Below are 72,089 nucleotides of genomic sequence, written 5' to 3' on the forward strand. Positions count from 1 at the left end.
TCTTTCCTTGTCATCTGCAAAGAGAGGTGTTAGAGTGTTCTGAATTCAGCTATATTAAAGAGTGGTAGTGACAATAAAAAAATTTTCATTTAATGACCTCACTTCCCCTTCCTGTTGTCAAAAACTACAATGTGGAGTTCTTTGCTAGCAAAGAAATTATTATCAGGAAGAAATATTAAAGGTATCATGCTTTATTTCATTTAGGAAGCAAATTCATGTAAAGGATCCATTCTTTAACTATCTTTGAATTCAGAAGTGAGATGGTTGTCATAATAAAATGTACTGACATATTTATTGAATTGAAAAAAAAAACTCAACTTTTTCTGACAGGAGGTAAGTCTGAGTTGGCTGGTGAAGTTGACAATGAGATCTGGCTTCGTGAGTTAGGTTTCATGATAGACATTTTCCAAATACTGAATAAGCTAAATCTGAAGTCCCAAGGTTTCTGAGAGAGTATGTTCAATGAGTGTGGTAACATAATAGCACTGTATTCAAAATATTATATAGGCAAAGGTATATTTAAATTAATGATATTTCTGTTTCCTGAATACATTAGGTCCAAAAGTTGCTTCTAAGTAAGGAAAGTAGCTGGTATAATTAAATCATTTCAGGAAGACGTAACCAAGTTGTTAAAGGATCATAAAACACTTTTGTGATGATAGATCTCTAGGTGATTTTGGTATGTAACACAAAAAGGATTTGAACATGTGAGATTATTACTGAAAAGTCTGTTCATTTCCATCTATTTACACATAATCAAAATTTCTTAGTGCTTAGTGCTTAGAAATGTAAAAATAGCTTAAGAATTGATGTTGTCCTCTTATTCTAATAATAAATAGCATTTAAAGTAAGTGTCATTTGTTTTAAGAAACACATTTCCAATAAAGTTGTACTTTACATGTTTTTAATAACATATACAAAGATTTTAATATTTTATGCTACTTTGAGTAATTCTTTTAAAATAATTGTAATGATCAATCAATCCTGAAAAATGTTTTAATTTTTTTATTGAAATATAGTTGATGTACAATATTATATTAGTTTCAGGTGTACAATATAGTGATTGGACATTTATATACATTACAAATTGATCACTGCAGTAAGTTTAGTAACAATCTGTCACCATACAAATTTAATGCAATATTGTTGACTATATTCCCTCTGATGTTTATTATACTCCCATGCCTTATTTATTTTCACAACTGGAAATTTGTACCTCTTAATCCCCTTCACCTGTTTCACCAAACCTCCCACCCCTTCACCTCTGGCAACTATCAGTTTGTTTTCTGTATCTATGAGTCTGTTTCTATTTTATTTTGTTTGTTCATTTGTTTTTTTAGACTCCATGTATAACTGAAATTATATGGAACTGTTATTCTCTGACTTATTTCACGTAATAGGCTCTAGGTCCATCCATACATTTACAAATGGTAAGATTTCATTCTTTTATGTGGCTGACTAATATTCCAATGTAATACAACATCTTCTTTATCCACTCATCTATCCATGGACACTTTGGTTTCTTCCAGATCTTGGCTATTGTAAATAATGGTGTTATGAACATAGGGGTACACAAATCTTTTCAAATTATTTTTTGTACTTTTTGTTTTCTTCAAAAAAATACCCAGAAACAGAATTGCTGGATCATATGCCAGTTTCATTTTTATTTTTTTGAGAAAAGTTCATACTGTTTTCTATTGGGACTGCACCAATTTACATCCAAGTAACAGTGCATGAGGGTTCCCTTTTCTCCATATCCTCACCAAAACTTATTTGATGTCTTTTTGATGACAGCCATCTGACAAGTGTGAGGTGATATCTCATTGTGGTTTTGACTTACATTTTCCTGATGATTAATGATGTTGAGCATCTTTTCATGTACCTGCTGCCCATCTGTACGTGTTCCTTGGAAAAATATCTATTCAGGTCTTCTGCCTATTTCTAAGCAGAATGTTTTTCTGATATCAAGATGTGTGAGTTCTTTATATATTTTGGATATTAACCCCTTAACAGATACAGTATTTGTAAATTTCTTCCCTTCTATAGGTTGCCTTTTTGCTTGATAGTTTTCTTTGCTCTGCAAAAGGATTTTAGTCTGATGTAGTGCATTTGTTTCTTTTTGCTTTTGTTGCCTTTGCTTAAATAGATAGATACAAAAAAAATACTGCTAAGACAGATGTTGATGTCAAAGAGCATATTGCCTATGTTTTCTTTTAGGAGTTTCATGTCTTATATTTCAGTCTTTAAAATTCATTTTGAATTTATTTTTGTATATGGTGTAAGAAAGTGGTCCAGTTTCATTCTTTTGCATGTAGCTGTCTAGTTTTCCCCAACACATTTATTGAAAAGACTGTCTTTTCCCCACTGTTTATTCTTGCCTACTTTATCATAAGCTAATTGACCATAAAAGTGTGGGTTTCTTTCTGGTCTATTTTGTTTCACTGATCTATGTGTCTATTTTTGTGCTAGTACCATAGAGTTTTGATTACTATAACTTTGTAGAATAGTTTGAAAGCAGGAAGCATGATACCCCCAGCTTTTTCTTTTCTAAAAATGCTTTAGCTATTCAGAGTCTTTTGTGGTTCCATATAAATTTTAGGATGATTTGTTCTAGTTCTGTGGAAAATGCTATGGGCATTTTGACAGGCACTGCATTAAAACTGTACCTTGCTTTGGGTAGTATGGACATTTTAACAATATTAATTGTTCCAATCTATGAGCATAATATATGTTTCCATTTATTTGTCTCATCTTTAATTTCACTCATCAATGTCTATGGTTTTCAGAGTACAATTCTTTCACCCCCTTGGTTAAATTTATTGTTAGATATTTTATTCTTTCTGTTGCAATTGTAATAGGGATTATTTTCTTAATTTCTCTTTCTGAGAGTTATTAGTGTATACTAATACAACAGATTTCTGTATATTGATTTTATATCCTGCAATTTTACTGACTTTATTAGTTCTACTCGTTTTTTTGTGGAGTTTTTAGGATTTTCTATAATTAGTATCATGTCATATGCCAACAGTGACAGTTTCACTTCTTCCTTTCCAGTTTGGACTTCTTTTATTTCTTTATCCTGATTGCTGTGGCCAGGACTTCCAGTACTATGTTGAATAAAAGTGGTGAGAGTGGGCACCCTTGACTTGTTCCTGATGTTAGAGGAAACACTTTCAAATTTTTCACCATTGTGTATAATGTTAACTGTGGTCTTGTCATATATGGCCTTTATTATGTTGAGGTATATTCCCTCTACACCAACTGTGTTGAGAGTTTTTATCACAAATCGTTGAATTCTGTCAAATTCTTGTTCTGCATCTATTGAGATAATTATATAATTTTTATCCTTCATTTTGTTAGTGTGGTGTATCATGTTGTTTGACTTGCAGATACTGAACTATCCTTGAATTCCTGGAATAAATTCCACTTATCATGGTGTATAATCCTTGTAACATATTAATAAATTCAGTTTACTAATATTTTGTGGAATATTTTTGCATCTATGTTCATCAGGGGTATTGACCTACACTTTTCCTTTTTTGTAGTGTCTTTATCTAGTTTTTGGTATCAGGGTGACGCTGGCCTTGTAGAATAACCTTGGAAATATTCCTTTTCTTTCCAAATTTTTGGAAATGTTTTAGAATAATAGATACTAACTCTTCTTTAAATATTTGGTAATATTCACCTGTGAAGCCATCAGGTCCTGGACTTTTGTTTGTAGGGATTTTATGATTACTGATTCAATTTCATTACTAGTGAATTTTGTCTGTTCAGATTTTCTATTTCTTCTTGATTCAGTCTTCAAAAATTGTATCTTTCTAGTAACTTATTAGTTTCTTCTAGGTCTTCCAATTTGTCTACATATAATTGTTCACATTAATCTCTTATGATCCTTTTTTATTTCTGTGGCATTGATTGTAACTTCTCCTCTTTCATTTATGGCTTTATTTATTTGGGCCTTCTCCTTTTCTTGATGAGTCTGGCTAAAGATTTATCAATCTTGTTTATCTTTTTAAAATCCAGCTCTTAGTTTCATTGATCTTTTGCATTGTTTTCTTAGTCTCCATTTCATTTATTTCCACTCTGGTCTTTATTATTTCCTTCCTTCTACCAACTGTGCTTTGTTTGTTCTTCTTTTTCTAGTTCCTTTGTTGTAAGGTTAGATTGTTTATTTGAGATTTTTCTTGTTTTCTGAGGTATGCCTGTATCACTATAAACTTCCCTCTAAGAACTCCTTTTGCTGTGTACCACAGATTTCAAAAAAATTGTTTTCATTTTCATTTGTCTCAAGGAATTTTTAAATTTCCTCCTTGATTTCTATATTGACCCATATAGTATGGGTCAACTACTATGGTAGTTTAGTAGCTTGTTGTTTAGCCTCTACATGTTTGTGTTTTTTCAGTTTTTCAGTTTTTTTTTCCTGTAATTGATTTTTAGTTTCATACCATTTATGGTAGGAAAAGATGCTTGATATGATTTCAAACTTCTTAAATTTACTCAGACTTGTTTTGTGGTCTAATATGTGATCTATCCTGAAGAATGTTCCATGTGCACTTGAAAAGAATGTGTATTCTCCTGCTTTTGGATGGAATGTTCTGTATACATTTATTAAAGTCATCTGGTCTGATGTGTCACTTAAGGTCAATGTTTCCATATTAATTTTGTGTCTGGATGATCTATCCATTGATGTAAGTGGGTGTTAAAAGTCCCCTACTATTATTGTATTACTTCCGTTATCTCCAATAAAGATATCTTTCTTTACGTCTGTTAATATTTATGTATTTGGGTGCTCCTATGTTAGGTGCACATTTACAAGTGTTACAGTCTCTTGTTGGATTGTTCTCTTTATCATTACATAATGACCTTCTTTATCTCGTTACAATCTTTGTTTTAAAGTCTATTTTACCTGATGTAAGTACTGCTACTCAAGCTTTCTTTTTGTTTCCATTTTCACTGAATATCTTTTTCCATTCCTTCACTTTCAGTTTCCATGTGTCTTTATATCTTAAGTGAGTCTCTTGTAGGCAGTAATATAGACGGGTCTTATCATCCATTCAACCACCCTGGAGCACTTAGTCCATTTATGTTTAAAGTAATTATTGCTAGGTATGTTTTATTGTCATTTTAAAAATTGTTTTCTGGTTGTTTTTGTAGTTCTCTACTTTCCTTTCTTGTTCTCTTCCCTTTTGACTTGAAGACTTTCTTTCGTGTTATATTTGTATTTCTTTCTTTTCTGTGTGTGTGTGTATCTGTTACCAGTTTTTGGTTTGTGGCTACCATGAGGTTTACATGTAACAACCTATGTATATATATACACCCATCTTAAGTTGATGGTTGCTTATGTTCGAGCACATTCTAAAAGTGCTACATTCTACACCCCCACTTTTAATGTTTTTGACATATTTTACATCTTTTTTTGTATCACTTAACTAATACTTCTAGATATAATTTTACTACTTTTGTCTTTTAACCTTCATTCTTGCTTTTATAGGTAGCTGATCCACTACATTTACTATGTGTTTGCTTTCACCAGTGGTATTTTTTTTCTTTCATAATTTTCTTGTTTCTAGTTTTGGACTTTCCTTTTCTGTTTTAAGAAGTCCCTTTAACATTTCTTGTAAGGCTAGTTTAGTGGTGATGAACTCCTTTAGTTTTGCTTGTTTGGGAAACACTTATCTCTTCAATTCTGAGTGAAAATCTTGCTGGTAGAATATTCTTGGTGGCAAGTTTTTACCTTTTCAGTGCTTTGAATATATTGTGCCTTCTGGCCTATAAGGTTTCTGCTGAAAAATCAATTGATACTATTATGAGGGTTCCCTTGTACATAACTAGTTGTTTTTCTCTTGCTTTTATTTTTTTTGTGGTACGCGGGCCTCTCACTGTTGTCGCCTCTCCCATTGCGGAGCACAGGCTCCGGACGCGCAGGCTCAGCAGCCATGGCTCATGGGCCCAGCCGCTCCGCGGCATGTGGGATCTTCCTGGACCGGGGCACGAACCCATGTCCCCTGCATCGGCAGGCAGATTCTCAACCACTGCACCACCAGGGAAGCCCTCTTGCTGCTTTTAATATTCTTTAACTTTTGACATTTTAATTATAAAGTGTCTTGGTGTGGGTCTTTTTGTGTTCATCTTGTTTGGAACTCTCTATTCTTCCTGGTCTTGAATGTCTGTTTCTTTCTTCAAGTTAAGGAAGTTTTCAGCAATTATTTCCTAAAATAGGTTTTCTGTCCCTTTTAATCTCTTCTTCTTCTGCAGCCCCAATAACGTGAATATTAGTGTGCAGATGTTGTACCAGAGGTCCCTTAAACTAGCCTCGTTTTTAAAATTCTTTTTTTCTTTTTGTTATTCCAATTGGGTGAGTTCCACTACCATGACTTCCAGATGCTGACACATTCTTCTGCACCCCTTAATCTGATGTTGAGTCCCTCTAGTGTATTTTTTATTTCAGTTATTATGTTCTTCAGTTATGATTTTTTAAAATATATTTCTATCTTTGTTGAAGTTCTCACTGAGTTCATCCATTCTTCTCCAGAGCTCAGTGAGCATCTTTATCACTATTACTCTGAACTCTTTATCTGGTAAATTGCTTATCTGTTTCATTTAATTCTTTCGCTGAGGTTTGGTCTTGTCCTCTCATTTGGGAGGTATTCCTTTGTCTCCTCATTCTGCCTAATTCTCTGTGTTTGTTTCTGTATAGTATTAGATATATCAGCTACGTCTCTCAGCCTTGAAAAAGTGGTCTTATGTAGAAGGTGCCCTGTGGGGCCCAGTGGCACAGTACCCCCTAGTCACCAGAGCCAGGTGCTCCAGGGGTATCACCTGTGTGTCCTCTTGTTGTGGTTGGGCCACAACTGCTACAGGCACAATGATATACAGAGTTGGCCCCCAGGACAGCTGGCTGCAAAGCACAGCTTCAACTGCTGCAGGTGCACTGGTGGGTGGGGCTGGCCCCCCAGAAAGGGAGATGCTTTAGAGGGGTGTGTTGTGCCAGCTGAGGTCACCTGCCAAGTAGGATGGGGTGGGAGCTGCTCTGGAGCACCAACCAGGGAGACTGGGTTGGGTGGGACTGGTCTTCAGGAAAACAATGGGGCAGGACTCATGGAGTTAGCTAGCAGGGGACAAGAATGGTACCTGCCATCACTAGGCCAGCTAGATGGAAGAGTAAAAAAAAAAAAAAAATAAAGATGGTGTTGCCTGCTAGTGCTTCCAGCCTCAGATAAAGTTCCACCAGATCTCTGTATTTCTTTCTCTTTATTTTTTTGTGTATGTTATCAGCTTTTGGTTTGTGGCTACCATGAGGTTCACATATAACAACCTATGTATATATATGTCCATTTTAAGTTGATGGTTGCTTAAGTCTGAGCACATTCTAAAAGCACTACATCTACCTCTCTGGCAAACACCCTAAAATCAGTCAACGAGTCTCCTTCTCATATGACCCAAGCACTTTTCAAGCTGCTGCCTCTGTACTGGGACTCAGAGCAGGTGAATTGGTATGTGAGCCCTTCAAGAGCAGAGTCTTGGTTTCCCACATCCCTCCACCACTCCCAGACATTAGCCCCACTGGTTTTCAAAGCCAGAGGCTATGGGGGTTCATCTTCCCAGGTGGAGTCTGACCCCCTGCTCCTCAGGGGAACCTCCATAGTTGTGATATCACTTCTGCTTGTGGGCTGCCACATCAGAGGTGTGGGTTCTGACTAGACTGCATCTCTGCCCTTCCTACCCATCTCAATGTGGCCTTTTCTTTATAGCCTTAGTTGTAGAAAATCTGTTCTGCAGGAGAAAAGAGAATGATGTAAATGTTTAATTACATAAGAAGAGCTTGTTCATGTATTTTTAATAAGATTATGTAGTATTAAATCACTATGATTGTTTAGATTCCATTGGAGATATTTAAAAGAATGATTTAACCATTTTATTTAAAAATGTAAGGATGTAAATTTTGCCAGAACTGCATATTTTGAAGTTATTTAAATTTATAACAAATAATTTTAGTTAACTTTAAAAAGTATGAAAAATATATTTTTCATAATTATTTTCAGTAGTATATGAGTAACATATATTTAAAGACCACTAAATTAAAACATCTAAAAGGAAGAGAGTCAAGAGATTACAATTTAATAAATAATGAAATTAATGTGGTTTTTTAAAAGATAATATTTGGGTAGGCAGAAGTTCTTTGATAAATTAATAGTGCAACTCTCAGGAACTAGATGACAGAAAACCAGGCAGCTCATTTACTATCCAGGAAGTTTACTTAAAAGGTGTCCAAAGAAATCTTAATATTACTGATATGCTGAAAATGTAGAGAAAAATAATTTTCTGATAGAACTAGGCTGTTTTGTTTAATTAAATCATTGAAAATTGTGAGAGGTTTGAAATTGATTTAAAATGCATTGAAGATTGGGCACCATGATAACAGTTGAAATGGTAGTTGAATAAGTGTAAGGTAATTGCCCATTGTCAGAAGTCTGTGATTCTGACTGGAAATAGAATCCTTTTGAAAATATGCACTAACCCATGCTCTGATTTAAGTGGTTTCTGGAAAATGTTAGAATTTTTAGTAAAGAGCATTTTTTTCTAGCTCTGATGAGGGCTCAGCACAGTCAGATATACTTCATATAATTCTACTATTTGTAAAAGTTTCTTCTCCATTCCTTGTCCTTCTCCCTCCTTTTTAGGAATCATTCTGTAATGTAAAATCTAGATTGACACTAAATGCATTTTCATGTCCTAAGGAAACTTGAACTCAGAGAAGAGTGCTAGAATGTGTTGTTTAAAAAAACAAACAAACAAAAACCTCGTGGAAGATGAAAGGAAAATCATTGCGTTATTAGAACACATGCTTAAAGCCTAATATTTGAAGAGGCTGAGAGCTAATGGAATTCCAAAACCACCAAATAGAGAAAGCAAACCATTACTCAAGTCCCTGGAGAGTTATCCCAGATGAAATGGCATTCCCTGATCCCAGGGCTTAGTACCGCCAAGAGAAAGAGAGAGAGGGAGGGAAGAAGAGAGATAGTGAGAGAAAGAGATAGAGAGACAGAAAGAGAGAGAGTAAGAAGCCTAAATTTATCTATATATAATTTATTGTTCTAAAAATTTTATTACCAGTTAATTTCTCAAGACTCCTGGTTCCATGTTCTAGATTAGGAGTCAGCGAACATTTTTTCTGTAAAGGAAAAGCCTGTAAATATTTCAGGCTTTGAAAACCATTCTTTGTTGCATATTCATCTGTGTTTTTTGTACAACCTTTAAAAACTAAACCAGGTTATCACCAAATTTAAGCCTGGATCATAGTTTGCTGATCCTATTCTAGATGTTGAGGTCTTTGAGGTCATAGTCACAAATCTAAAGCCTTTCAAAACCCCTGAAGGATCAATTTGTGATCCAGAAGAGCAAGAGAAACATCTTTAAAATCAATGGGAAGGAAGTGAGATATTGAGAGGATATTCTCTGGATAGGCAGGTAGTATTTCAAGAGGGAAGAAGGAGGGGAAACAGTTAGAGGACTGTAGGTTTTCCTCATGGGTGCAGGAAATGGGTTCTAAAAACTTACGGCATTAGTACTTGCTTGGCAGAGTCAAGTACACTTCCGAGAGGAAGGAAAAAAGGAAGGAGATGCACTATGCACGATGCCCTGAGTGAACTCAACAATCACCCCTAAGAGAAGTGAGAGAGGGTAGAAAGAGGCTAGGAATTGTGTAATAGAAAAAAATTAGGAGTGAAGAAGCCTTCCCCAGTTTAAAATGATATTCAGTAGAAGTTAGCTATTGACTCAATTCTTTAATTTTTCCTTCACAGAAATTATGAATTTCAACTGTTATTTTCCCGTGTTTCATTTTGTCTGTCTCCCCTCTAGAAAATGAGTTTCTGAGGGGGAGGATGATGTCCAACTTATTTATTATTATTTCCCAAGACTTTGATATTTTTAGCAATACTATATCAGGCACAGTGTAAACCCTCAAGATAGGGAAAAGTGGGGGATAGAATAGGTGTTGAGTTTAGTTTGGGATATATTAAAATTTAAAAACACTTGGATGTGAAGATGTCAAGCAGACAATCAGACACAGTTTTGGAACCAAGAGGAAGACTTGGGTTAGACTTATAAATTCGAGAGTCATCAACATACAGATGGATTTATTGGCAAAATATACACAGACCTGGTACTACCTTGACGAACTGTACAATGTTTAGGTATTGGATGAGAGAAGGAAATTGGGGAATAAATAGAAAGGTGGTAGGAAAATCAGGACAATATGATGTAGAGGAAACCAAGAGAGGGAGGGCAGTGTTGCAAATTGGATGGCATAGATAGTTGTGTTGAGTGCTTCTGAGAAGTCAGATAGGATGAGAAATATAACACAAATCATTTGATTTAGCAACACACAGGTCATTAGCAGGGCATTTTGCTGGAGTTGGGGTCGGAGCTTATGTGTGAATGTAATTTGATGACTTGGAAATACGGAGGTCTTCGGTAGATCAGTTTTTGTGAGTATATAATAAATAGGAGAGAAGATGGAGAAGTGAATCTATTAAATCAGGCAAAATCATATTTACTTTGCATTAAGTTTCAGTGACTTTTTGAAATTTCATCTAGCATTTTATCTAGAATTTTTTCTTTTTTAGTTCTGTGCTTAATTTTTGAGGAAGGACCAGTGGCTACCGCTAACTGCCAGATCTCAGTTCATAAAATCTTGAAGTATGTAATGTCATCTTGCAAAGGATAAAGACAGTCTATGAAATTTGCTGTAACTAAAGGCTACTAAGTCCAATTCTGGAGCTGCATGTTTACAAAGGCCTGGTTGATTTTGTGAGCACTGACAACTGTATTAGGTATGGAAGTTCAGATAATAAGAGCAATCAAATTTCATGCTTCAGGGTATAAACTGATTGCCTACAGGACTCAGGAAGGAATTATCTCAGTGTCCCTTGCACTATGTATAGTACTGTATACTTGGGCAGACACATCAGAAGTGCTGAGTGAAGAAGCAACAAGACTCACAGTCTCTGAAATGTGAGACTTGGTCATTACAGGAGTCAAGATACTGAACCATCTGTTTTTATAAAAGAGTTGTGATTTCTAATATGTGAACTAATGTGTTAAAATATGCAGCACTTAAATCGCCAAAGCAAGCAAACATACAGCACTGCACACTTTAGAAATTTCCAGATTAATAAATAAAAATTTTAAAGCAACATGAATATTGAGAATCAATAATCCCTTCCACTGTGGTTGTTTTTTAGCTATGAATATTCAGTAGGGTTACCATTGATTAGTTTCAGGTAAACATTAAGATTGTATGTCAACTAACAGTCAACTAACTAAATCAAGTTGAAGGAAATGAAAACAAAAATTGAATTCAGCATATGTTCACACAGGCACTTGAAATAGATATAGCTTTTTTCCCCTAGAATTCTTATTCCTTCTATGAGTATTACAGTAAAGTTGATAAAATGGATTATAAAGACATTAATCACTGCCCTAAATCCTATTAATATGGCTATCATTTGAAGGTGATATGAAATATTTACTAAATATTTAGTAACTTTTTATTAGACTGTCAATATTCAACATTCCTAACTACTGCATCACTTTAACCTATTTTCCCAATGTGAAAAACACATTTGCATTTGTGTACATATTCCGGACCTGTAGTTGAATGAAAGGAGATTGACCGAATACTTGAGGTATTGGAGCTGCTATTTCATTCAACCAATTAAGTTGTGCTTTCCATTTGTAAGGTTAGAAATTAAATCTTATTGACATTGTATAGGTGGAAAGACAGACTACAGCAGTTTGATGCTTATAAATTAGCAATGCACTATGACATGTAAAAGAGAAACATGAATAACAATTCTTAATTGACTCAAATTAATAATCACATTAATCTAGGAATACAAAAGAATAATAATATAAAATATATAAGAAGAACATATTTCCTCATGTCTTCCTCCTTCTTGATCAGCCCTTTCCTTAAGCAAATGACCATCATTTGAAACCAAAAGAATCCAGGGGTTTGTGAGAGAGATGATAAATTAAACAGATGTAATTTAAAACTATTTCTAATACTATTTTCCATTAACAGTCCAAGTTTTTTTGTCTCAACATTTTTCTCAACTAAAATTATGGATGTGTGTATGAGAGAGAGAGAGATTTTAAGATTTTATGACAAGACAAAGTCCCAAAGGTTAAGAACCAATACTTTCCAATTCAAAGTTGAATGCACTGAATGTTTAGACATAAGATGGTTTCAAATGAATAGCAAGGGAAACATACTACAAATTATGTGAATCCAACAATAACAATTAATTATAAAACCATCATATATCCACCATTATGTTTACTAGAAATGATGAAAAGTAAAAATTTTTAAGAATTAAATGCTCAATAAAACCATAATTTATAAGCATGTGTGTGTGTATGTGTGTGTGAGAGAGAATATTACTCTAATGTAATCAAACAAAATAGGGAGTTTACTGTTGGGTGTGATGAAAATACTGGTAGACAAGGAATTAGGCAAGTTGAGTTCAAACTCTATCTTTGGCGCAGGTTGTTATGAGCTGTGCCATCTTGGAAAAGTATTTAAACTTTCTCAAATAAATATATATATATGGGAAAAACAAAACCAATCTCACAGGGTTGCTGTGAGTGTCCGAAGAGATGTGTGAAACATCACTCAGCACAGTTTCTACCACGTGGGAGGTGACAGATACGTCAGTCAAGTTTCTCTTACCAGAAGTTTCTTCTTTTCCATCCCTTCAACTCCTTATTACTTCTAATCTCTCCTCTTTCATCCACCTATATGCCCAAGGTGAGTCAAGCCTGACAATCTGTCCCTCTCCTCACAGGAAACATGTTATCGTAAAAGAAACTAATCCAGGTACAGGTCTTCCTTGATATTGGCGGCTTATACTTGTGGTGCAGAGTTCTTGCCTGCATTCTTAGCCTGTTCCTATTCATTTCCCAGAATCCCTTGGTGGTACCCATCTCACTGGATTCCCATATGCTACTGCTCTAGATCACCAGTTGCCAAATGACACTCATCCCAGGGCTTGTGTAAGATGGCCTCCAGCAGGTAGGAATAAAATACCAGAACTTCAATTTGCATTGATGTTTTAGGATATCTTTTAAGAAGTTCTATTGTGTGCATAATTTTAAACATGTAGAGCAAATGTGTAGCAGTAGATGTATACATAAAATAAATATTGTTATAATAATAAAACAGAACTCATCACATTCTAAGCATTCATCTGAGTGCTTTACTAATACTGCCATTTAATCTTTATTACAATTCTGTGATCATCCCCACTTTATAGATGAGGAAGCCAAGTTACAGTGAGAGGTTAAGTAACTTGCCTAGGTCACATAGCTACCACAGGCAGAGCAGATTCAAACCCAGGCAGCCAGACTCCAGCTTCCACAGTTTGTATTCTTTACTGGGCCACACTGTCTTCATGTACAAAGGTCACAGAGGTAAAAACTGTACACATACATATGTATTATATGTAAAGAGAGTATATGCATACTCTGAAGGGAGGACTTGATCATTGCCCCAGCTCTCTACTGGCTGAGGAAAAATAATAAGAATATAAGAATTCCAAAAATATTTAGCCATCGGAGAACTGAGGAGACCAATGACTTGTTTTGGTTAAAGCTCTAGGAGGTGGCCCTACCTCCCTCCTTTTTCCTTTCTTCTCTTCTTTTCCTTTCCCTCCCTCCATCCCTTCTTTCCTACCTCCCTCTCTCCCTCCCTTCCTTCCTTCCCTCCCTTCCTCCCTCATAGCACCTTGTTCTGGTTTTATGTATACAATATCTCCTCAACTGTTTCCACAGTCACAAATATAAGATTAAAAAATTTATCTTCTTGTTTTTCACTTTGTTTCCTCTGAGGTCATGTTTTCTGTTTAGCTTTGTCTGTTTTTTTTATCATGTTATCATATCTCTTCAAATATCTGTTGTTCATTGACTATTTGTTATAAAAATAGGAGGTGGATTTTAGAACATAGGATATAGTAGACATAGCTGGTTTATTTCTTCAGCAGCTGTGTAAATTGCCTACAAAAGGCCTTCCCTGAATGGAAGTTCTTTCTTACAGTGTATTTTAGTCAGGTTTCTTATTTGCAAAGAATAAAATAGCTCTGATTGATCTAGCAAAAGAGTAGTTTGCTATAAGTATATTGTCTCTTCCTTTTCCTTTACCCCTTTTCTTTCTTTCCCCTTCTTTTTCTTCCCAGACAATTCAGCCCAAAAGCCATTTTTAATGTTGAGCAAGGACGGCTGGTATAGGGTGTCAAAATAGGGTGTGGTGGGCATTGGCCCAGGAGAGAAGTAACCTGAGCAAGAGTGAGAAGCTGTCAGTGTGGAGGAGGAGTGGGGTTCTGGCATGAGCAGAGTAAGGAGGATGACCTATACAAGGTAGCAAATTATGAGTGAAATGAGAAGAGCATCCACGCAGGAGTAGTGGATGGTGTGAGAACCAACCCAATGTAGGGTTTAGAGCTTAAGTAAAGAGAAGAGGGAGTCCATGTGTGGGCAGGTGTCCCAGGCATGTCTCCAAACATGGTTTTGGTGACTAAGAATAGAGGGCACTTATAGCAGGGGATGGCTCAGGATGAGGTGTTGGAATCCAAGCACAGTGAGGAGGTGTAGGTTCCACACTGTGGCCAGGGACTGAGATGTGGTGACAGTGACAGGAGGTTGGTAAAATATACGGAGATTGATTTCAAACTTCAATATATGGATAATAATGGGAGCCAGAATTCTCACTGCCTGTTAGCAGAACATGGCAATAGAAATAAACACATCTGGTTCCCAAATATTTGTGTCTAAACACCATTCTCACTAAAGGGAATGAGAGCTCACTGGAGAAAGGGCCGATTCCAAGGTTGGAGCAGGGAAAGTACCCGATGAGCCTGAAATACTTTCTTATTCCAGAAAGGAAGGAAGTGCTTAAAAAGTAAGAAAACCATACACCATTATTGAAAAGGCTCCTACTGGCCAAACCAGAAACAACTTAAGAGTCAAAATGAATAACAGTAAAGACTTAAAACTCATCAAATAAAATTAAAATCCATATGTCCATATTAAACTTAACAAATAAATGAAATGAAAGTCTAAAGGTATACACAAGGTCTCAAGATACTACACCATGAAGTAATTATTTATTACAAAAGATAAAAGAGTAACTTCATAATGCCTGGCAGACATCACCTTCCTCAAGTGATCAAAGTTAACCTCAGCAGTAATAGAACACATTGAAATTGTATGCCACCAACCTGGATTCAATTAGAAAAACACAGCATCATGATATCCTGAGAAACAGACACTACCTGAATCTAATCATAAGGATACATCAGACAAATCGAATTGAGGAACATTTCTACAAAATAACTAGTTTATTGAAAAATATGAAAGTCAAGAAGAGACTGAGGAATTGTTCCTGATTGAAGGCAAGGCCTATATTTAAGCAAGTTATTTACTTATAAGATCTCACAATAGGCAATTCTTCTGAATTAAGAAAAAGAGAACATCAAAATTGATTAGGTTGCTATTAAGAAAAATACACTGGCACAACATCCTTGGAGAGTAATGGTTTGTAGTTCATGTCATAATGGGATATAACACATTTAAATGTTGGCTGTCACAGTAAAATGGTCAAAGCTTTTCATCAAAAGCTTTATTTATTTTTCCCTATCATTTATCTTGTCAAAGTTCACTTCTTATGAAACTAAACCAATGATTTCATCATTGTTGCTTCTTTGAATTTCAAAGTTCAAATTCCATATGGCTAGTAATTAATGATGTGAGATTCTCATATCTCCAGGAAATTTTTTTCTGTAGCATGCTTTTGCCCAATCTTAATCCTTCTTTTCTGAGATTTTAGTTATTACCAATAGTCCTTTTTGTTATTTATCAGCAATCATTTTTTGATAACTATTCCCTACCTCTGATTAAAAGAACAATTCTTTCTAGACTATAACATCTCAATTTTTATTTGTCTAAAAATTACATGGGGAATTTATTAAAATTCAGACTCTAACTTAGTAGGTTGTGGGAGGGGCCTGCGACTCCGCATTTCTAAAAAAATCCTGGATGTTGCTGTTCCATGGACTACACTTTGAATATCAAGGTTGTGGTTCTAAGTAAAGAAGAATTGGGGTTGTATTTGTTATATTTGCTGGGTAACAAATTACCCCCAAATTTAATAGCTTAAAACAACAAACATTTATAATTCCACAGTTTCTTTGGCTCAGGAATCCAGGAATGGTTTAACTGGGTACCTAAAAGACTCAGTATCTCTTAATTGCTACAAGCAAAATTTTGGTTGGAGCTGCAGTCATCTCATGACTCAACTGGAAGAAGATCGCACTTCCAATCTCACTTAAGAGACCATCACCGGCTATTGGCTGGAGCCATCAGTTCCTTGCCAATGGCTCTCCCTAAAGTTCCCTACAACATACAGACTATTTCCCCTTGAGTAAGGAATCTGTGAGTGAGAAAGAGTGCCCGAGAGATGCCCCTGACTTTTTACAACCTAATAACCTCTGCTGCATTCTAGTAGAAGTTATTAAATACATCCCACACTCAAGGGGAGGATATTTCACAAGAGTATAAATAGTGAGAAGAGCATTTCTCCTAAAAATCATTTCCAAGACTTAAAAAAGAGGAAAGAGTAAAAAAGAAGAAATTATAAAAGAGTAACATATGAAAGATATGTGTACTTGGTATACTCTGAGGTGATATCCCATGCCAGGGGACAAGAAAAGATATACATATTCAAGAAATGTTGCTTGTAAAATTGCTTATCCAAACAGAAAACAGTATATCCTTTACTTAAAGCCCACCAAAAAAATCAATCCTGGTATATTAAACACCAAGAAGGGAAAGGAAAACTTTTAGAAATTTAATAAAAGTTATAGAAGAAAATCTTTAAAATTTTTCATTAGTTAAGAGTGAATAGAAAAAAATCTATGAAGGAAAAGTATACTGAATTAAATTTACTACACAGGAGACAGGAAAAGATGGTGGAAGACTAGGACGCGGAGGTCACCTTCCTCCCCACAGATACATCAGAAATACATCTACAGGTGGAATTGCTCCTAGAGAACACCCACTGAACACTGGCAGAAGACCTCAGACCTCCCAAAAGGCAACAAACTCCCCAGGTACCTGGGTAGGGCAAAAGAAAAAACAGAGACAAAAGAATAGGGATGGGACCTGCACCAGTGGGAGGGAGCTGTGAAGGAGGAAAGGTTTCCACACACTAGAAGCCCCTTCACAGGTGGAGACTGCAGGTGGCAGAGGGGGGAAGCTTCGGAGCCACGGAAGAGAGCACAGCAACAGGGGCACGGAGGGCAAAGCGGAGAGATTCCCACACAGAGGACTGGTGCCGACCAGCACTCACCAGCCCGAGAGGCTGGTCTGCTCACCAGCCAGGGCGGGTGGGGGCTGGGAGCTAAGGCATAGGCTTAGGAGGTCACAACCCAGGGAGAGGACTGGGGTTGGCTGTGTGAACACAGCCTGAAGGGGTTAGTGTGCCACGGCTAGCCGGGAGGGAGTCCGGAAAAAGTCTAGAGCTGCTGAAGAGATAAGAGACTTCTTCTTGCCTCTTTGTTTCCTGGTGCGCCAGGAGAGGGGATTAAAAGCACTGCCTAAAGGAGCTCCAGAGACGGGCGTGAGCCGCGGCTATCAGTGCAGACAACAGAGACGAGCATGAGACGCTAAGGCTGCTGCTGCCTCCGCCAAGAAGCCTGTGTGTGAGAACAGGTCACCCTCAACACCTCCCCTCCTGGGAGCCTGTGCAGCCCATAACTGCCAAGGTCTCATGATCCAGGGACAACTTCCCCGGGAGAACACAGGACGCACCTCAGGCTGGTGCAACGTCACGCTGGTCTCTGCCACCGCAGGCTCGTCCTGCATCCGTACCCTCCCTCCCTCCGGGTTGAGTGAGCCAGAGCTCCCGAATCATCTTCTGCTTTAACCACATCCTGTCTGAGTGAAGAACAGACGCCCTCAGGCGACCTACACGCAGAGGCGGGGCCAAATCCAAAGCTGGAACCTGGGAGCTGTGCGAACAAAGACGAGAAAGAGAAATTTCTCCCAGCAGCCTCAGGAGCAGCAGATAAAATCTCCACCATCAACTTGATGTACCCTGCATCTGTGGAACACCTAAATAGACAATGAATCATCCCAAATTGAGGAGGTGGGATTTGAGAGCAAGATAGATTATTTTTTCCCCTTTTCCTCTTTTTGTGAGTGTGTATGTGTATGCTTCTGTGTGAGATGTTGTCTGTGTAGCTCTGCTTTCACCATTTGTCCTAGGGTTCTGTCCATCCGTTTCTTGTTTTTGTTACTTTAAAAAATTTTTTTCTTAATTATTTTTTATTTTAATAACTTTATTTTATCTTACTTTACTTTCTCTGTCTCTCTCTCTCTCTCTGTCTCTCTCTCTCTCTCTGTCTCTCCCCTCCCTTTTACTCTGAGGCATGTGGGGGACGGTCTCTTGGTGCTCCAGCCAGGTGTCAGGGATGGGCCACTGAGGTCCGAGAGCCAACATCCAGACACTGGTCCACAAGAGTACTCCCAGCTCCACGTAATTTCAAATGGTGAAAATCTCCCAGAGATCTCCATCTCAACACCAACACCCAGCTTCACTCAATAACCAGAAAACTACAGTGCTGGACATCCTATGCCAAACAACTAGCAAGACAGGAACACAGCCCTATCCATTAGCAGAGAGGCTGCCTAAAATCATAATAAGTTCACAAACACCCCAAAACACACGACCAGACATGGACCAGCCCACCAGAAAGACAAGATCCAGCCTCACCCACCAGAACATAGGCACTACTCCCCTCCACCAGGAAACCTACACAACCCACTATACCACCCTTAGCCACTGGGGACAGACACCAAAACAACAGGAACTACGAACTTGCAGCCTGAGAAAAGGAGACCCCAAACACAGTAAGGTAAGCAAAATGTAAAGACAGAAAAACACGCACCAGTCGAAGTAGCAAGGAAAAAACACACCAGGCCTAACAACTGAAGAGGAAACAGGCAGTCTACCTGAAAAAGAATTAAGAATAATGATAGTAAACATGATCCAAAATCTTGGAAATAGAATAGAGAAAATGCAAGAAACATTTAAAAAGGACTTAGAAGAATTAAAGAGGAAACAAGCAAAGATAAACAACAATAAATGAAATTAAAAATACTCTAGAAGCGATCAATAGCAGAATAACTGAGGCAGAATGGATAAGTGACCCAGAAGATAAAATAGTGGAAATAACTACTGCAGAGCAGAATAAAGAAAAAAGAATGAAACGAACTGAGGACACTCTCAGAGACCTCTGGGACAACATTAAACGCACCAACATTCGAATTATAGTGCTCCCAGAAGAAGAAGAGAAAAAGAAAGGGACTGAGAAAATATTTGAAGGGATTATAGTTGAAAACTTCCCTAATATGGGAAAGGAAACAGTCAATCAAATCCAGGAAGCACAGAGAGTCCCATACAAGATAAATCCAAGGAGAAAAATGCCAAGACACATATTAATCAAACTATCAAAAATTAAATACAAAAAAAAAAACATATTAAAAGCAGCAATGCGAAAAAAACAAGTAACATATATGCGAATACCCATAAGGTTAACAGCTGATCTTTCAGCAGAAACTCTGCAAGCCAGAAGGGACTGGCAGGACATATTTAAAGTGATGAAGGAGAAAAACCTACAACCAAGATTACTCTACCCAGCAAGGATCTCATTCAGATTTGATGGAGAAATTAAAACCTTTACAGACAAGCGAAAGCTGAAAGAGTTCAGCACCACCAAACCAGATTTACAACAAATGCTAAAGGAACTTCTCTAGGCAAGAAACACAAGAGAAGGAAAAGACCCACAATAACAAACCCAAAACAATTAAGAAAATGGGAATAGGAACATACATATTGATAAATACCTTAAATGTAAATGGACTAAATGCTCCCACCAAAAGACATAGACTGGCTGAATGGATACAAAAACAAGACCCATATATATGCTGTCTACAAGAGACCCACTTCAGACCTAAGGACACATACAGACTGAAAGTGAGGGGATGGAAAAAGATATTCCATGCAAATGGAAATCAGAAGAAAGCTGGAGTAGCAATTCTCATATCAGACATAATACACTTTAAAATAAAGACTATTACAAGAGACAAAGAAGGACAGTACATAATGATCAAGGGATCGATTCAAGAAGAAGATATAACAATTGTAAATATTTATGCACCCAACATAGGAGCAACTCAATACATCAGGCAAATACTAACAGCCATAAAAGGGGGAAATCGACAGTAACACAATCATAGTAGCAGACTTTAACACCCCACTTTCACCAATGGACAGGTCAACCAAAATGAAAATAAATAATGAAACACAAGCTTTAAATGATATATTAAACAAGACGGACTTAATTGATATTTATAGGACATTCCATCCAAAAAGAACAGAATACACATTTTTCTCAAGTGCTCATGGAACATTCTCCAGGATTGCTCTTATCCTGGGTCACAAATCAACCCTTGGTAAATTTAAGAAAACTGAAATCATATCAAGTATCTTTTCTAACCACAACATTATGAGACTAGATATCAATTACAGGAAAAGATCTGCAAAAAATACAAACAAATGGAGGCTAAACAATACACTACTTAATAACGAAGTGATCACTGAAGAAATTGAAGAGTAAATCAAAAAATACTTAGAAACAAATGACAATGGAGACACGACGACCCAAAACTTATGGGATGGAGCAAAAGCAGTTCTAAGAGGGAAGTTTACAGCAATACAATCTTACCTTCAGAAACAGGAAACGTCTAAAATAAACAACCTAACCTTGCACCTAAAGCAATTAAAGAAAGACGAACAAAAAAACCCCAAAGTTAGCAGAAGGAAAGAAATCATAAAGATCAGAAATGAAGAAAATGATAGCAAAGATCAAAAAACTAAATGCTGGTTCTTTGAGAAGATAAACAAAATTGGTAAACCATTAACCAGACTCACCAAGAAAAAAAGGGAGAAGACTCAAATCAATAGAATTAGAAATGAAAAAGCAGAATTTACAACTTACACTGCAGAAATAGAAAAGATCATGAGAGACTACTACAAGCAACTCCATGCCAATAAAAAGGACAACCTGGAAGAAATGGATGAATTCTTTGAAATGTACGGATTCTTAGAAATGCACAACCTGCCAAGACTGAACCAGGAAGAAATAGAAAATATGAAGAGACCAATCACAAGCACTGAAATTGAAACTGTGATTAAATATCTTCCAACAAACAAAAGCCCAGGACCAGATGGCTTCACAGGCGAATTCTACCAAACATTTAGAGAAGAGCTAACACCTATCCTTCTCAAACTCTTCCAAAATATAACAGAGGGAAGAACACTCCCAAACTCATTCTACAAGGCCACCATCACCCTGATACCAAAACCAGACTAAGATGTCACAAAGAAACAAAACTACAGGCCAATATCACTGATGAACATAGATGCAAAAATCTTCAACAAAATACTAACAAACAGAATCCAACAGCACATTAAAAGGATCATACATTATGATCAAGTGGGGTTTATTCCAGGAATGCAAGGATTCTTCAATATACGCAAATCAATCAACGTGATACACCATATTAACAAACTGAAGGAGAAAAGCCATATGAGCATCTCAATAGATGCAGAGAAAGCTTTTGACAAAATTCAACACCCAATTACGATAAAAACCCTGCAGAAAGTAGGCATAGAGGGAACTTTCCTCAACATAATAAAGGCCATACATGACAAACCCACAGGCAACGTCATCCTCAATGGTAAAAAACTGAAACCATTTCCACTAAGATCAGGAATAAGACAAGGTTGCCCACTCCCACTCTTATTCAATACAGTTTTGGAAGTTCTAGCCACAGCAATCAGAGAAGAAAAAGAAATAAAAGGAATCCAAATTGGAAAAGAAGAAGTAAAGCTGTCATTGTTTGCAAATGACATGATACTATACATAGAGAATCCTAAAGATGCTACCAGAAAACTATTAGAGCTAATCAATGAATTTGGTAAAGCAGCAGGATACAAAATTAATGCACAGAAATCGCTTGCATTCGTATACACTAATGATGAAAAATCTGAAAGTGAAATTAAGAAATCACTCCCATTTACCATTGCAACAAAAAGAATAAAATATCTAGGAATAAACCTACCTAAGGAGACAAAAGACCTGTATGCAGAAAATTATAAGACACTGATGAAAGAAATTAAAGATGATACAAATAGATGGAGAGATATACCATGTTCTTGGATTGGAAGAATCAACATTGTGAAAATGACTCTACTACCCAAAGCAATCTACAGATTCAATGCAATCCCTATCAAACTACCACTGGCATTTTTCACAGAACTAGAACAAAAAATTTCACAATTTGTATGGAAAGACAAAAGACACCGAATAGTCAAAGCAATCTTGAGAACGAATAATGGAGCTGGAGGAATCAGGCTCCCTGACTTCAGACTATACTACAAAGCTACAGTAGTCAAGACAGTATGGTACTGGCACAAAAACAGAAAGATAGATCAATGGAACAGGATAGAAAGCCCAGAGATAAACCCACACACATATGGTCACCTGATCTTTGATAAAGGAGGCAAGAATATACAGTGGAGAAAAGACAGCCTCTTCAATAAGTGGTGCTGGGAAAACTGGACAGGTACGTGTAAAAGAATTAGAACACTCCCTAACACCATACACAAAAATAAACTCAAAATGGATTAAAGACCTAAATGTAAGGCCAGACACTATCAAACTCTTAGAGGAAAACATAGGCAGAACACTCTGACATAAATCACAGCAAGGTCCTTTTTAACCCACCTCCTAGAAGGATGGAAATAAAAACAAAAATAAACAAATGGGACCTAATGAAACTTCAAAGCTTTTGCACAGCAAACGAAACCATAAACAAGACCAAAAGACAACCCTCAGAATGGGAGAAAATATTTGCAAGTAAAGAAACTGACAAAGGATTAATCTCCAAAATTTACAAGCAGCTCATGCAGCTCAATAACAAAAAAACAAACACCCCAATCCAAAAATGGGCAGAAGATATAAATAGACATTTCTCCAAAGAAGATATACAGATTGCCAAGAAACACATGAAAATATGCTCAACATCATTAATGATTAGAGAAATGAAAATCAAAACTACAATGTGATATCATCTCACACCAGTCAGAATGGCCATCATCAAAAAAATCTAGAAACAATAAATGCTGGAGAGGGTGTGGAGAAAAGGGAACCCTCTTGCACTGTTGATGGGAATGTAAATTGATACAACCACTATGGAGAACAGTATGGAGGTTCCTTAAAAACTACAAATAGAACTACCATAGGACCCAGCAATCCCACTACTGGGCGTATACCCTGAGAAAACCATAATTCAAAAAGAGTCATGTACCACAATGTTCACTGCAGCTCTATTTACAATAGCCAGGACATGGAAGCAACCGAAGTGTCCATCAACAGATGAATGGATAAAGAAGATGTGGCACATATATACAATGGAATATTACTCAGCCATTAAAAGAAATGAAACTGAGTTATTTGTAGTGAGCTGGATGTACCTAGAATCCGTCATACAGAGTGAATTAAGTCAGAAAGAGAAAAACAAATACCGTATGCTAACACATATGTATGGAATCTAAGGGAAAAAAACAGGTCATGAAGAACCTAGGGTTAAGACGGGAATAAAGACACAGACCTACTAGAGCATGGACTTGAGGATATGGGGAGGGGGAAGGGTAAGCTGTGACAAAATGAGAGAGTGGCATGGACCTATATACACTACCAAACGTAAAATAGATAGCTGATGGGAAGTAGTCGCATAGCACAGGGAGATCAGCTAGGTGGTTTGTGATCACCTAGAGGGCTGGGATAGAGAGGGTGGGAGGAAGGGAGATGCAAGAGGGAAGAGATATGGGAACATATGTATATGTATAACTGATGCACTTTTTCATGAAGCAGAAACTAACACACCATTGTAAAGCAATTATACTGCAATAAAGATGTTACAAAAATTTACTACAATTATGTGATGTTTATCAAATATCATAAATAAAATAAAATGACATGCCACAGAGGATGAAAACAGTAACAGTGCAGATCCTGAGAAATTATTAATACTAAAGATATACAAAGAATCTCTATATATCATTAAGTAACAATTAAATTCAATAGAAAGGTTGGCAAAAGATGAGACCAGATAATTCATACAACTCCATTTATTGATATAGATATAAAAAGATAGACAATCTCACTGGACGTCAAGAAAATGCAAATGATAAACAGTGTGATCCTTTGTCAGACCCATATGATTGGCCAATTTTGAAAACTTTAGTTCAGAAAAATTTCTGCCTGAGATTTAGTTTATGCAATGGATTTTTCAGTTGGAATTATTGAAAAAGATACATATTGCTGAAATTGGGAAACTATGTGGATTAAATTTATTTATTTGAACTGACAATTTTTCCTTTTAGGTGAAATGGTGATCACTGGCATCTTAATAAAAAACATTAAAAATTGTGTAAGATCAATATCTTCTTGTGAAAAAGAATTAGTTTCATTTTATTTAATATAGACAAACTGGGTATTTTTTAAATATACTGATTCTTTTCTACTCAATAAGTTATATTAGTAAAACATACATGAAACTAATGATTAAATTTGTCTTACTTAATAATGGTATTTATATTCCTAATTATAGATTTTGCATATTACATATTATTAAGGCATATATATTTATTAAGGCTTAAATATTAGGTTATGTTTTTTTATAAATTACTGAATAATATTTATTCTTTGGAAACCCAAATAAGTTACTTAATAACTACTACGCAATTAAACTTTGACCTTCATTCTTAACTGATAATTCCTAATAAATTCTAAATTACATCTGCAGTATATCTTAGTTAAATTCTATGGAGAGTATCTTTTTAAATAAAGGTCTTAAGAATGTCTGATGAGGGCTTCCCTGGTGGCGCAGTGGTTGAGAGTCCGCCTGCCGTTGCAGGGGATGCGGGTTCGTGCCCTGGTCCGGGAAGATCCCACGTGCCGTGGAGCAGTTAGGCCCGTGAGCCATGGCCACTGAGCCTGCGCGTCCGGAGCCTGTGCTCCACAACGGGAGAGGCCACAATAGTGAGAGGCCTGCATACAGCAAAAAAAAAAAAAAAAAAAGAATGTCTGATGAAATAAAAATTTATTTTGTTAATAACAAATTCCATAATCATTTAGATATTATTATATCCCTTATTTATCAACTACTTGTTCCACTAGCAGCCTGAAGAGTAAGAAGATATTGCTAATCATAAGATCTAAAATCATCATAATACAAAAAAAAGAAAAAAAATATTTTTACAGTCAACCATTTTTCTCTTCATTCTTCCTCCAAGTACTCAAATTTATCTCTTTTAAAAGTTATGGTCTTATTACTCAAGTAGTACATGAATGTGTTCTATTTATACAAAATTGAAACTTCACAGATAAGGATTAAAATATCCTTAACCACCATATCTAATCTTTCCCCAATTTCTTTTTTTTTTCTTTTTTTTTGTTTTTGCAGTACGTGGGCCTCTCACTGCTGTGGCCTCTCCTGTTGCGGAGCACAGGCTCCAGATGTACAGGCTCAGTGGCGATGGCTCATGGGCCCAGCCACTCCGCGGCATGTGGGAGCCTCCCGGACTGGGGCACAAACCTGTGTCCCCTGCATCGGCAAGCAGACTCTCAACCACTGCACCACCAGGGAAGCCCCCCCAGTTTCTTGAAAGAAGTTTATCTACCATTTTGTAGAACGTGTCATAAAGCGGATCTCTTGAGTAAAGTTTAGGTTTATTTCTCCTTTCCATAATTCTGAGATGTGTTAGTCTGTAGTCTTCAAGACTATTTACAAACAGGGTCTCATCTATGGCCATATTATAGGGTTACAATCTCTGTCCTCTTGGAGATATGCATGGCCATATACCTACATTAAGTCAAGGAAATGTGAATGAAAGTAACTTGTGTTACTGTCAAGCAGAAACTTTAAAAAACAGGGCAGATTTCTTATTCCGTATGATGGAGTAAGCTTCTAAAATTCTGTATGAAATATTAAAAGAAAAAACAATTAACTAAAATCTCTAGAGAATAGGAAAAAGCAGACAAATTTTAAAGGAGTGTAAACTTAACAGAAAGGATTACAATCAGGTAGGTCCCCATTTTTCTGGCTTTATATTGAGGGCATAACACAGTCATGGCAAAATACAAGGAAGCTAAAATTATGAGAGAAAACCCACAATCTTTCTAGCCTGAGAATCCAGAGGACAGAGCCTAGACCAATCATTAACAATTAAAAGTAAAAGACAAATCCAGGGAAGGAGAGAAACAAATAAGGGAAGCTCTAGGTTCTGAGAATAAATTCCATCCAAATCTTTGTTTAATCTTTGAACCATGAATGATCAGCATAAACTCAAATCTATGAGTCTATACTGAAATCTTAAATAGGAGATTATACTGAAATCTAAAATAAGAGATTAAAATTCAAGCTGCCCCAAATTTTCAAAAACAAGACAGAATTTTTGATTAAGTATATGAAAATTATCTTCTGATAAAAAAACATCAACATATTTGAAGTAATACAACAGCATTCTAGTTGTGACAACAGAGCAATTATACTATTAAGGAAACAATAAAAAATTACTTGAAATACAAAGAGAAAAAAAAAGACCCATTCTTAAGGAGAAAAACCAAAACAAAACAGAGACAAATATGGATATGATCCAAAGGTTGAAATCATCATACAAAGTCTTCAAAGCAGCCATTATTGATATGATGACTGTACCCAATAGGCTAAAGGAATATGCACTTCCAATAAATAGAGAAATAGAGATTCTCAGTGAAAAATGAAATATATAAAAATAGACCAAATTTCATAACTGAAAAATACAAGATCTAAAATTAAAAGAAAAAATTAATGGATGAGTTGAAAAGCAGAATAGAGATGACAGAAGAAAAAAAATACTTCAAACATGAAGATGGATCATAAAATATCCAAGTGAAAGAAAATAGAGAATAAACAGAACTGCAGAGACTGTGAGACAGTATTTACAAAGTCTAACATGCATGTAATTTGAGTCACAGAAAGAGAAAAAATGGGAATGAAAAAATATATTTGAATAAATAATGGTGGAAAACTCCTCAAAATTTAGTGAAAAACATATATTTATCTATTGAAGAAGTTCACTGAACATCAAACCATGTACATACAAAGAAAACCAAAGCTAGGCTCTTCATAGTAAAACTACTAACAAAGAGAAAATCTTGAAAGCAGCCAGAGAAAATCAACACACTGTATACAGGGAATCAATGATGTGAATTACTGTGTACTTTTCATTAGAAACTATGGAAGCCAAAAAACAGTGGAACGATATCTTTAAAGTGATGACAAAACAGAAAACAAAAAACAAACAAACAAAAAAACCCCTGAAACCCCAGAATTCTATACCCATCAAAAATCTCCTTTATGAATCAAAGGCAAGTAAATATATTTTCAATTAAAATAAAATTAAGAAGATTTTTCACTAAAAAAAACTGTACCAGAAAAAGAAAAAAATACTTTAGGATGTTCTTTACGCTAAAGAGAAAAGATAACAGAGCGAAACTTGGATTATCAAGAAGAAATGGAAAGCAACAGAATTAACAAATATCTGGATAAATATAAAAACATATTTTACATTTAATTTTTTAAATACATTAGAATGTTTACAAACAAAATTATAATATTTACATAAGAAAAAAGAGCATATATCCATACAAAGACTTGCACATGAAAGTTCATAACAGCTTTATACAAAACAGATAAATACAGAAAATACTCAAAGGTGAACAGAAAAACAAAATGTGGTACATCAAGACAAAGGAATACTATTAAGCATAAAAAGGAATTAACTATTGATACATGCAACTACATGGGTGAACCTCAAAATCATTCTACTAAATGAAAAAGCCAGACACAAAAATGCATTCTGCATTGTTGCATTTATATAAAATTCTAGAAAATTCAAATTAATCTATACTAACAAAAACAGATCAGTTTTCTGTAGGACATGAGGAGTGCAGGGAGAGATAGACTACACAGGGTCAAGAGGGTTTGATGGAAAAGCTAATATAGTTCACAATAGACTCTTCCAGATAGGAAAGATGCTCCTTTAGCCTGACTCCCAGAATGAGTAGACCAAAATGATATGGAGATAGCAAGTGAGGAACTTTTGTTGCTTTAAGCTCCTGAGATTTTTAGAGTTGTCTGTTATCACAGACTTTAACTGCTCCAAATTACTACAAATTTGTTTATTTACTGTCTCTCACAAGTGAAACCAGGGAATTCGTCTATGGAGTAGATCTGATTGATCTCATGTTAATCCCATCCTGCATCCATTTGGGGTGCTTATTAGATGCAATGGTGTCCAGTATGACCTGAAAGGAAGTTATCTAGAGACTTTGTAGAAACCATGCCTAATCTCAAAAGCAAATACACTTTTCTTCCTGTGGGTTGTGCTATGCATGGATATAAAGCCAGATTAACTAAATCCATCTTGCTGCCTGCTTAAAGATTAAAGAACATCTAAGAAGTAAAACTGAGTTATGTCCCTAATTAAGACAATTAGGAAGGCCTAACACCGGACTACAAATTTTGCGAGGAAATAAATGTCTTTATTTTAAAAGTCAGTTTAAAAAAATTGGCTTTTATATTACTTGTAGCAAAAGGCATCCCAACCGATAAACACATACATTGCTAACTAACAGTATTAGAGTATCAATAAAATGCCTTACACTGTCAGATTTTTCTTATAGAATGCTCCTGTCTTTAGCATAATTTTCATTTCTTCATATGTCCTAATTCCTTCCTCCCTTAAAATGTCTAACCCTGGTTGAAACAGTATTTACCTCCCATGCTTTCTAAAATGACAGGTAGCTATCCAGTCATTTTTATCACCATTACTTTTCAGACAACCCTCATAAGACTTGTTTGCTCTAGCCTGAACATTTATTCCATCTATTCATGGAAATTCTGCAGCACAAGATGAAGGCAGTTTTCCCTCCAAGGCTCACCCAGGCTAACTTTAGCCTTCTTTGTTCCTTCATGTGTTACTACCACTTGACTCCATTCAATTCAGAGTATCTTGCCATTATTCCATGTGTTGCCAACTTTTCCAGTTCATTGTCACTCTATAATTCAGTTTTAACAAATTTTGTTGCGCTACTGTCACACATATTTAGACCTATCTCATTTCCTACTGACTCTGAGCTCTTCACTAACAAAGCAAGAGGAATTGTAGGCATTTTCTGCTTAATATTTATATTGCTTGCTTAAATTTGTAGCTAAGCTGGTTATTACTTCGATTCTATTTTCCATATCACATTGAGACTCTTCTGTTACCATTGCCTATGCAGTTGTGATTCTAGGACAACTTAAATGAAAGCAAAGATCAATCTGGATGGGAGTAACCTTGGAGATTTTATCGTCCTCTTGCAGCCTATCAGCCATCTGCAAAACAGACAATACTACACCTCAGCCTGTCTCAAAAGTCAGCAGTTTTTATGAAGACATATGGGTTCCAAGAAACCCTTTTCTCCTCAACTCAGCCTTTCAGAGTATTATCCAATTTCAGCCCTTTCCCAAAACAACACATTAATCTATATGATAGGACAGGAAGGTGAAGAAAATGTTACCAGGAAAGGAGGTATTCATCTTCTTCTTATTTACTCTTGGCATCCTATGACGTTTTAACCATTAATAAATGGCCTTAACTGGACATTTAGGAATGTGCAAGCCTCTCCCATGTCCAAATAAATTTTAATTTCAATTCAAAGCAATTAATACAAATTGATAAAGTAGAACCTTACAGATATGTATTATCCCGAGCCCCAGAACCAAAATAGTAAAAGGCATCTGAGCCAGTTATCAAGAGAAAGTTCACAATCACAGCCAGCCCAAGGTTATAGAAATTAATAATAACAGGTTATATAATAGCCCTATCAAAACCAATAGCAGTGGATAAAGTGGCATTCAAAAGGCAGCAGGGACCTACCAAAAATCAACTCCATTTCTTCTGAATTTAGCTTCAGGACATTTTAGAAATCCAGGCCTAAGTGTCAGCTAGGCACCTCATCAAACCAAAAATTGCTTCTCTTCCCCCTCCTCCAGGTCCATTAAGATGAAAAAGTAAACCTGCATGTAATCAAGCCAAAAATGTTAGTCCAAATTATGGCTCAGCATGATTGTCTCTAAGGGAGGTACAAGCACACAGGACAGCATGGGTCTGGAATTTTACCCTGTGTGACTCCAAAGAGTAGTTCAGCCATTCTAGAGATCTCCACCTATAAAATAAAGTCAGGTATGTGAAGCATGAAATAAAATTGACACTATTTTAACAGTGCACTGCAGTGAAACATACCCAGTGAAGTCTTATTAGAACAGATGAATGCAGAAGAAAAGTCAGATATTTTCCTAAAATGTACTCTTTTCTATCTTTATATTCAGTCTGATAAAAACTAGGGATACAGTTGAAGAAAATTCAAATAGTTAACATTTTGGTGTTGAGACCCTGGTAATTCTAACACTATCATATAAAATGAGATCTTTATGCAGTCATAACATCATTAAAAGTCAAGAATTTCATCACCACTGAGAAAGCAGAACTTGCACAGCTAATCGGCCACTGAAGAAATCTCAAACCCGGTCACCTCAGTATGTTTGAAGATAACAATGGATGCATACACCCACTTAAGGAATATGGAAAAATTACTTTTTGTGAAATTCCCAACGTGCATAGGCTCTGTGCATGTGTGTGTGTGTGTATGTATGTATTATACAGAGAGAAACAGAAGCTTTAGTGGTATTACGGCAATTTCTCTGCAACCCCAATTGCACATATAACTTTATTTTCCCTTTTTCATATTCTTTCCAACAGACATGGCTTGTTCACCCATGTCTCATTTTCCCTTCTTAACAGAAATCTACTCTCTTACACTTGACCATGTTTTTCAGGGAAGAAAGGTGCCAGCCCAAGCCAGGAATGAATTATGGTTGATGTAATTCAACTATGGCTGTCCCATTTACCTTCACAGGAATTGATTAAACTTTAATCTCATCACAGAGAAGCAAAGACTTCAGGTCATTTTAAATATAGTTTTAATGGACTTTCAGGACTTTACCTTAGATTATAACTATGCACACCCTAACATGAATGCCCAGTGTTTTACACATTATAGTATCAGTCTTTGATTTTAAAAAATCAAGATCAGCTGTATTTTATCTGAATGATCATTTAAATGCACTAATACCTGACAATTTTCCTAAAGAAACAATATTGATATAAAGGGGGGAGGAGCTTCAAGATGGCGGAAGAGTAAGACGCGGAGACCACCTTCCTCCCCACAGATACATCACAAATACATCTACATGTGGAACAACTCCTACAGAACACCTACTGAACGCTGGCAGAAGACCTCAGACCTCCCAAAAGGCAAGAAACTCTCCACATACCTGGGTAGGGCAAAAGAAAAAAGGAAAAACAGAGACAAAAGAATAGGGACGGGACCTGCACCAGTGGGAGGGAGCTGTGAAGGAGGAAAGGTTTCCACACACTAGAAGCCTCTTCACGGGCGGAGACTGCAGGTGGTGGAGGGGGGAACTTCGGAGCCATGGAGGAGAGCACAGCCACAGGGGTGCGGAGGGCACAGCGGAGAGCTTCCCGCACAGAGGATCGGTGCCGACCAGCACTCACCAGCCCGAGAGGCTTGTCTGCTCACCCACCGCGGCAGGCGGGGGCTGGAAACTGAGGCTCAGGATTCCGTCAGATCCCAGGGACAGGACTGGGATTGGCTGCGTGAACACAGCCTGCAGGGTCTAGTGCACCACGGCTAGCCGGGAGGGAGTCCGGGAAAAAGTCTGGAGCTGCCAAAGAGACAGGAGACTTTTTCTTGCCTCTTTGTTTCCTGGTGCGCGAGGAGAGGGGATTAAGAGATCTGTTTAAAGGAGCTCCAGAGATGGGCGTGAGCCGTGGCTGTCAACGCAGATGCCAGAGACAGGCATGAGACACTAAGGCCGCTGCTGCCACACCAAGGAGCCTGTGTGCGAGCACAGGTCACTATCCACACCTCCCCTCCCAGAAGCCTGTGCAGCCCGCCACTGCCAGTGTCCCGTGATCCAGGGACAACTTCCTGGGAGAACGCATGGGGCACCTCAGGCTGGTGCAACGTCACACCAGCCTCTGCCGCCGCAGGCTCGCCCCACATCTGCACCGCTCCATCCCCCCGGCCTGAGTGAGCCAGAGCCCCCAAATCAGCTGCTCCTTTAACCCCGTCCTGTCTGAGCAAAGAACAGACGCCCTCAGGCGACCTACACACAGAGGGCAGGCCAAATCCAAACCCGAACCCCGGGAGCTGTGCGAACAAAGAAGAGAAAGGGAAATTTCTCCAAGCAGCCTCAGGAGCAGCGGATTAAATCTCCACCATCAACTTGATGTACCCTGCATCTGTGGACTACCTTAATAGACAACGAATCATCCCAAATTGAGGAGGTGGACTTTGGGAGCAACGATATATATTTTTCCCCCTTTTTCTCTTTGTGTGTGTGTGTATGTGTATGCTTCTGTGTGTGACATTGTCTGTATAGCTTTGCTTTTACCATTTGTCCTAGGGTTCTGTCTGTCCGTTTTTTTTGTTTCTTTTGTTTACTATTTAAAAAATTTTTTTCCTAAAAATTATTTATTTTAATAACTTTATTTTATTTTACTTTATATTATTGTATCTTTTTCTTTCTTTCTTTTTTTTCCCTCCCTTTTATTCTGAGCTGTGTGGAGGACAGGCTCTTGGTGCTCCAGCCAAGTGTCAGGGCTGTGCCACTGAGGTGGGAAAGCAAAGTTCACGACACTGGTTCACGAGACCTCCCAGCTCCACATAATATCAAACAGCGAAAATCTCCCAGAGATCTCCATCTCAATGCCAAGACCCAGCTCCACTCAACAACCAGCAAGCTACAGTGCACAACACCCTATGCCAAACAACTAGCAAGACAGGAACATGAACCCATCCATTAGCACAGAGGCTTCGAAAAATCATACTAAGGCCACAGACACCCCAAAACACACCACCAGACGCGGTCCTGCCCACCAGAAAGACAAGATCGAGCCTCATCCACTAGATCAGAGGCACTAATCCTCTCCACCAGGAAACCTACACAACCCACTGAACCAACCATAGCCACTAGGGACAGACACCAAAAACAACGGGAACTACGAACCTGCAGACTGTGAAAAGGAGACCCCAAACACAGTAAGATAAGGAAAATGAAAAGACAGAAAAACACAGAGCAGACGACGGAGCAGGGTAAAAACACACCAGGCCTAACAAATGAAGAGGAAATAGACAGACTACCTGAAAAAGAATTCAGAATAATGACAGTCAAGATGATCCAACATCTTGGAAACAGAAGAGAGAAAATGCAAGAAACATTTAACAAGGACCTAGAAGAACTAAAGAGAAAACAAGCAATGATGAACAACACAATAAATGAACTTAAAAATACTCTAGAAGGGATCAATAGCAGAATAACTGAGGCAGAAGAACGGATAAGTAACACGGAAAATAAAATAGTGGAAATAACGACTGCAGAGCAGAATAAAGAAAAAAGAATGAAAAGAACTAACGACAGTCTCAAAGACTTATGGGGCAACATTACATGCAACAACATTCGAATTATAGGAGTCCCGGAAGAAGAAGAGAAAAAGAAAGGGACTGAGAAAATATTTGAAGAGATTATAGTTGAAAACTTCCCTAATATGGGAAAGGAAACAGTCAATCAAATCCAGGAAGCACAGAGAGTCCCATACAGGGTAAATCCAAGGAGAAACACGCCAAGACACATATGAATCAAACTATGAAAAACTAAATACAAAGAAAACATATTAAAAGCAGCAATGGAAAAACAATAAGTAACACATATGGGAATCCCCATAAGGTTAACAGCTGATCTTACAGCAGAAACTCTGCAAGCCAGAAGAGAGTGGCAGGACATATTTAAAGTGATGAAAGAGACAAACCTACAACCAAGATTATGCTACCCAGCAAGGATCTCATTCAGATTTGACAGAGAAACTAAAAGCTTTACAGACAAGCAAAAACTAACAGAATTCAGCACCACCAAACCAGCTTTACAACAAATGCAAAAGGAATTTCTCTAGGCAAGAAACACAAGAGAAGGAAAAGACCTACAATAATAAACCCAAAACAATTAAGAAAATGGTAATAGGAACATACATATTGATAACTACCTTAAATGTAAATGGATTAAATGCTCCCACCAAAAGACACAGATTGGCTGAATGGATACAAAAACAAGACCCATATATATGCTGTCTATAAGAGACCCACTTGAGGCCTAGGGACACACACAGACTGAAAGTGAGGGGATGCAAAAACATATTCCATGCAAATGGAAATCAAAAGAAAGCTGGAGTAGAAATTCTCATATCGGACAAAATAGACTTTAAAATAAAGACTATTACAAGAGACAAAGAAGGACACTACATAATGATCAAGGGATCAATCCAAGAAGAAGATATAACAATTGAAAATATTTATGCACCCAACATAGGAGCACCTCAATACATAAGGCAAATACTAACAGCCATAAAAGGGTAAATCGACAGTAACACACTCATAGTAGGGGACTTTAACACCCCACTTTCACCAATGGACAGGTCATCCAAAATGAAAATAATGAAACAATTTTTAAATGATACATTAAACAGTATGGACTTAATTGATATTTATAGGACACTCCATCCAAAAACAACAGAATACACATTCTTCTCAAGTGCTCATGGAACATTCTTGAGGATAGATCATATCTTGGGTCACAAAACAAGCCTTGGTAAATTTAAGAAAACTGAAATCGTATCAAGTATCTTTTCCAACCACAATGCTATGAGCCTAGATATCAATTACAGGAAAAAATCTGAAAGAAATACAAACACATGGAGGCTAAAAACACACTACTTAATAACCAAGAGATCACTGAAGAAATCAAAGAAGAAATCAGAAAATACCTAGAAACAAATAACAATGAAAACACAATGACCCCAAAACCTATGGGATGCAGCAAAAGCAGTTCTAAGAGGGAAGTTTATAGCTATACAAGCTTACCTTAAGAAACAAGAAACATCTCAAATAAACAACCTAACCTTACACCTAAAGAAATTTAGATAAAGAAGAACAAAAGAACCCCAACATCAGCAGAAGCAAAGAAATCATAAAGATCAGATCAGAAATAAATGAAAAAGAAATGAAGGAAACGATAGCAAAGATCAATAAAACTAAAAGCTGGTTCTTTGAGAAGATAAACAAAATTGATAAACCATTTGCCAGACTTATCAAGTAAAAAAGGGGGAAGACTGAAATCAATAGAATTAGAAATGAAAAAGAAGTAACAACTGACACTGCAGAAATACAAAGGATTATGAGAGATGACTACAAGCAACTATATGCCAATAAAATGGACAACCTGGAAGAAATGGACAAGTTCTTAGAAATACACAACCTTCCGAGACTGAACCAGGAAGAAAGAGAAAACATGAACAGACCAATCACAGGCACTGAACTTGAAACTGTGATTAAAAATCTTCCAACAAACAAAAGCCCAGGACCAGATGGCTTCACAGGCGAATTCTATCAAACATTTAGAGAAGAGCTAACACCTATTCTTGTCAAACTCTTCCAAAATATATCAGAGGGAGGAACACTCCCAAACGCATTCTATGAGGCGACCATCACCCTGATACCAAAACCAGACCAAGATGTCACAAAGAAAGAAAACTAAAGGCCAATATCACTGATGAACGTAGATGCAAAAATCCTCAACAAAATACTAACAAACAGAATCCAACAGCACATTAAAAGGATCACACATTATGATCAAGTGGGGTTTATCCCAGGAATGCAAGAATTCTTCAATATACACAAATCAATCAACGTGATACACCATACTAATAAATTGAAGGAGAAAAAACATATAATCATTTCAATCGATGCAGAGAAAGCTTTTGACAAAATTCAACACCCATTTATGATAAAAACCCTGCAGAAAGTAGGCATAGAGGGAACTTTCCTCAACATAATAAAGGCCATATATGACAAACCCACAGCCAATGTCATTCTCAATGGTGAAAAAGTGAAACCATTTCCACTAAGATCAGGAATAAGACAAGGTTGCCCAGTCTCACCACTATTATTCAACATAGTTTTGGAAGTTTAAGCCACAGCAATCAGAGAAGAAAAAGAAATAAAAGGAATCCAAATTGGAAAAGAAGAAGTAAAGCTGTCATTGTTTGCAAATGACATGATACTATACATAGAGAATCCTAAAGATGCTACCAGAAAACTATTAAGAGCTAATCAATGAATTTGGTAAAGCAGCAGGATACAAAATTAATGCACAGAAATCTCTTGCATTCGTATACACTAATGATGAAAAATCTGAAAGTGAAATTAAGAAATCACTCCCATTTACCATTGCAACAAAAAGAATAAAATATCTAGGAATAAACCTACCTAAGGAGACAAAAGACCTGTATGCAGAAAATTATAAGACACTGATGAAAGAAATTAAAGATGATACAAATAGATGGAGAGATGTACCATGTTCTTGGATTGGAAGAATCAACATTGTGAAAATGACTCTACTACCCAAAGCAATCTACAGATTCAATGCAATCCCTATCAAACTACCACTGGCATTTTTCACAGAACTAGAACAAAAAATTTCACAATTTGTATGGAAAGACAAAAGACACCGAATAGTCAAAGCAATCTTGAGAACAAATAATGGAGCTGGAGGAATCAGGCTCCCTGACTTCAGACTATACTACAAAGCTACAGTAATCAAGACAGTATGGTACTGGCACAAAAACAGAAAGATAGATCAATGGAACAGGATAGAAAGCCCAGAGATAAACCCACGCACATATGGTCACCTGATCTTTGATAAAGGAGGCAAGAATATACAGTGGAGAAAAGACAGCCTCTTCAATAAGTGGTGCTGGGAAAACTGGACAGGTACGTGTAAAAGAATTAGAACACTCCCTAACACCATACACAAAAATAAACTTAAAATGGATTAAAGACCTAAATGTAAGGCCAGACACTATCAAACTCTTAGAGGAAAACATAGGCAGAACACTCTATGACATAAATCACAGCAAGGTCCTTTTTAACCCACCTCCTAGAAAGATGGACATAAAAACAAACATAAACAAATGGGACCTAATGAAACTTCAAAGCTTTTGCACAGCAAACGAAACCATAAACAAGACCAAAAGACAACCCTCAGAATGGGAGAAAATATTTGCAAATGAAGCAACTGACAAACGATTAATCTCCAAAACTGACAAGCAGCTCATGCAGCTCAATATCAAAAAGCAAACAACCCAATACAAAAATGGGCAGAAGTCCTAAATAGATATTTCTCCAAAGAAGATATACAGATTGCCAACAAACAAATGAAAGAATGCTCAACATCATTAATCATTAACGAAATGGAAATCAAAACTACAATGAGATATCATCTCACACCGGTCAGAATGGCCATCATCAAAAAATCTAGAAACAATAAATGCTGGAGAGGGTGTGGAGAAAAGGGAACCCTCTTGCACTGTTGGTGGGAATGTAAATTGATACAGCCACTATGGAGAACAGTATGGAGGTTCCTTAAAAAACTAAAAATAGAGCTACCATATGACCAGCAATCCCACACCTGGGCATATACCCTGAGGGGACCAGAAGTCAAAAAGAGACATGTACCACAATGTTCACTGCAGCTCTATTTACAATAGCCAGGACATGGAAGCAACCTAAGTGTCCATCAACAGATGAATGGATAAAGAAGATGTGGCACATATATACAATGGAATATTACTCAGCCATAAAAAAGGAACGAAACTGAGTATTTGTAGTGAGGTGGATGGACCCAGAGACTGTCATACAGGGTGAAGTACATCAGAAAGAGAAAAACAAATACTGTATGCTAACCATATATATGGAATCTTAAAAAAAAAAAAAAAGAAAAAGAAAATGGTCAGAAGAACCTAGGGGCAAGACGGGAATAAAGATGCAGACCTACTAGAGAATGGACTTAAGGATATGGGGAGGGGGAAGGCTAAGCTGGGACAAAGTGTGAGAGTGGCATGGACATATATACACTACCAAATGTAAAATAGATACCTAGTGGGAAGCAGCCACATAGAACAGGGAGATGAGCTCGGTGCTTTGTGACCACCTAGCAGGGTGGGATAGGGAGGGTGGGAGGGAGGGGGATTCAAGAGGGAAGAGATATGGGGACATATGTATATGTATAACTAATTCACTTTGTTATAAAGCAGAAACTGATACACCATTGTAAAACAATTATACTGTAATAAAGATGTTAAATAAATAAATAAATAAATAAAGGGATTGTTTGAAGGATCACAATTCTCCAGCCATTACAGCATATATTTGTTTTTAACTATACTTTTAAGGTACAACATATTAATAAATAATAATATAGTCACAAGAATATTTCATCATCTTTTTTATTCTACAGTTATTGATTTTTTAGGAAAAAAATGTCTGCCCTTGGGCTAGTACCATCATTTCATGACTGCTTTTATGACTTTGCTATATAGCATATTCTCAAAATGCTTTTATTTTTTAACATCTTTATTGGAGTATAATTGCTTTACAATGGTGTGTTAATTTCTGCTTTATAACAAAGTGTATCAGCTATACATATACATATATCCTCATATCTCCTCCCTCTTGCGTCTCCCTCCCACCCTCCCTATCCCACCCCTCTAGGTGGTCACGAAGCACCGAGCTGATCTCCCTGTGCTATGTGGCTGCTTCCCACTAGCTATCTATTTTACATTTGGTAGTGTATGCCACTCTCTCATGCCACTCTCTCACTTCGTCCCAGCTTACCCTTTCCCCTCCCCGTGTGCTCAAGTCCATTCTCTACCTTTGCATCTTTATTCCTGTCCTGCCCCTAGGTTCTTCAGAACCATTATTTCAAAATGCTCTTAAATTATAATAGCTTTGCTTTAAAAACAGCAAATAGCAAAAACAGAGATATCTAGATACACATAAACACAGTTTGAAAATATTTCTGCCATGTGGCAAAAGCATAAATATAGCTTATAATTTACTCAGAATTCTAACCTTGAAATTATGAATTTTTAATTTTTTTTAAGTGAGAGATTTGAAGAATTGCATTTTTGCTTAAAATAGAAATATATTCATATTTTATATTTTGCTATTTCAAATTAGTTCTGAATTTTTATAATTTGTGACTACATGAAAAACAATAAGATGCATCGCACAACTAAAGAATTTTTCTTGAGACTTTGCAAAATGTAATAGAAGAACTATGATATTGCAGAATAACTGAAAGTATAGCATTTACAGCTGAAAGAAGATAAACTTTCCACAAAGATTAACAGAAAAAAAAATACTATTTTTATATTCTGGTTGACATTTAAGTCCATTTTATTTTTTTCTGAATGTTCATAAATATTTCATGACTGATTTCATAAAACAGTTATATACCCACTTCCTGGTTTCATGTGACACGAGACACCAGAACATATTCAACAGGGGAGTACATCTCACTGAAACTCTTTCTTATTAACTGCATCTATTCAGGTAATGAGAAATTGCCATATAGGTTAAAATTACAAATACCCCCTTTTCTTCTGTAATATTCTCATGGTAATTTCTTCATCATTCTTTCCCTTGGAAAACTCCACTATTCTTTTAGAAGGTGATACCTGCTTGAACATGTAATTAATCAATAAAAAATAGGTTTTCAAGTGTGGATTTTGTTTCGGGTTTTGTTAAAAATATAATTTACATATATATGTATATACTTTCCACTTCCAGCAAGTTCTCACAGTAAATATAAGTAATCTATCATTTTAGTACTTATATTAGTAAAAAAAAAAAAAGCCTTTATTTCCTATGAGAAAAGCCATACATAAATGTAAGAAGTAGATTAAATATTTTAAAACTTAGACCATTCAAGAAAATGAAACATTTCAGAATTTTTCAGTGGAATATGTTGTCAAAAGCCTGATCAATATACCGCCAGAGGACAGTTCTCAAGAAATCAACTCATCTAGTTTCACAATAACAATCTCCAAAGTCAGATCATAATTTTCAATTCATCTGTTATATTCTGTATCTCCTCAGGTAACCCTCCTGTAATTTGCCATTATAGCCCATTCTTCCTAATCTGAAAAGTGCTTGGTCTCTAGTCTGTCTTAGAATTTAAGGCATCATTTCCATGAATATAACTCTAGCATGCAAAACTTCCTTAAGAATATGGGTTATGTGTAGTCTGCCACTGGTAAGAACATACAAACCCACAGCATGGATAACTGGCTCCACCCATCCCCATCTCTGCCTCTCCGTACCAAGTTACAAACAAAGTACCAAGTTACAAAGATCTCAGACCTTTGTTACAAACAAAGGTCTCAGATGGTGAGGATAAAGCATATTCCATTTATTGTAGTATAGCTGCCTTTTTACTATCATTTTGCCATGTGCTTTGTGTTGGGAAACAATTAATTGTAATGATTAAAAGAATGGGCTTGGGCTTCCCTGGTGGCGCAGTGGTTGCGAGTCTGCCTGCCGATGCAGGGAACACGGGTTCGTGCCCTGGTCTGGGAAGATCCCACATGCCGTGGAGCGGCTAGGCCCGTGAGCCATGGCCGCTGAGCCTGCGCGTCCGGAGCCTGTGCTCCGCAACGGGAGAGGCCACAACAGTGAGAGGCCCGCGTACCGCAAAAAAAAAAAAAAAAAAGAATGGGCTCTTATGTAATTCTACTGCTTATTGGCTGTATAGCGTTACTAAATCTCTTCAAGCCGCAATTTCTCATCTATAAAAGGAGATAATATCACTATCTCATAAAGTTATTGTGAAGATTAAACAAGACAATACTAATACAGGGCTTGAAAGAATATCAGATACATTATAAGCATCCAATAAATTCTTTGGAGAAGTCATGTAAAGAATTTAAAATGTAGCCAATCTTTTCCTTTTGGAAATGTCAAGATGCTTTTCAAAAAGGTGACAGCTTCTGAGGTACCTCGTGTTCTTTGCAGTGCAACTAGATAGATGGAAGGAAGCTCTCTCAGGAAACAATATCTATGCTTTTCACACTTTTATTATTCTTAGAGTTCCTGACTTATCAAAAAATGTAAGAACAGAATAGCATGTCACAGGTTAACACATCATCTGTAATTCTGTCATTTGGAATATGTACAGGCGAACTTTCTCTCTCATTCTTTTACTATTTGATTCCACTTGAAGTTTCCCTTTCTGACCAGAAATGTAGCTCTCTGAATGAAAATGCTGAACTATAGGAAATAAAAATGAAATGATAATTGAAAGGCAAACAGGAGCTATCAGTCAAATTTCTTTTTAAAATACAGTATTTATTTCAGGCTACTTGTTGGTGACAACAGGGGAGAAAATCTCAACTCCAGCACATTTTTTTTGTTTGATATGAAGAGCCTGCCCTACTTTGACATCTCATTGAAAGAGGGGGAGAAAAAAAACCCTGATTCCTTAATTTACACTGCACTTTTCCTCAATGGAAAGAGATTAGCAATATTTCCCTTCATTTTGATTTTTGATGCCCCATTATTCCCCTGGTTTGCATTTAAAATTAGTCTTCTCTTAGGCTAGAAATTATCTTTGCTTCCCTGACAGGTTTGACAGCACTCAATTCTGAAACCAGGCTTAAAGGGGAAAAAATGTATTCTGAAACAAAAAGGTCCCATATTTTCCATATTAAATCCTTTATTTTTCATTCTTCTTCGGAAACTAAAAGCTCTAAAATGGATGGAGTCTCCAACTTTCAAATGTAGCTAAATCACAGACCTTTCCTCATAGGAAGTTCGTGTAGGAACCGAGCACCCTTCAGTGCCAAAGCCAGTGCTTTCACAGGCTGTAAGTGCCTGTTGTAATTTAATAGCAACAAGTTTGGAAAAACAGAAAAGCAATAACTAGAATTCTCCTTTCTGGGAAAGTTCAATTAATTCAATTGGGGCCTTCAGTTGCTAAATTTTTACCAGAGCTGGAGTCTCTAACCTTATTTCAATGAAAATAAGTAGAATACCATTAATTCCTTTTCGGCAGTACATCTGATTGTGTGAAGAGGTTTTCATGCTTCAGCATGTAACCTATTTCCCTTGATAAATGAACATTATTTTCCTCTTATTTTAATGCAGAAGCTTAAGGCTAAGGTGTCAAAATTGTCTTGTATTTCCTAATTTTTTTTCTTATATTTCACCAAGTGAATACCATAATCAAAACCTGAAAATAGCTATTTTTTCTCCTGACAATACTTCCAATTTCTACATTTAACCAGATTACCTCTTGTCCCTTTCTTTTTCCCATGAAACACAAGTAAAGGTGGTCTGAGGTATTGACCATGAATGGTAAACACTGTACACTAAATAATATTAAGATTTTCTAAGTCATTAATTGAATTTTTTTAGGGAAAGAATTCAATAATGGAATACTCTATAGTCTTAGAAACTGTGTTGTAGAATAATAATTAATAACATAAAAAGATTTGTCATGTATTAAGTGGGAGGGCAGGTTACAAAACACCATCTGCTCTCTAATAATGTTTGTTTTACCACTCCATCTGCATCATTCTTCCATTATTTCCTTATTCCCTGTGCATCAGAGTCCTCTGTAGCCCTCAAACTCTGGGGCAGCCCCTGAATGGCCTAGGCAACCCACACTTCCAGCCCGACTCCCAAATATCATCCAGCTAGAAGTGGCTTGTGGCATATTTGCTTTTCTAGTTCAGGAATCACATTTCCCGGACCATCTCTTACCTTCCACCTCCATCCCAACACTTCACTTTTTCTTTGACCTTTTGGAATTCATACCTGGAGCTGCAGGAGACATTTTGCTACCATGAAGAAAAAGTCTCAAGAGCAAACATGTGTTATTAAATGTTTAACAACCAGTTTTTTGTGCAGGAGGTGGGGAGTGGGGCGAGTTCTTATATATCACATTTGCTGACTTCCTTGGTGTAAATACCCCCATCTTGTTCTATGTAAAGGCCACAGTGAGACATCACTTAACATCAACTTAAGAAAATACATGCAGTAAGCATACCATTATATAGTATTTCCACCATGCAGTTACAATAGATATAAATAACCTTAAGTGTATATATAATAGTGAAATGTAGTAAAATAATTAGGAAGTGATGAGTTTTTGAGTATGTGTTGCCTTTTTAAAATAATGTAATTGTTCATAAAATTTAATTTTTAATGATGCCTGCTTCACCACCAGCTCACCAATTCCTGAAAATTTAACAACTGGCTCTTACAGGCTGCTCCAGCATACCACTACTCAAGAGAATCCCAGAGACTTGGTCCTGAGTACATTAAGCCAAATGTACCTGTTAAAATCCCTGTTAAAATCTGTCTACTCCAAACTCTGTGTTATCTCGAAAAGTAAACCTAGGTTTGATCAAGCTAGTCAAGTGTTCTGTTACTTGTATTAATAGATTAGGCATTCCTAACCCACTAAGTTCTTTTCTGCCTCAATCTTTTTGCTAATTTCACATCTCCCACTGACAGGACCCCTGGTATTCAGGACGCTGGCTCCTTCTCAAAACTGGAGTTCTAGGCCAAAGTCATCCCCCCAGATATGGCTTCCCTAATCATCTATTTAATGTTTCTAGCTTTTTATCACATTCCTTTTTTTTCATTTCACTATACTTGTAACTATCTGAAACTATGTGTGTGTGTGTATGTGTGTGTGTGTGTGTGTGTGTGTGTATTTTTTTTTCCTTGCTTATGACCTGTTTCTCTCACCAGAGGGAGAACTGTTTGAGAGAAGACTATCACACTTGCATGGTAGACGAGGTTATAGGGAGGATATAGCCAGTGTAGTTGAGAGATGGATTTTACTGAACAAATAAATAAAATATGAAGAATAAAGGGAGTCAAGGTTCTCATTAGCAGAGAAGATATTTGTAAACATGGAAAGAAGGAAGGCTGAAAAGAGCTCTGAGGTACTGGAATAGAATAGAAAGTATTGGTATAAACTCATGATTTTATAATACACATTTATTACAGATTATCTTAGTCCATTTGGGTATATTGTAACAAAATACCACAGATTGGGTATCTTACAAACAACAGAAATTTATTTCTCACAGTTCTGGGGGCTGGACATTTGAGATGAGAGTGCCTGCATGGTCAGATGAGGGCTCTCTTCTGGGTTGCAGACTTCTCATATGCTCACATGGTGGAAAGGCTAGGGAGCTCTGTGGGGTCTCTTTTATAAGAGCCATAATCTCATTCATGAGTGCTCTACCCTTATGAACTAAACACCTCCCAAAGGCCCCACTTTTTTACACTATCACATCGGATGTTAGGATTCCAACATGTGAACTTGAGGAGGACACAAACATTCAGACAACAGCATAGATACACACAGAAATATTATAGATGCATACTGGTCAGATATTTACATGTATGAATGTTATATACATATAAATATTTCCTACCTCTGTTCGCTGAGAGGGCACAGAAGCACAATGTCATGGTTTGAATTTCCTCAAATCTTTTTAATGTCTTGCTTAATACAAGATGGCTAGTTTCTCACATGTGCTTCTGCTTTTAATCTGTTACTGTTTTTTAAGAATGTGATGAAAATCCAGCCTCAGATAGATATGTAGTTATAAATGGTAGCAATATTTTGATAGTCTTTTCAGGTAATTATAGATATTCTCCTTTGATATTATACCAAAACTCAATACATGTTAGTTCTTAATGAATAGTTGCAATGTGGAATCTGAACCTCTCGCACTGAATTTCTGTATTTTGTTTCATTAAAATCCATTGGTCTAATTTGCACTTTAAATAAGCTTTTCAATCATGTATGATTTTGTAACACCAATTAAATATTGGTCATTTGAAATATATTGCTTTATTGAGTTGAGATCTTTTAAGTATTGACACATTTTATAATACAATGTCAAAAAATACATTTGTGAATATCACTACTAATTTTGACAGAGAGGTCAAGCTGGAAAGCTATCACAATGGTGGATGACAGATAATTAAATTTTCCAAAAGTTTATAATTTCTAATTAATGTCAAAGTTTGAATTTTATCATTGGCAAGAAATTGTTACCACAGTTGTTTATGTTCAAGCAGCAAGATCACTTCATTTATTTTCAAGAAAAATCTCTGCCAATACTGTAATCTGAACAATGAAATTTTACCGTCATTCTTTCAAATAAAAATCGTATTTCACAAAAAAGTGGTACTATCCACTTTTGATGGTTGTGAAGATGACCATCATATTACAATATGCAGTCAAAATGATACACATATATATACTTTCTATTTTATTCACCAAGTTTTAAAAGGATGTGTATTCAACTCCACATGCAAAAGACTGAAGTTGGACCTTTATATCATACCATATATGAAAATTAACTCAAATGCATTAAAGACTGAAATTTAAGAGCTAAAACTCTTGGAAGAAACATAGGAGAAAAGCTTCATGATACTGGATTTGGCAATGATTTTAGATATGACATTGAAAGAACAGGCAACAAAAGAAAAAGATAAATTGGACTATATAAAATTGAAATTTTCTGTGCATCAAAGAACACAATCAATAGAGCAAAAAGGCAACCCACAGAATGAGAGACAATACTTGCTAATCATGTATCTGATAATTGGTTAACATTCAGAATATATGAAGAAAAGAATTCTTACAACTCAACTATAAGAAACAAACAAACAAGGGCTTCCCTGGTGGCGCAGTGGTTGAGAGTCCGCCTGCCAAGGCAGGGGACACGGGTTCGTGCCCCGGTCTGGGAAGATCCCACATGCCGCGGAGTGGCTGGGCCCGTGAGCCATGGCCGCTGAGCCTGCGTGTCCGGAGCCTGTGCTCCGCAACGGGAGAGGCCACAACAGTGAGAGGCCCGCGTACCGCAAAAAAAAAAAAAAAAAAACATGTATCCCTGGGCTTCTCTTTGTTTTGGGAGGTTTTTGGTTACTGATTCAATCTCCTTACACCTAAGTATAGGTCTGTTCAGATTTTCTATTTTCATGATTCAAGCTTGATATGCTGTATGTTTCTAGGAATTTATTTCTTCTAGGTTATCCAATTTGTTGGCATATGTTGTTCATAGTAGTTTCTTATAATCCCCTCAAAGCCATAAAATTCTAACTGGGAAAATATTTACTATCATATATCTCCTTTCTCTCTGTCTCTGTCTGCCTCTCTATCTCTCTCTGTCTCTGTTTTTTCTCTCATGATCTCCTCACTGTCATTGGCATAAACCACATTTACCCAATTATGAATATTCAGTTCTGAGCCTTTGTGCTGAGACATGAGCCTCTTTCTTGAGAAAATTTGTGGTATCTGAGAGCCCTACGCAATTCAGCCTAACTATGAGACCTCATGATGTTTTTAAAGGTAAATAAAGGTAATTTAACAATAATGTTAAAGTAATCTACATTGCTTTCATCTCTATGAAAAGTACCTAAATTCATTATGTTTCATCTATGGTTTAATATCTTGAAAGGAAGGACTTTTATTGAGCCATTAAACTCTTCTTTTAGTAAGGTAAAGACAGTACTTCGGGAGGCCTTAATAAACAACCTAAAAAAGAAATTAAGCAAGCAATCTCATTTACAATAGCACCAAAAATAATAAGATAATTACGAATAAACATAACCAAGGAAGCAAAAGGTTTGTATACTGAAAACTACAAAACATTGCTAAAAGAATTCAAAGACACAAACAAATGAAAGATATCCCATGTTCATGGATTAGAAGACTTAATACTATTAAAATGTCCATACTACCAAAAACAGCAGATTCAATGGAATGCTATCAAAATCCCAGTGGAATTTTTTTGGGCAGAAAGAGACAATTCTAAAATCTATATAGAACAACAAAGCACCTCAAATAACCAACACAATCTTGAGAAGAAAAAATAAAACTAGAGGTCACATACTTCCTGACTTCAAAAGATATTACAAAGCTATAGCAATTGAAACAGTATGGTAATGCACAAACTATAGACCAATGGAATAGAATAGAGAACCCAGAAATAAACCAACATATACAGTACCAAATGATCTTTGAAAGGGTACCAAGAATATTCAATGGGGAAAGGACAGTCTATCCAATAAAATGGTGTAGGAAAACTGTATATCCACATGCAAAAGAATGAAATTGGACCCTTATATCAAATGATATACAAAAATCAACTCAAAATGAATTAAATATAAGACCTATAACTGGAAAAATTCTAGAAGAAAACAGAGAGAAAGATTCATAACATTGGTCTTGCAATTATTTCTTGGATATGACACTAAAAGCACAGACAACAAAAGCAAAAATAGATAAGCTGAACTACATCAAAGAAAAACCTCAGTGCAGGCAAAGGAAACAATCAGCAGAATGAAAAAGGAAGCTATAGAACAGGAGAAAATATTTGCAAACCGTATCTGATAAGGGGTTAATACACAAAATGTACAAGAAACTCCTATAATTCAACAGCAAGAAAACAAATAACTTAATTAAGCAATGGGAAAAGGACTTGAATAGACATTTCTCCCATGAAGACAAAAAAATGGCCAAGAGGTATTTGAAAAGATGCTCAATATCACTAATCATCAGGGAAATGTAAATCAAAGCCACAATGAGGTATCACCCCACACCTATTAGAATGGCCATTATGTATATTTTAAAAAGGAAAGAAAATAACAAGTGTTGGCAAGGATGTAGAGAAATTGTAACCCCTGAAAATTGGCACTTTCAATAGCGATTGACAATGTAAAATGGTGCAGTCACTATGGAAAGCAGTAGGAGGTTCCTCAAAAAATTAAAAACAGAGTTACCATATGATCCAGCAATGTCACTTCTGGGTATCCATCCAAAAGAATTGAAAACAGGATCTCAAAAAGATATTAGCACTCCTATGTTCATGCAGCATTATTCGCAATAGCCAAGAGGTAGAAACAACCTTAATGTACATTGATGGATAAATGGGTAAAGAAAATGTGGTAAGTTTATATATTAGAAGATTATTCAGCTGTAATAAAGAAGGAAATCATGTCCTATGCTACAACATGTATAAAACTTGAAGGCTTTATGCTAAGTGAAATAAGCCAGCCACAAAAGGAAAAATGCTGCCTGATTCTACTTACACAAATATCTGAAGTAGACAAACTCATAAAAGCATAAAGTAGACTACTGGTGGTTGCCAGGTGCTGGGAGTAGGGTGTGGGGATTGGAGAGTTATGGTTCCATGGATATAGACTGTTAGTCATACGAAATAAAAAAAAGTTCCAGAGATCTGCTTTACAACAATGTTCATATAGTTAACAATATAGTACTGTATACAACAATTTAAGAAAGTAGATCTCATGTTATATGTTGATTTTATTTTTTTTTACCACAATAAAAAGAAAGTACATGGCATGTGAGGGAAACAACAGTTTATCCTACTGAAGTTAACAGTGAACAGGAAGGTTTCCAGAAATAAATCCAGAAAGCTAAGATGTGACTGACGGTTAAGGGTTTTGAGTTTGGAAAATATTTCCCTTGTAGCCAGAAACTCTCAGGAGGTCTCTCCTCAGTTCCTCTGTGATACTCTTCTTCCTCTACCCATTATTTTAAAGATGGTGTTCTTCAGAATTTTTTTTTTTGTCAACTACACAGTACTTGGTCAATCTCTCCCACATTTGGAAACTCAGTTCCTTTCTATACTCACAAATCCAAAATCTATTCTTCTAACCAAGACCCATTTCTTAAAATCCAAGTCTGTATATCATACTGCTTATGAAATCTCCACTTGAATGTAGCAGAAGCACCTCAAACCCAACATGTTAATCTGAACTCCTCTTCCTCCTCCTCCCATTATCCCTATTCCTCTATTCTTCTCTATTATTTTCCTTCTATATCCTCCATCTCACTAAATGACACAGTTTTTCCTCACTGCTGAACAGTTAGCATCTACCTCATCTCCCATATCCAATCAGTCTCCAAATCCTCCTAAACTTCCTCCCAAATATTTCCATTTAGTCTATCCATCATGACAGCCATCACTGGAATTCAGATTAATATCAACACTCCCAGTACTCCATTTGTTACCCCCCAAAACTATACTTTAATGAACAAATATTAAAAGGTTTAACTAGGAACAAGGTGAGGGAATTCATGGATAATATTCATCTTATATGCTTAGTCTCTGAGATATCAAGGATTAGCTGAATGCATCATCAGATTGCATAGCATTAGATGTGAGAATTAAATATGTCTGTTGAGAAAAGTAAGTCATTTGGGGAGTAAGGATTTTATTTTGCTAAGTCTGGAAGTCCCAATCAGATAAATATGAGTAAGTGTATTGTTTTACATTCTCATTCTATCTCTTTATTTAGCAGGTGCTCTTGATTCTCTTGTGATTACATCCCTCATTTAAAAGCCTCTGTTGGACATACTAGACCTGTTTATGACTAACTTCTGTGAACTTAAAGCTTTATTTTGGAAAAAAGAGTCTTAAATTGTCAGCTCAGCAACTGGGGAAAGGGGATTTTATGGCACTTATATACCACTTTTTAGAGAAGTTATCAATGTAATTTTTAGAGAGTTATCAATATAAGTAGAAAGGAACCTTGAAATGTGGCTAAATGTAGTATTTATTTTATTGTTATAACAACTAGATGAAACAGAGTAGCTGTTCTGCTTCTGTACTAGCTTTCTGGCTTAAACTCTAAGAGAAGATTACCTGCATTACAAGTACAGCCAGAGAACAAAAACTGTTGGCTGGAATGAACAAAAATGTCACCTGAGCATAACCCAAGGGCAGGTTACACTCTAGCTATCTGTTATGGAAGATAAAATTAGCTACATTACCTTTTATAACATTTACAATATATTTAAACCCTGTGAAATGTACAAGACCTTGTGCTCTTGTGTCATGTCCTTTGAGATTAGTGAGTCAACTCTCTCTAAAGCAATTCCTCAAAAACTGGTATCTGACAGATTTTCAAAATTGCAGAGCACTATGCTAAAGAATCTGTCTATTTTTTTTTTTTTTTTTTTTTTTTTTTGCTGTACGCGGGCCTCTCACTGCTGTGGCCTCTCCCGTTGCGGAGCACAGGCTCCGGACACACAGGCTCCGCGGCCATGGCTCGCGGGCCCAGCCGCTCCGCGGCATGTGGGATCTTCCGGGATCGGGGCACGAACCCGTGTCCCCTGCATCGGCAGGCGGACTCTCAACCACTGCGCCACCAGGGAAGCCCGAATCTGTCTATATTGATAATACTTGAATTCAAACATCAATTTTGAAATTGCAATTGCCTTTTCACTATAATCAACTTGGTCGTTTGAAGTGAAGACTCAGCTCAAAATCAAGGGAAAAAAAATCTAGTTTACTTATTATAAAGTTCTTTGTAAATATGCCTTGAAAACCAAATAAAAATTGGATCTTCAATTTAATTTAATGTTCAAGAGAGAAAATAAACATAGTTATCCATTAAGGCTGACCATCATATTCATTTAAATTCAATATTTAACTCTTTCCTGTCATTGGGACTGAATTCCCAAAGTATCCATGCAGGGGTTTTCCTCTGCACTAACCACAGCATTAGAAAATATTCATGATTGATTTCCCACAATCAAAACCTGGAATATCTTGGTTCAATTTAACACTATGGCATAATATGTTATAGTTCAGTTGTTAGGCTGATGGTACATTAACTCAGTGTTTAATATAATGCCAAGTTAACTTTTATAAATTTAAATACTGTACCCTTAGAAATATTCACCTCAATATCTTGTAAGCATTTTACTACTGCCATATATTTTGCAGATGGTTAAAAGGCATAAGACATTCCATCTTTTCTCCTTTGAAGAATCCAAATTTGTGTTGGGTATCTCCCCAATTCATGACAATTGAATGTCATTATTTCCTTAGAAAAAATAACAATGAGAAATATTAAGGGTCCTGCTATCATATGCTTCTGTATGCCTAGCATGTGAACTACCATGAAAGGCTATAAATTATTGTCATCATATCTAATGATACTGAAAAGCTTAATTACTGCCACTGATGTGAGCACATAATGCCAGATCATTTTCTCTTTGTCTCTGTTCTCTTTCCATTTAAAGTCTAAGCCATATTGTCCTTTACCCTTTGGCCTCAATCTTTTATTTTTGGCTGCAAAATCTGAAGACCTATTTCACAATCTAGATCTGTTCAAAATATTTAAACTCATTCCAAGCCTTTTAAAATGGCTAACAGGTTGAGAGAAACCTTTTGTCCAAATCATTTAAATGCAAAATAAAAAATGAATGTACTATTGATTTTCTTAGAATGTCACTTCTAACTGCAGAGAAGTACTTTATCAAATACCTTATGCTTTTCATCATAGATGAATCTTTTAATCATCTATCGATTGGCTGAAATCCTAGTAGTCTTTTCTATGTATCAATATAATTGCATATCTATTTTCATATTGTTATAACTTCCTTAGTCTTTCTTCTAAGAATCATGAAACATAACTCTGGATGAATAAGTTCACTGTGATTCCCAAAGACAAAGTAACTTTACATTACAAAAACACAAAAGACACAGGGATGATATTCTCTAACATTAAACATCAGAATATTCCACTGTATCCTAGTTCGTGTATAAATGCATACACCCTTTAAAAGTAAAAATTCTGGCAGGTTGCCAATATTTACTTGTTATTTTTATTATAATGTTTCTTAAATGAATATAAACAAAGTCAGCAGTAATTTTCTAGTGCTTATAGTTCATAGGTAAAAATATGAAAATCAAATACAAACACAATAATGCACCTAATAAAATTTAAATTAATAGTACTAGTTTAACACTTTGGACAATATTGTTTTGCTGAAACTAAATAATGAGCGTCTTTTATATGCTAATTCAGTATCATGATGAACCAATCTGAGAATGTACACCAAAATATACACATGAAAATTCTGAAAGAAATGTTCAAAATATCATCTCAAAATTTCTTCACTGGGAATGTGCTATTACACTTACTGATAATACAACAATTATACAGGTGAGTACCCACAAAGACAGAATTCATGCAATGCAAATATGGTACTAATAGCTAAGGCACAGGTCTTCTAAGCTCAGCATAACTAATACTTCTCTAGTTATTCTTTCACTGTTTTTCACTATTCAAACGTATGTGAAACGTCCTTTTATAAAATTCTTTGTGGAGCTCTTTGGACTTCTCTGGCTCACATGCATCATTTCTTAGATCAAATTTGCCTCTTTACTCATTAGCCTGTTACAGTTACTCTGTTATACTATGCTATTTTTGTGGTATTAAATCAAAGTCTGAATTGATTGAATAACTTAAGAATCAAGCCATAGTCTATGAAGATGACTGCCCACTGTAAATAACTGCCAAAAAAATAAGTTTTCAAATAACTGGTCAAAATAATTCCATATAAATACAATAGTAGATGTAGAATATGTATTAGTTTTTTAATTTTAGGATATATCAATTTAGTGGCAGCCAATAATGTCCTCTAATATATAAAAGTAAAAATGCTGTCACTTCAGGTAGCCACTGGGTCCCAGTGTAATCATAGCAACATGAAAACAAATGCTGGGACTGAAATCAGACTGGAGTATTTAGTTACAAAGTAGTCATTCACATACCAAAGTATTCTTATATAAACATTTTAAGTATCACTGAAATGAAAGCCCAGATACAAAATTACTCAGCCAAAATATTTTTCCTATAGTGTAAAAGTCTTTATAATACAAACTGCCCCAAACAAAATAGATAATTCTGAACTGGAATTTGTTTTATAGAGGCTGCTTAGTCATTACCTGATAATTGAGAACATTGGTGATGAGAGGTTGAGTGATCAAATTGTAAATTCATGATTTTTGTCTACCTTTGGTGAGTGTGGATTGTGCTGTAATAGTAATAACAATGCATATACGTAATGATGTATTTATGCTTGTGTTAATGGTAATTGTAAAAACCCGTAACATTTTTTAAAATTTTAAATTATTGTAAAATACACTTAACAAAAAATTTATCATCTTAACCATTTTTAAGTGTACAGCTCAGTAGTATTAATTCCATTCACACTGTTGTACAGCCAATCTCCAGAACTCTTTTCATCTTGAAACACTGAAAACTTCATACCCATTAGAAAACTCCCCATCCCTTCCTCCCCCAGTGCATGGAAACCATCATTCTACTCTGTCTCCATGAACTTGACTGCTCTAGGTACCTCACATAAGTGGAATCATACAGTATTTGTTCTTTTGTGACTAACATATTTAACTTAGCATAGTGTCCTCGAGGTTCATCCATGTTATAGTATGTGTCAGAATTTCCTTCTTTTTAAGGCTGAATCATATTTAATTGTATGTATATGCCACATTTTTCATTCATATGACAATGGACACTTAGGGTGCTTCTGGTTTTTGGCTATTTTGAATAGTGCTGCTATTAACATGGCTTTATAAGTATCTCTTCAAGTCCCTGCTTTCAGTTCTTTGGGGATATACACAGAAGTGAAAATGCTGGATCATATGGTAAATTCATTTATTTGTTTGTTTGTAAGGAATTGCCATACTGTTTTCCATAGTGGTGCACCAGTTTTCATTCCCACCAACAGTGCACAAATGTTCCAACCTCTCCACATCCTCACCAACACTTGTTTTCAGAGATTTTTTGTTTTGTTTTTGTTTGTTTTGTAATTGTACCCATCCTCATTGTTATGAAATGCCCATTACTTTTGATCGAAGACCTCATTAGAGTTATTTTCAGGATTTTCTTAGTGGCACTCAAGTTATTTTCTTGTCAGTATTGATCAACCAGAATGTTAATTGTAAATTATGATAACAAAATAGAACCACAAATTATACTTAGTTAATTTTTAAAAGCTAAACAGTTGTATTTCAAATCTGAAATTCTATCTCATAATCATTTTTTTCTTGTTAAAATTTTTATAACAGAACTTTGATAATTCTTAGGAATGTACTACAGCGTTATGAAAGAATAGACTGTTTTTCATTATCTTTGTTCTGCTTATATCCAAAGTATAAGAATGAGTGGCTTATTTCTAATTCTGCTTCTGCCACTGATTTGCAGTGGTGTCACTTATTAACTATTCCTATACTACCTGAGAGGAAAGCATTGATTTTCATTTTTTCATAGATAGTTTCGATAAAATATTGTTAAATCTTTCAGAGGAGTTTGGTAACGTCATGTTATGATTTGCCTTTTTCAATTATGTGCTTACCATTCTCTTACCTCTTTTGTTGTCATGATATTTCCTACATATCTCTGAGTACTGAACATATACGTGTTTGTAAGAGTTGAAAATTTGTCAGACAAGATACATATTCACGGGGTGAAATTAGCTGAGAGATGCTGGACACTTCAGAATGTAGCTGGCATTCTAAAATTTCCACACTGCAGGAGTATGGCCCAATTCTAGAGGAGGAAGTACCCTTTCATTCCTTCACTGGTAGCAACTAAGTGACCAGCAGAAAACATGAGGTCCTTCTGTTTGATAAAGTCCTGGGAGCTTCTGCCCCTCTATCTGAACAAAAAAAATCATCTCTCCCAGAGCTGATGAAACTTCTAGAAAAGTAAAAACTAAAACTAAAATAAAACTAAATGTCACTTCTGGACCAATTATGATCAAGCTAGTATAACTTTACAATGTATTTGACAGAGAATAAAGAAGGCTTTACAATCTTCCCTGTAGATAAATTGGAGAAGTAAATTGCAATGCATGACCAATTATGTACATTTCACTTTGTCAAAATGAGAAACAGTTATTTCCCAAATACCTGAGAGTTCTGGCAATTACTATTTTGCATAAAAGCTAATTATTCATAGGTGTTGATCATTTCAATTCTATCTTTTGAAAAGAAATTTGAATCTTGCTACACCTGCTAAACTTGCAAATTGTTCATTAATTTTGGCCCTGGCTCTAACCTTAAAGCACTAAATATTTTAATGCTTCCTGATAAAAGAATAAATTCCTCTCTATACTCAAGTGTATGGTACACAGATTTTCCTGAATAAGCTAAAGAAAACAATGCATTAAAGCTCAATGTTAAACTTATTTGTTACAATTGACCCTAAACTTTCTTGTATTGGCAACAATTACATACTGATCCACATTACATACTTGATATACAAATAAGACCTTTTCCCAAAAGCTTTAATGGATGAACCATAATTTTTCATGGTGGTGGTTATCATAGCAGAGTTAACAATGATGAATCAGTTTGTAATGTGTTACGGTCATAAATTTTTTCTAGAATTTCATTCTCATTAAAATATACTTGTAATTTTACAGTTCTATAATATCAATACTTTTCAGTCATCTCCCTTTTATTTTTACTAATATTTCATTTAAAACTCATCTTTTCAATATAATAACACATGAAGGTTTATCTGTGTTGCTCCTCATTTTTCTCTCTACAATTTTCTATTTCAGATCATTTTCCATTATAGCCATATTCTTTTTTTTAATAAATTTACTTATTTTATTTATTTTATTTTTGGCTGCGTTGGGTCTGCATTGCTGCACGCAGGCTTTCTCTGGTTGCGGCAAGCGGGAGCTACTCTTCGTTGCGGTGCGCGGGCTTCTCAATGTGGTGGCTTCTCTTGTTGTGGAGCACGGGCTCCAGGCATGCAGGCTTCAGCAGTTGTGGCTCACAGCCTCTAGAGCGCAGGCTCAGTAGTTGTGGCGCACGGGCTTAGGTGCTCCGTGGCATGTGGGATCTTCCTGGACCAGGGCTCGAACCCATGTCCCCTGTGTTGCCAGGCAGACTCTCAACCGCTGCACCACCAGGGAAGCCCCAGCCATATTCTTGTTAATACTGAATACAAAAATTTTTATTATTCTCACTCTACTTATTACAGACTAGTGAACCACCTGCTCAATATAACAGTTTTTCATTGACTGTCCTATTCATCAATTCCTCCTTTCAAATTTTCTACGCAGCTGGCTTGTCCCAATACATTTCTTATTCTGTCAAGGGTGACTGAAACTATTTTCTGGTTTTATATTTAATGGGGCTGATGGCACTTTTCCCAGAGTCTCTTTGACTACACTGCCATGTCAGAAAATACACCCTTATTATTTCATACTTTTATTTATACTCATTTGTATTAGTTTAATTAGTATGGCTGGTACTACTTCATTCCTATCATTTTATCCACGTGTAAGAATTTTTTCTTCTTCTGAACAATTAATATGGTCTACCCTATCTCTATGCTTGCAATAAATAAACATAAATGTGGGGATAATATATATGAAATAATATTTTCTAAATTATATTATTAATATATAGTAATAGGACTTATAAATATTTTCTTAAGCTAGTACTTAATAGTCACAGGCTCTTGAGTTACACTTCAAGCTAGGAGTTGACAGACATCACCTGATATTATGGAAATAAGGAAGCTGATTGGTAGTTATATTACTCTACTTCTCAAAAAAAAATCGTATCTTTTTTTGGAAGGGAGGTTAAGACTGATTTCACCTTTTTACTCAAAATGATAATTAACAGTGATGAAAAATTACAGGGTTTCTACTTTGCTTATTACTAGCAGTCAATTATTAAATCCAAGCCTTAGCCATTCAACAGCAATCCTGGGTAGACTCTCTGTGCAAACTCTTCACAGAAAGGGAAAAAAAGCAGAACTTACATATGCAGTGTGCTTATAGCCCCTACAATGACTAGGGAAAAAAGGACATCCCACAAAAGTAGAGAGCATTCTGAACGTTTCAGTTGGACCTTTACCTTCCTTTATCCCTTACAGATTTCCACTGTTATGATTCTAGCAATACCTCAATTCCCAGCTAGTACATTCCAACCTCTGATCATCTCATATCTGCCTTTCAAATTAAACACTCTGTCACAGAAAAGGAATAATTTTTCAGCATTCCTGTATCTTGGCTTGAATTTCTGCTCCTTGATTTTGATCCCTGCTGATTCTTACTGTGTCTTGAGACCAGATTCTGGTCATTCTCTGACTCCTGGCTCTTCCCCAACTCAGTTTCCTGACTGGATTCCTATTCTTATATGTTAGCTTCAATTTTTAGTCTTCCTGAACACAGGATTTATCTTCATATAGACTCAAAATTTGCTTGGTTCATATCTGGAAATATTTTTTAGAAGTCAGTGAGGAAGATGGTCAATTTAGTACACGTGTGTACTCTCCCATGTGTAAAAATAATAGAAAATAAGAAAATAATTCTCATTACTTGCAGATGGTATAATTTATATTCCTTGAAAATCCACCTATATGAACAAAAAAATATAATAAAGAGACTTCAGTAAGATGGCCTGATACAACGTCAACTTACAAAAGCAATAGTTCTCTAGTACACCACATCTCCTACACACTCCCCAACAACTAGAAACTGCAAGAGAAAAGATCACATTAACAAATTATGTAAAAAGAAATACAACCTATAAAATACACATAAACCTTACAAGAAATATAAGTATGCAGAGTAAGAAAATAAGTAAGTGAGCAAAACTGTACTAAGGGTCAAAAAGAAACCCTAAGTAGATTAATTCCTGAATGGGAAAGTTCAGTAAAGATGCTATACATCCACAAATCAATATATAAATTCAATGTGATATCAATAATCTCAATCGAAAACCTCAAAGGGATTTTTAAATAGAATTTGTAAAGCTGATAGTAAGGTTTATATTGAACAGAATGTGTACAGAAATGGTCAAAGCAATTGTGAAAAAATAAAGCACTAAAACTAGAACTTGCCCAATCAGATATCAAAATATACTATACATAATTAAATATTGTGATATGAGCACAGTGATATAAATATAGACCAATAAACCATAATAAAATTTATGTAGGAATCGTGTATACTATACAAGTGACATTCAAAGTTAATTTGTAAGGGGAATGAACTATTCAGAAAATGGTGAGAGGATAGTTGACTACATTTATTAAAGAATACACTGAATTCATATCTCATAAAATAGACAAAAGTACATGATCGATCAGTGGTTAGACAATGTACTGTAAAAAGTATTAAAAGTATTACTGTAAAAGTATTAAAAGGAAATATTAACAAATATTTTTATAATCTTAAATTAGGGCTTCGTAAGCAAAGCACAACACACAGAAGCCATAAAGGAAAAAGAATAATAGGTTTGACCACATAACAACTGTTTAAACTTTAATATTTCAGATGATACTGTCTTAGTTTGAATTACTGTGAAGGAGAGCATGACAAAGAAATTTCAATGTAGGTAATTTACGTTGAAAGTGATCACAGTGAACAGGAGTAAGGAAATGGGACACAGAAGATGAGGAAAAGTGAATGTAAAGGGTATGGAATTTTTGTAGGCTGATGTGGTAGGCAATGGAGTCTCAATTTCCCATAATGCCTCCCCCAATTGCTCATGAAAAAAGAGAGGAAAGTGAACATTTATATACCGTTTCCTGACCCACTTTGGTTGAGGGTCACCCTCGGAGCACTAAGTTCCCCATATTTCTGGGCTGACTTACACACTGACTGCATTCCAATGACTTCAGAAAGAAGAGAGAAAAGCACAGCTTGCACTTACGGCAGTGCTATGTCCATGTGAGTCTGAGTGTGTACAGAACTTTCCAACATGCTAGGGTTGAAATCAGATGTAGATCAATGAGATGTGACAGCACACTGAAGCACTGGCTGCAGTTTACTCTTTGTACCATTCTTAGTCATCAGTGTCCCACATTAAAACCACTCTGTCACTAACTTTTCAAACTGGTGGTTAGCCACAGTCTTTAAAAAAATGCTTGATACAAAAGAGTTAGTGGAATAAGTTATGGTACCCAGAGCGACAGCCAAGTGCAAGTCATAATATTCTCCTTTCTCTACCACCAATTCTAGAATTCCCAAGCTTAAATCCTAGGGTTCTTGTCAGGCCCTAAAAAGGGGAATTATAAATTGTCCATCGATAGAACTTTAGTGAAAGTAGAATCCTAACTGTATCCTTGGTAGAAGCTTGAGAACCAAAAGTTCTAATCCAGAGACCTTAGATTTGTGGGGGGGAAAAGCACAAATTTCTAGAGTGGGTCACTGAAGTCATATTGAGAAGGATCAATCATACTTCCTCCCCTTTGTTCTTGAATCCATGTATTCTAGCTATTGAAGATACGGCCTCAAATATTTGGTCAAATCATATAATGCATCCTGAAGGACAGTAGTTTAATTTTACAGTACATCATTTCCAAGCAGCCATTGCTGAGATTAAAATAGATGATTTCAAAGAGTAGGATCTACTCATCAGATTGGCTGCTTGATGAAGAGATCCCACAGTCATGTCTGAGGATTTGTTTTGATGTATCCCACATCAGTAAGTCTGACCTTCTCCAAACTCACATAGTGGTGTTCTACACTACAAGTACACTATGCTACCACAGAACAGGTAAATTCATATAGGGACTGAGTGTCAATTTTAGTAATAATGAATCACTCCCCCGACCAGGCTGGAAAGGATCTACTGTAACAACCTGACACTAAATGGAGAGCTGGTCTGCTCAGTGATGTACCCTGTCAAGAACCCAGAATTGATCCCTGCTGCTGATACATCAGGCATTTAGTAGTGACAGCAGCTACAGCATCCTGGGTAAAAAGCCCATGCTGTTGGTACCATGCATAGCCTTCATCAGTACTACCATGGCTATTCAATTTATGGGCCCTTATGGTAAGCAATAAGGTGCCTGAGGACAAAGGCTGGCATACATCTATCAGATGAAACATCCTGTCCACTGGTTGTTCAATGTCTCCTCCACAGTGAATTCTTTTTGCTAGGCATTGGCATGAGACATCCATGCATCCATCCCCATGAGTTCATCCATATAGCTCTTTTAAAAATATCCTTGCCTGTAATATTCTAGTCATTCTTCTCCCAAGCCACTGACCAGGGAGTCCATAAACTTTTCCTATAAAAGGTCCATATAGTAAATATTTTAGATTTGGTGAATCATACAATCTCTGTTGCAGCTATTCAAATCTGCCTCCATAGCACAAAAATAGCCATCAATATTACATAAATGAATGTGTGGTTGTGTTTCAATGAAATGTTATTTATGGACACTGAAATTTGAGTTTCATATGATTTTCACACATCATGAAGTATTATTCTTTTTGAATTTTTTCCAACCATTTAAAAATATAAAACCAATTTTTAACTCACAGGCTATGTAAAAACAGACAATGGAGCAGGTATAGCTTTCAGGACATGCCAACCCCTGCCTTGAACCAACAAGCAAGGCCATGCATGCTCTGCTGCATGGGAAATCACAGTCTTACTTCGGGCCAGTTTTCTTTCCAGATAAAGTGGAAAACTAGGTATACTCCTCACGGTTCTGCCCAATGAAATAACTTCCTCGCATCAATGTCTTTTAGAACTACCCTTGAGTGGGCCTGTAGAGCACCAGTATTCCATCTGGTTCACACTAAACTACTGAGCCAGTCTACAGGGCCAAATTTCTCTGCTACTCCATCAGCTAGCTAAAAGGAATGTTCCATGAAGTATAAGTGGAGGAAGAGGCATCAGTTTACCTGTCCTTTGATCTTGTTTGGGTCTAATCCCTACTATAAAATTTCCATCATGCAATAAATTGCTATGTATCTGCCAGACCTTATTACTTGGTGGATCTGACAAACCCTTCTACTAGGTCACTTCAGTCTCATGGTTGTTTGATGCATCATGAAAAGGGACTCAGTCTCTAAAAGGGCTCAATAGCCTCCTCAAATCTGATTTTTAAAGTTTTCTGCTGCTAAAGGCATCACCTTCTTCTAGGTGTCTGGGTGAACTGCAACAGCTCTCTCATGGGGCTTTTTACTTCTAGTACCATTGGATCTGCTGGGTCATACACCCTGAAGGGCAGGACAGTTTATACAATGGCCTAGAGCTGGTGAAGAAGACTTTCTTTCTCTGGACCTCACACAAAACCAGCATTCTTCCAAGTAATCAAATAGCCATTAGAGGGATTATTCCCAAGTATGGTGTTGCTTCCAAAATTCAAAGAAGTCCAAGTGTACCAAGCCAAGCACTGTCCATTTTTCTCAGAGTTGAAGAGTAGAAGATGCAACAATTTGTTCTCTAATTTGATGGGATGTTTCACACACACACCCCCACCCAAACCATTCCCCCAAATTTCACCTATTTGACAAGTCCCCGAATCTTACAGGATTCATCTTCCATCCTCTCATACATGTGTTTTAGTAGAGCATCCAGGATACTGGCCACTTCCTTTCTATCAGGTCTGATTCTTGAGAAAATCAATATAGTGATAATTTTGTAGAATGTCGAAATTATCAAAGATTTTTCAGACTATGTTGTGGCAGAGAACCACGTATATAACATAGCCCTGGAGAAACAAAGTGACTTTGTACTGTGGTCCTTCCCATTTTTATCCTCATTAATGATACAGATTGAAAAGAACATATTTACCACATCAATAGTCACACATCAAGTACCAGAGGTTATGTTTCTGCTCCAATAAAAATACCACATCTGGTGCAACAGCAGTAATTGCTGATACAATTTGGTAAAGCTTACAGTGATTTACCCACATATGCTATAATTCATCTGTTTTTGTATAAACCACATAGGTGAACTAAACAGGACTATGTTAAAACCACCGCCCTTGTACCTTTTAAGTTTAAGGGAAGTGTCAATCTCTGAAATTCCATTTGGGAACCAGGGACAGAATGGCTTATAGACTCATTTGGATTTACTAATCAGTGAGTCCATTTATTACCTCTAACCAGGGAGGTGTGATAGCATTCTGGATCTCTCAGTATCAGTGTCAACTGAAACTCTGCATCCCACATCTCTCAAAAACCTAGGAATTTCTCCTTCCTCCTATATGCAGTCAACCTGGTTAATTGCCACAGGTCTCACCGGAAAATAAGGGAATATTTTTTGTATATTCTTGTGATGATGTTTCAAAATCCTCCTCAAGGAGACCTGGCCTTTTCTTCAATTGATCACATCTAGGAGTGAGAACAGGATCATTCTTTGAACCAGGGTGAGGCACTGGATTTTTCATTGTGTCAAAAACAGATTCCTTCCATCCTGCTATTTATTTTATTTTATTACTATATTTATACAAGTCAAGAAATACCCTAATTGATTGCCCATCTCTCTCACCCTAGAAACACCAGGGTCTAACAGTCATTGCCAGAGATCACTGTAGATTAAGGCAACCAGATTACCACTCTAACCCTGCTGACCATCATAGTAATTATATCCCACTCACCTCCAGTGCCTAAGAAATGCCTCTTGGCCTCTGATTTCCCACGAATCTATCATTGTGAGTCCAGTTCCATGGCAGTCTACTCCACTGTTAGTACCAGCCTTCAGAAGATAACAAACACTGAGCTTCCCACACCATATTAGTGTTCTCCTCACAAGTCCATTCTTCATTACTTCATTGAAGGAAGGGTCCTCTGGACTTTTTTGGTAAAGTAGTGGGTTTTTTAATCTCCCATAAAAAAATACATTCTAATACTCTCTCCTCCCTCTCCTCTGACCCCTTCTTCAATATGCTGACAAGATAGTTAATGCATCTCCAACTCATTTACTGAAGACCATCATCATGTTTAAGTTTCAAGGGGCCACACTAGAGCCATGTAAGATGGGCTTCAAGTGTCCTGGCACAGGAGAGTGTTCTTAAGCCAAGAAATTCTCCTTGTCATGTGTTAGCTTGAGTGCTTACTACACGCCAGGTACTCTCATAAATGTTTTACATATATTGACATTTTCAGCTCTCACAATATTCCCTGAAAGTCATATTATTATTATTTATTTCTAGTAAGCTAAAATCCATAAATAGACGTGGTTAAATAAATTATGATACATTAATACTATTGTACAAATGTAACCATTTAAAATAAAGTAGCTTTATACATTTTGGCGTCGAAAAGATCTATAAAATATATCACTAAGTGAAAAATTCAAGTTAAAAATATGCCGGTATTATTTTTCCATTTATGTGAAAGGAGAAGGAAGAAGAGAAGGGGAGGTGGAGGAGGTGGAGGGGGGAGGAATGTGTTTATATATATAGCTGGATACAGACCAACGCATAGAAAGGAGATAAAGCATTTTGCAGACGTTAACTCTGGGAAAAGCAGTTGAAGTTTGGGAAGGAAAAGGAGAGAATAACTTTCATATTCTACTACATAAATTTTTATACTGTCTGAATCTTTTGAAAATAAAGATGTGTTCATGTATTATTTTTATAACCAAAATATTAAAAATATCAGTGACATCTAGCTTCTGATAATGAATCTGCTGAGAATGAGCCCAGAGAGGAAGGCTGTAAAGATACAAAATGAAAACCATTTCTTGTCTGCCTGCTCTGCCTTAATTTTTCTTCTTCTTAAAAGAGAAACTCATGTTTCTTTTTCAGAAAGTCTATTTCTAAACAGAATCTCAGACCTGTTTTTCTTTTACTTTTGTTTGAGCAATTTTACCTTACTGATGCACGTACATAACTGTACGCATACGTATATATATAATACATTAAACATAGGAAATTGCCATTTTATAGGTTAAAGATAGTTGAATATCAGCAATTTTGTATGGTTCAACCCTATAAAATATCAAACTAACATCAAAATTAGTGTTACTTTCCAGCTCTTCATTTCTAGAAAAAAAATCCAGATATACTATTTCTTTCCCTAAATGGATGCTAACAGAAATTTACAGCCTTACCTCAATTCATACATGATGATGTACAATGTAAAGAAGTTTCCAATTTTATCTTTCAAAATTAAAAGTTTATGAAGTTATAAAATAATCAAGTTTCAAGATTTTTTTAAAAATTCAGTTCCCTGAACTCCTCTCTTATTGTCCTGTCTTCCACCCCACCTTAGCTACTCATTCCTGCGGTTATACTTGAGGTAACCATCCCCTATCTTTCCAATTCATTCCCTTTAGTATCCTAAATCCTACAATCTTTCTATCTAAATGGGATTTTCAATTCATTGATTCTTTTTATCTCACCCACTCAATATGCCTCCTTCTCTCCTTACTCCATTTAATTCCATGGACATTCACTATATTCATCTCCTCGAATTCTCACAGAATTGTTTTGGTCATCTCTCCCTTCCTCATACTCCTTTGGCTAAACCACAATCCAGGTTAAATCCAATTTTCAGCCTACTTCATGCCTGCACCCAAGCAGCTGAAAGTGACTCAAGAAAAACACATAACCATGCTGACTGGCTCCACTTTAAATTTATGACCACAAACCTCAGGTGGACCCTTAATGTTTCTTGTCATTCATATTGTGTTTCCTTGGTCCATTCACTCTCCGCTATCACCAGCTGATCCTTTTTCCTTTTTCCTCAAACTTCAAACATTTCTTTGCTTACCCTCACTCCCCAGTTGATGAACTTGCCTCTCAATTCACTGAACATAATTGAAGCAATCAGTAAGGAGAGTCTGCTAACAAGCACCCCTATATCTACCACCTACTGGTATTTGCACCCATTTAACCTTCCCTTCTGCCTCTTCCTATAAGTGAACTCTTCTTTTCTAAAGCCAGTCTCTCCACATGCATACCTGATCACATTCTCTCCAAGGATATACTCCCAGCCCTTCTTCCCTCTATCTCCGGCTTCATTCATTTTACTGTCTTTCCTGGATCACTGCTAGTGGTATAAAAACATGTTATTTTCCTCATATTAATACAAAACAAAGGAAAATTTTCTCTAGACCTCACCTTCTGTGCCAGCTCCTGCCCCCACCTCTCTCCTCTCCTTTACTGCAAAACGCCATGCAGGAGCAGTCTATATTCACTCTCTCCAAGTTTCCTCTCCTACAATTTTCCCTTAAACCCTCTCCTATTAGGCTTTGGTCCCCACCCCTCACCAAACCACTCTCATTAAGTTTCCAATGACTTCCACATGCTGAATACATGTGCCCTCATTTTATCTGTACTGTCATCAACATTTGAGAGACTTTATCATGCCTTTCTTCCTAATGCAAATCCTTCCCATGACTTCCAGGAGACCACAGCCTCTTAATTCTTCTCTTGCTTCATTTTTTTCTCATCTCTTCTTTTTACATGCTCCTTGACATGATGACCTCATCCACTTCATGATTTTAAATATCATCTACTAGCAGACGAACCCCAGGTTTATCTCTTTGGCTTAAGCCTCTCTCCTGAATTCCGAATTAATATCTATCTTCCCACGCTACATCTCCACTTGGATTTCTAAAAGACATCTCACGTTTAACATACTCGATTAAATTTTAGAGTCATGGGGAATACTGTCAATAATATTGTCATATCTTTGCATGGTGACACTTGGTGACTAGACTTATTGTGATGATCATTTTGTAATGTACAGAAATATCGAATCACTACGTTGTGCACCTGGAACTAATACAGTGTTGTAGGTCAATTATACTTCCATTTGTTAAAAAGGACTAAATTTCAGATATGCTTCCCAAATTTAGTCTGCAGGATTCTTTCTACACTTACCACTCTCCATCAGGTTTTATACTTCCAGTTGCTCAAGCTGAAAACCTTGGAATTGTCCTTGACGCCTCTGTTTCTTTCACACATCTAGTTCAGGTTATTAATGCTTCACCAATAATCTTTATAGGGAAAAAATCCGAATTTAATAAAAAAGTGAAAAAAAATGAAGCTAACATATAGTCAATTTTTTTTTTCTTTTTTTTTGCAGTACGCGGGCCTCTCACTGTTGTGGCCTCTCCCATTGCGGAGCACAGGCTCCGGACACGCAGGCTCAGCAGCCATGGCTCACGGGCCCAGCCGCTCCGCGGCATGTGGGATCTTCCCAGACTGGGGCACGAACCCACGTCCCCTGCATCGGCAGGCGGACTCTCAACCACTGCGCCACCAGGGAAGCCCTATAGTCAAATTTTTAACATTTCAAAATAATACTCTTTTGTTATAAAGCAAGAAAATAGCACTTTCTTTATGTCACTGGCTTCAGGGCCAATTAGATTAAATCATTGTAGATACTGATTTGCCAAAATGTATGAAAAATCATTTTAATCCTGCACTTCTAAGTGGACTACTTTTTTATAAGGAAGTGAGCAACAATGTATATAAATTTTATGTACAAAAATGTTCTTCACAATGTTACTTATTCATATTCATTTTAGAAAATTTTAATAATACAGAAAAGTATAAAGAAGAAAGTAAAAATGATAAAAGCTGTCAGCAGCTTTGTTTATTTGTCTGTTAATTAACAAATTAATCTAGTTACTTTACTTAACATACAACCTTAATTTCCCCATGCCATTAAATAGTCTTTAAAAACGGGATTTAAATGATTATATTACATACCATTTGGGAAGAGACTGGGCCACGTGGAAAAAATAATAACAGTGGTTCAAACAAAGTATAAGTTTATTTTTCTCACACACAAAAGAATTCCAGAGGTTGATAGTTCGAGGTTGGTAGAGCATTTCTGTAAAGTCCATAAACATCCTGAACCCCTTCAAGCTCAATTTTTTGCCATTTCTGAGATGTTGTTTTCAGTCTTGTCAACCAAGATGGATCCTAGAACGCCAATCATCACATGTATATGACAGACAATGAGTTGGTCAAAGGGCAGAAGAGAGGCAAGGCCGCTCCTTTTTAAGAAAAGTTTTCAGAAGCACCATAGAACACTTTGTTTACACCTCATTGGCAAGAACTTAGTCACACCAGTTTCAGGTACTCTGAGAAATGTCACTACGTGTTGGTATCCACTTAGTATCTGGGATTCTGTTACAAAGTGAGAAGGTAGGAATAGATAAAGGGAAGGAGCTAAGAGTCTATGCCTCAAAGAGTTTTATGTGTAAGGAGTAACTTATTTAACAAAAGCCCTGTTTTTTAAATATGTTGCTTTCTTCTAAATTTTTGCTTTTATATATATTATTATGTAATATTCAATTTTTTTAAATGTGTTTTCATACCTAAACCATGTGGTAATCCTAATTATACTGAAATCCTCAAAATTCAGTATAGATATTAAATCATAGAGAGTTGGTTCATTTTTTTTTTTAATTTTAGGGAAAATGTATGTCAAAATAGAGAACCAAATGTAAATTTTATACCTGGTACCATTATATGATATTTTAATTCTCTGAAGAAGTGTGAAACAATCAGTAAATATAGAAGTAGTTCCTGTCTATAACTGTTATATATACACACGTGTATATATATGTAGCCACATACTAGTTTTGCTCACAATTTGTTTAAAACATTTTTTATAGAAATTCCAAACTGTTTTATATTCCCATCTAGGCAGACTGACTGACACTACTACAAGTGATTATCCTAATCACATTCAATTTTCAGATCCATTTCTCACTCAGATAAATATGCACAGTGTCATAATGAAACCAATACTTGCACTGGTACAAGATACTTCCAAAATTCTACATGCCAACATATTTGAAGATAGAGGGGAAAAATGCCAACTGAAATAGAGTAAAATAATCTACCAAGTAAAAATAAAAACTCAGCTTCTCCAAGTTTTTAGACAGAAAGAAGACAAACACAAACACCTTCCTTGCATATTAAAGGACACACTTCCATCAGGGAAAAATTCAAATCAAAAACTACTAATATTTTTTACGCTTGTTGATAATGTAAGAAAAAATGTGAAAACAAAGACTGTAGTTCTGGTTTGGTAGCTGAAATACTAATTCAGAGCTCATAGGAAAATTCCATTGTTCAAACTTTGTACAAATGCCTAAATTTGATTTGTTTTGTTCCCAATATAATATCTAGTAATGCAGCCTGTCATGAACATAAGCTGTCCGTTCCATGATACACTGCTTCTCTGGAGCAGCGTTTGATGTTTAAGGATATACAACATGAGCCACTGCTCTTGATTTTGATCTAGGCTGAAGAAATATTTAGTTCTCATTAAGCTCTTCCTACAGGTGAAATAGTGAATTATATTACTAACTCATATCACTTCTCTGAAGAGCTATGGTTTTTTTTACATATTTAGAGATTAGAATTTCTGATGATAAACGTGAAGTCAACACATCACTGTATTCTTTAGTGCTGGCCACTAGGGAAAGTTCTCATTATAGAGTGACAGCCACAGGCCATTTTCCCTGTTAAACTCAGATGAAAACTAAGCTATTTTGATCCAATCCTTTTGAAAAGATACGACTGGTGTTATGGTTAAGACCTCAGCTGACAGATTTTGAATAGGACCATAGCTCGAAGCTATAGGGTTTAAGAGAAAGAACAAAGAGCTTCTGAATCTGCCTACAATGAAGTAGCTCATTTAAAGGAATAAACTGCATGGAACCTACTCTTCTCTTATCAAATGAGTAAAGGACAGGTTTTCCTGGACAGGTTTAATTGCTCAACCCACTGGTTAGAATATTTTTGAGGCTAATTACTTGTCAGCTATCATTAGAGACATTAATGACACTTTAAAAATCACTTATTCTGGGCTTCCCTAGTGGCGCAGTGGTTGAGAGTCCACCTGCCGATGCAGGGGACACGGGTTAGTGCTCTGTGGCTGGGCCCGTGAGCCATGGCCGCTGAGCCTGTGCGTCCGGAGCCTAAGCTCTGCAACGGGAGAGGCCACAACAGTGAGAGGCCCGCGTACCGCAAAAAAAAAAAAAAAAAAAAAAAAAAAATCACTTATTCCTCAAAGCTTCCTTTGTGGACTATCTCACAAAATGACATACAGTTGCTGACCCACAATCAAATGTTGTGGGTAAATGGTGAGGGGTACAGGTAGGATAACCCAGCCATAAGAAATTATAAATAGTCAATATTATGCAAAAACGTGGTATTTGGGGTGTTAGTGGTGCCTCAGGATCCTCCCCCTCTCTCACCAGGCCCACCACTCTCCCTGCTTGACGGAGGAGATGTAAACCCTCAGGGAAGTTTTCATTCTTCTTTTCCAGACAGGGCTCTGCCCCCAGTCCCTTGATTAGCTCTGACCCCAGAAGTGGATTAATCATCAAACTAATGAAGCTTAAGCTTTAGGGCCTCTCATCTAATTGTCATTTGTAATTTTACATTTTTAATAGTGCTCCACCCGCACTGTATAATCTTAAGGCCATACAAAACCTGGATTTGCCTAGGAGATTCATGTGTATGATGTGAAAATAAAACTAAAGTGAAGGTTTTGCTCCTTTAACTTAAGTCTAGATTAGAGAGAGCCCTAAGAACTCTGACCCACATCCACACATCATTAGGTCTCTACTCAAATGGCACTACTGGAAGAAGTCTTCCCAACTACATTATTTAAAGGAATATCCTAGTCCACTCCTGGCACTCCCTCACTCCATGTTTTGCATTTTTATGACACTTGTAACTAACCAATATCACACAACACATTTATTTTCTTCCTCCCCACTTGTAATATGAGCTCCAAATGGGTATGTTTTTACCACTGAATTTCCAGCATCTAGAATAGTGGTCACTACATAAGCTAAACTGACCATAAAACTTACTGTCCAAACAGGAACACTTTCGAGAATAAAAAGGAGCATTATTAATAATTATACCAGAATATCAACTGCAAACTGCCGGTTTCAGGAAACTGGAACCAAAGTCAACAATAAGCATGAATTGCATTTATTGCCCCTAAGCAGGAGGAAGTGAGAGAAAAATGACTTAATATCAGATAGCCCCCTTCTTACTTATGTTACCCTAGGGCCCAGCCTAAATCACGTTTTCTTCTAAGGTTGGTAGGACACCCTTTTATTGGGAAACTCTAATTCATCCCATTGTTGCAATAAATCAGTGTTCTCAGTTGGGAGTTATCTCCCACCACCTCTATCCCAATCCCACCAGGGAATATTTGGTAATGTCTAAAAGACATTTTTGGCTGTCACAACTGGGAGGGTACTCTGAGCATCTAATGGGTAGAGGCTAGGGATGCAGCTACAGATCCTATAATGCAAAAGACAACCTGAAACTGCAACAAAAAATTATCCAGCCCAAAATAAGGTTGAGAAACTATGAAGTAACCAAAGAAGAAATGGCCCAAGAAAATAATTATTCCTGTTCAGTTCCATCTTTAATCCCATTATTCTTCCCAATAAAATAAATATTCCACTCCTTAGCACTATTACATAATGACCCAAAGAATAAGAAGGTGGGGGGCTGGTGGGACTAAATAAAAAACTAAACTTTTATCTAGTATCTGGTATGTGCCACATATTTCATGCTATTTCACTTAATCCTTGCAACGCAACAAGTCCTATGAGGTATCATTGTCTCCATTTTACAAATGAATGAACAAAGCCTGTGGCTTACTTATCCTGACCACGTTTTAAGACCCATATCTCACACATCATATTTAAGACTCCTTCCAGAAAACAACCTTGCTTCTCTATTTATGTGAACTCCTTTTGCTAATTTTAATTCATTTATTCACTCATTTACTTAGATTTGTTTTTAGCATATCCACAAAATGCAAGGCACAATCCTAGGCCCAGGGAAAAAAAAGCCTGGAACAAAACAAAGTGTCTGCCTTATGGGAATTTAGCTGCACTGAAAAACAAAACAAAAAACTTGCTTAGATATTCATTTCCTTCTCCCTGGGAACTGAGCCATTACCCAGCCATTCACCCTGAGAGCACCAGCTGGCACATGGTGTTGAGAGGTGTTGGGAAATTACTGCATAACTCTTTACAAATTATTTCTGCTGTTATGTTGTTTTGAAAATGTTATGAGGTTAAAAAAGCGAGGTAAACCCTTTTAGAATTTTTCTGAAAGAATCAGACTGGCTTAGAAAACTAAGTTACTGACAGTGCTGCTGCTTTCTTCATGCAAATGAACTTTAAGGGTGCCCTAAACTGAAAGAATAAGAAGAATGAGCGCAGAAGGTTAAATAAGTCTGAATAATCAGGGTAACCTAGGGAAACAGCACCGGAACAGACATGGAAAAAAAGAGTTTAAATTTTTAGCAAAATGAGGAACCACATAATCCTATCATATAATCAATTATCCTTAGGAGTCCACATGCCATCTGAAGAACAGGACACATATGAAAGAGCTTTCAGTTTTTTGCCTTGTTTGAATCACGTATAAGGAAACATAATAGGTTGTCTAAATCTGAACCGTAAGTCTAAATTCTAGTTAGAATTCTGATTGAATTCATTTAGGTGCCTATTATGTACATACTATCTAAAATAAAGAAACATATTATGTGTCAAACATGGTAAGTACTATGATATTAAGGTGGGTAGGACAGAAAGTGAGAAAAGATTCTCTTTTTTGATGAGGTATTAATAGGAAGACTCTCAGATAAAGTAACATTTGAACAGAGACTTAAAGGAAGGAGTGAGCCATGTTAAAACATCTGGAGAGTGTCCCCAGCAAAAGAGCAGACCATGCGAAGGGTCTGAAGTGGGAGCTGTTGTGGAGTACTGAAGGGAAGCAAAGAAGTCAACGTGATTAGGGTACATTTTGCCAAGAAGGAAAACAGAATGAGATAAGTCAGAAAGGTAGACTGGGGACAGATCATATAGGGCCTTGAAGGCCATGGTAAGGGCAAAGTGAGCTAAGAAGCCACTGGAGGATTTTGTAAACAGAGGTATTACCATCTGGTAAACTTCTGTAAAAAAAATTACTCTGGTTGCTGTGCAGAAACAGGCTTTGTGGGGCATGGATAGAATCAAGGGACTGGTTAGCCTACCTCACCATGGGGAAGATGGTGAGGAGACACATTTCACAATCAGAGCATTTAGGACTGGGATAGATGGAATGCGGGATGTGAGAGCAAGAGAGGAGTCAAGGATGGACTTTAAGATGTTTGGATTAAGCCACTGGCAGAAGGAGTTGTATTTACTGAAATGAGAAAGACTTCTGGAGGAGCAGATTTCGGAGGAAATTCAA

The sequence above is a fragment of the Mesoplodon mirus genome (genome assembly GCF_964341445.2).
Source record: "Mesoplodon mirus genome assembly, chromosome: 2".
Taxonomy (NCBI): Eukaryota; Metazoa; Chordata; class Mammalia; order Artiodactyla; family Ziphiidae; genus Mesoplodon; species Mesoplodon mirus.